The sequence below is a fragment of the Nilaparvata lugens genome, chromosome 2 (genome assembly GCF_014356525.2).
Source record: "Nilaparvata lugens isolate BPH chromosome 2, ASM1435652v1, whole genome shotgun sequence".
NCBI lineage: Eukaryota > Metazoa > Arthropoda > Insecta > Hemiptera > Delphacidae > Nilaparvata > Nilaparvata lugens.
This window is the reverse complement of record NC_052505.1, coordinates 25978661-26041253: the sequence shown is the minus strand read 5'-3', so window position 1 is coordinate 26041253 and position 62593 is coordinate 25978661. Positions and strand designations below refer to the sequence as shown.

At 35.0% G+C, this 62593-nt stretch overlaps 1 protein-coding gene across 1 annotated transcript; it reads right to left on the bottom strand.

The window, feature by feature from the left end:
- Positions 1 to 8920: 8920 nt before the first annotated feature.
- On the bottom strand, positions 8921 to 53376 carry LOC111059045 (phospholipase A2 group XV-like). Its single transcript, XM_039420897.1, has 7 exons — positions 53292 to 53376; positions 35431 to 35579; positions 33381 to 33615; positions 31055 to 31282; positions 16377 to 16548; positions 13225 to 13347; positions 8921 to 9351 (listed from the first exon to the last, which is right to left on the bottom strand). The coding sequence occupies exons 1-7, from the start codon at positions 53374 to 53376 to the stop codon at positions 9108 to 9110; spliced, it is 1236 nt and encodes a 411-aa protein (XP_039276831.1). The 3' UTR covers positions 8921 to 9107.
- Between the last annotated feature and the right edge of the window lie 9217 nt (positions 53377 to 62593).

Below are 62593 nucleotides of genomic sequence, written 5' to 3'. Positions count from 1 at the left end.
ATCATACATAAAGTTTCAAATGATTGTTGTACATTCAAAATTGATCAGAAATTGAATGCAAAACGATCATTAAAATTACTGGTAGCTAGATAGCTTAGGGAAAATTAATTAATATATGAATACTAGGAAAGGTCAATGCCAAATGAGAACAATAGGTTTATAATCATACAAGATTATATTTTGATAAATCAAAGATTGGTGCAAGATAAAAACTTGAACATACAAAAGTTCTAGAAGTGCAAGTAAACATATACTGAGTCAAGAATGAATGACAATAATAGTAATTCAATTGATGAAATTCAAAAAATTAATATCTACACTAAAAAATGTGATGTTTTTTAAATGTGAGCAATCACCAAACTATGTGATGATAAAATTTCTAAAATACTTCTGAGTTGTAGTTACAAGTAAGCAAAATTTCAAATAAAATAGATGAAAACTATAGTATTAGAAAATATTATAAGATTGAGTGTGAAAACCTTCTAATAAAAATTGATATAAGTGATGTTACTGAAATGCAATTTTAATGAGAAATACAATACTGATAATACAATCTTAAAAGTGACTTATAATGCAGTTATGACTTATAGTGCAGTTGATGAAAGTATAATTGAATCAAATTTAATTGTAAAACATGAATTAATCTTCAAAATTAGATGTAATATTTGAATACGGTACTGAGATACTAAAGATAATATGTAATGTTACAAAGATTCTTGTGAATCCAGATTGGAGAATAGACTTAAGAACAAATTGATTGAGGCTGTTAAAATTGAATTGATTAAGTAGAGTTTGTAAAAAAGGCTTGGAATTGCCAAACGTTAACATCTATGATAAAAATTTTTACAAATCCAAACAAGGGAATGGAACTAAGAACCAAAATAATTGAAGCTGATAATTGTAATCAAAAGTCAAATTGTAATAGCTTTGACTAGAATGGAAGATACCGTAATTGAAAAGATTCACAAAAAAATTGGTGTACAAGATGCATGATAATTCAGGTTTGAACCAGTGAATGGCAATGTGAAAAAAGTTGCTAAATTTCAAAATGACACAATGTAATTGGCCTAATGAATAAATGGTCAATAAAATCTGATTTTTAGGTTAACTATTTTGAAAATCAAAAACAGTAGATAATACGTATATGTAAAAGAAAAGGTAAATTGATACAAAATACTTAGCTCAATGTAAGGTTAGCAGCTTCAAAGTGCCAAGAGATAGGACATGTCCAGGCCAGGACATGTCGATGGGAAGCTGCAGCTACACGTCGCACTGAAATAAATAAAGGTCTAACAGATTTATATCAAGCTGATATTGTTGACATGTCCAACTACAGGACATTTAATAAAAACTTTAGGTACATACTAACTGTAATTGACTGTTTCAGTAAATTTGCATTTGCAATACCAATGAAAACTAAAACTGGAAATGAGGTAGCAGCAGCATTGAAGCCAATACTTGAGAAGCACAAAATAGTTAACTTCCAAACTGATGCAGGTAAAGAATTCTACAACGCAGCTGTTCAGAATCTATTCAAAAATCATAAATCAATCATTACAGTACATATAATGATAAAAAAGCAGCAATTTGTGAGCGCTTCAATCGAACTCTCAAAGAGAATATGTTCCATGAATTCACAATACAGGGTAATCATAAATGGCTGGAACTACTACCTAAACTAATAACTCATTACAATAACAGTGTTCACAGAACAATTCGAATGAAACCTGTTGAGGTGTATAGGAAAAATGAGAAATATGTGCTGATGAATATAGAGAAAGCTAGGATGCGTAAAACATTCAAACAGATGAAACCAAAGTATAAGATTGGAGATAAAGTACGAATTAGTCGCTACAAAAGAATATTTGACAAAGGCTATCTAGCAAACTGGACAAATAAAATATTCACTGTACACAATATACTCCCTACCATTCCTTTCACGTATCATCTGAGAGACATTAGTAATGAAATCATTACAAAGGTACATTCTATGAATATGAAATGCAAAAAACAAAATATCCTGATGTCTATCTAATTGAGAAAGGACTGAAGAAGAAAGATGGTAAGATGTATGTTAAATGGCTTGGTTTTGATTCAAAATATAATTCATGGGTTGAAGGTGATGATACGATGTAATATAATAAAAAATATGTTCAAATTCAAACAGCATAAATCAAAACTACCATTAATAAACTTCGACAAGTATTTAAATGATAACAGGAAACTTAAGATTTCAAAAAGACACAGTGAACTCTTCCAAACTCTATAAGATGTATTGTGTGTGGCCCAGGTAATTCTGGGAAAACAAATACAGTTTTCAACTTTTTATTTGCAGAGAATGGGATTAAATTCTTACACTTGAATATATTCACTAAATCACATCAGCAAGATAAGTAGACTACCAACTCTTGAAAACGATTATGCAAGAGATACCTGAAATTAAATTTAACTTGTACAAAGATAATGATGAAATTCAACAACCAAATGATATGCCTCAAAATTCAGTTATGATATTTGATGATATTTGTATGGAGAATCAACAAAATATTCGTAACTATTTTACTATGGGAAGACACAATAATATTGATTGTTTTTACATTTGACAAACTGACTCTAGTATTCCCAAACAATTGATTAGGGATAATTGTAATCTAGTTGTTGCTTTCAAACAGGATAATCGTAACCTACAACTATATATCATGATCATGTATACCCTGATATGAGTGTGGTGTTGCTGATAGAGCCTATACTCAAAAACTGTAGATGTACTGGTGTATACTATTGATAATATGATTATGATATATAATATAATACTATACTATGATAATATAATATAATAATGTGATTGTACCGTATTATTTGTAGTTTTATTTATTGGAGTCAGATTATTAAATTCTCATTCAAATATAAACGTAGTAATTCAATAGTATACACCCATACATCTACAATGAGTAAGGGTGAATTCAGTGCATTATGTGCTCAAGCTTGGAGAAATGATAATAATGAATTTCTAGTTATTAATAAAGAATGTGACACACACAATGGTCGGTACAGGCTTGGATTGATAAATTTGTTATAATATAAAAATGCATAAAAAAGATTTGGAAGAGTGGAGTGTGCTACAAAAAAATATTAAAAAACTACGTGACTCAATTCGTAGAAAACATCGTGAATCATCACATAATGTAGTCAGTGAAGAAGAACACTTTCAAAAACAATTCAAACCAATTACAGAATCATTGAAGCAATTACAACATCTACCCATTGAAAGAAAAATTAAAATAGAAAAGAAGGAACAACAAGAGCAAGAAGGAGGGGAAAAACAAGAACAAGAAGAAGAAGAGAAGAAGAAGAGAAGAAGAAGAAGAAGAAGGAAGAAGAAGAAGAAGAAAAGAAGAAAAGAAGAAGAAGAAGAAGAAGAGAAGAAGAAGAAGAAGAAGAAGAAGAAGAAGAAGAAGAAGAAGAAGACGAAGAAGAGAAGAAGAAGAAGAAGAAGAAGAAGAAGAAGAAGAGAAGAAGAAGAAGAAGAAGAAGAAGAAGAAGAAGAAGAAGAAGAAGAAGAAGAAGAAGAAGAAGAAGAAGAAGAAGAAGAAGAAGAAGAAGAAGAAGAAGAAGAAGAAGAAGAAGAAGAAGAAGAAGAAGAAGAAGAAGAAGAGAAGAGAAGAAGAGAAGAGAAGAAGAAGAAGAAGAAGTAGAAGAAGAAGAAGAAGAAGAAGAAGAAAAAGAAAAAGAAGAAAAAGAAGAAGAAGAAGCAGAAGAAGGATCTACAACTACTGGTGCTGATGATGATAAAAGTGGAATCAGAGGAATATTCAATTCAACAATTATTCAAGGATTAACATCGAATGCCCGTAGAGCTAGCATTTCTAGTTACATAGATGATTTCATGCGAGCAACAAAAAGAGGAAATCTGTATGGAGTTCACTATAATCCTGATATTAATGAGTGGCAAATTGGTAATAAAGTTGTAAAATTTTATGATAAAGAAATCCTCATTGATAATAGCAAATCATTCATGCTTACACATGGGTTATTGGAATTATTATTCAAAGCAGTACCTGATAAACATATTTACAAGAGAACTGATTTGCAAACCTATGAAAATATACTTCAAATAACATCAGTTCATCTTGATAGTTTGGGTTGAGTTGAGAGAAATACCAGTTACAAATATGTTAATATTATTAAGAAATTATTCCCACCTGAAAAAGGAGTTACTCGAGGTAGAGGTGCTGATGATAGTAGTTCAGAACAAGAAGATATGCAAATTGTAGTACCAAAAAAGAAAATGAAAAAACAATATGTTTATTGCGATAACCCAAACGAGTTATGTGAAAGATTGAATCTATTGGTAAATTCAAAAATAGCTGGGCACACTGGACATGATGCAGAGATTATGAGTATCATAGAAGAGTTGCGTGAAATTAGAATAATTATTGGTGGTAATTGCGTATTATAGAAAAATATACTCTAGTATAATGTCTATTGATAAATTTGGTCGATATTTACGTAATAATAAGAAGAAGAATAATATTAATGTTGAAATTAGAAATTTTATTCAGAATTTTATAAGGATTATACAATTCATCCCATTAGTTGCTCATAATATCCCAGAAATTGATCTTAATGATAATGAACAATTCAAAGCAATGTCAGATCCACAATTATTATCAAAGTATGAAAAGTATGCTGCTGAAAGAGCACAACCCTGGTTCTTTAGAGCATGGTTTGATGAAAAATTCATATACAAACATGAAGTATAATAAAAAAACATGATTATTGATAAATTTGGATGTCATTTGAGTAGAAAACAAGAGAAATCAAGTAGAAATCAAGAGGCTGAAGAATTAATTAATATATTACAGAATATCGTTAGTTTAGCAAAACAATTCGGTTCTTATTATCTACCAAAGAATGTTGATCTTAATAATATGAAACAATGGATGTATATAACTGATCCAAACTTACTTTATAATTTCCCTCCCACTTCAAAAAATAAATTCAAATTTTGGTACAATATAATGTTGAATCCACCTGATAGGAGAATTTTTCAACACCTATGTAATGTCCCACTTCAAAAAATAAATTCAAATTTTGGTAGAATATAATGTTGAATCCACCTGATAGGAGAATTTTTCAACACCTATGTAATGTCCAACATTTCTTCTAAAATAAATTATAAACTGGAACTGAAAAATGCTCAGATTTGTAATTCAATCAAGCATACAATTTATTTGTTGAAATTCATTTTCAAATTAATAAAAAACCTGTAAAAAGGTACTGAGCTTAATGTAGAAAATTATAAAACAATAATTTTTCCTGCTTAAATCTAAGGTTATAAAGATCTTTCCTACCAAAAAAATCAAGTTCAGTTTGGATTTTGATGAGTAGTATTGTTCAACAAAATTCAGAAGTTGTTTCAAAGAGTCAAAAAACTATTCATATTGTGGGGACTCGAACCTGGGGCCCCAGATGAATCAGACCGCGGAAACTTGCTTGGTAATAAAGTTAACGATCTCATTAGTTTGCTATCACTAAATCCATCAATTTAATAACAAGCTATGCAATAACAAGCAATTAGTTGAGCCAAGAATAAAGTTTTTAAAATAATTATGAAAACAATATCAAATTCACAATGCATTTTGGGAGATTCATTTAAAATATCTACATTACTCAAAGTAGCTCTTGGTAATCTACCACATAATAATAATAATTATTACTAATATTAGTGAAGTTGTGAATAATATCATTATCTATTCTTGTGATAAAAAACTTATGAGTTCGTTTTGATCGATTAATTTCAAATCTTGTTTAGTGGCTTAGTTCATAGCATTGCGGCTTTCCAATCTGGAGTCTCAGGTTTGAATTCCAGTGATTTGAGAACTTTTTTGTAACTTGATAAATCAATTATCTGAAGGTCATTCATACTTACATTGAACTAGGTCACCTCACAATGCGAATTGTAGCATTCAGTCTAATGTAGAAAAATCTTGTGATATGAGATGTTATCTCCACCACTACCCCACCCTGACTGGAATTTCTGTTGGAATGAGCCCGGTATTTATAGTAATTTCATCAGCATCAAAATCCAGCTCCCACGGTTTTTTGTATACCGTCTTCCAAACATGTTTGAACAGGTCTAATAATCAAATAATAATAATAAAAAATATTTCAACTGAGTTGTGGTCGATGTTAATTTGTACCAAATTAAAGTGTAGAAAACTGACAACATCTATGTGTTTTTATTTCATAATAAAAAATAATTATTAGATAATTGAATAATTTATTATAATAGATAAATAATTAAATAATAAATTAAATTATTGTTTAATATTATTCATCTATTATAATTATTATTATTTAATTATTTATCTATTATAATTATTCAATTATTAAATAATTATTTTTTGTTTGAAATTATTTAATGATAAATTAAATTATTATTTAATTATTCATTTATTATAATTATTCGATTATTTAATAATTATTTTTTGTTTGTAATTATTTAATAATAAATTAAATTATTATTTAATTATTCAATTATTTAATAATTATTTTTGTTTGAAATTATTTAATAATAATTAAATTATTATTTAATTATTCAATTATTTAATAATTATTTTTGTTTGAAATTATTTAATAATAATTAAATTATTATTTAATTATTCATTTATTATAATTATTCGATTATTTAATAATTATTTTTTGTTTGTAATTATTTAATAATAAATTAAATTATTATTTAATTATTCAATTATTTAATAATTATTTTTTGTTTGAAATTATTTAATAATAATTAAATTATTATTTAATTATTTATCTATTATAATTATTCATTATTTATTAATTATTTTTTATTATTATTATTCAATTATTTATTAATTATTTTTTATTATTATTATTATTCAATTATTAGACCTATTCAAACATGTTTGGAAGACGGTATACAAAAAACCGTGGGAACTGGATTTTGATGCTGATAAAATTACTATAAATACCAGGCTCATTCCAACAGAGAATTCAGTCGGGGCAGGGTGGTGGTTGAGATAACATCTCTTGACTGGAGAATATCCAGTAGTTGTTTATTCTCCTACTACCCTTGCACTAGGTAGACTCAATTTATTAGTTTTAGATTGGTTTCACATTAGACTAGATTTGATTGCAATAGATGGATTTAATACCTCTTGACTGGAGAATATCCAGTAGGTATGAGATCCCTTATTGCATTGGGAAGAGTGTGAACTTCTCTTGCTGGGGAATATCCAGTGGTCGTTTACTCTCTCCCTTAGTTTTACTTGCAGTAGATATTTTATCCAAGTGGGGATCATCATTGTATTCGACCTTGACCTTGACCTTGAATTTGAATTTGACTTTTGGTTGTATACCTAGTGGGAAATAATAATGTTATTAGGCCACACCTCTTAGGAAGGGGGAAATTGAATCAGGCCACACCTTTTAGGGGTGTGGGGGAGGGAATTGAATTAGGCCACGCCCCCCTAATGAAAATATTTTCCTCAGTGTTTAATAGAAATTCTTGCTGTAAACATCTCCTCCCTGGTCTATAAATACAGGACTCATTCCAACAGAGAATTCAGTCGGGGCGGGGTGGTGGTTGAGATAACATCTCTCAACCTTGATCTTGACCTTGACCATGACCTTGACCTTGGTGTTAAATTGATGCTCAATCGGCACGAAACACCTACTGACGCCGGAACCCTTCAGCTTCCTCTTAGCCTCAAAGATCATCTTCCTGGTCCGGTAGCTGCAGAGTCGAACTATGATGAGTCGGTCCTTGGGTTTTGCTTGCCCTTGTTGAGGTGGTTGACGCCTTCCAACGCGATGCAAGCGGTTGACATCCGCCAGAGTCACGGGCACGTTCAGCTTCTTGTCGAAGACAAGAGCAGAGAGAGAGAGAGAGAGAGAGAGAGAGAGAGGAGAGAGAGAGAGAGAGAGAGAGAGAGAGAGAGAGAGAGAGAGTGAGAGAGAGAGAGAGTGAGAGAGACTTCAGATACGGCTCTTGCTCAGTACTTAAGACTTTTTCGATCCCTAATGATAAAATAGGCGAACCATTGAAAAATGAAGATCATGCTCTGTATATCACAATATTTGATATTATATTGAAGATATGATATTATAACGTTATCTCAATTTTCCAATTTTTCGGCAATATTCTCATTGGAGCTCGAGTGTTGAATACTGAACAAGAGCTGTATTAAGAACTCCTGAAGACTCTCTCTGAACTTATCCCCTAACAAGTGATTGGCAATAATTTTTTGACTGTATGAAACAACCTCTAGGCTTGTATTAGTGATGCCTTTGGCTCAACTCACACTACCTCGACTCGAATTGTACGACTCCAGTGGAGGATACTCCAATCTCTCGACCTTACGACTTTTTCGCTCATTGTCACTACTTCAGATCCATGCTACTCTATTTTCTAACTATATTGTACAATAAATATTCTATTCTATTTTGTACAATAAATAAATGAACTATACCTTATTGAAGATATAAGATCGAATTTGTCACTAGTTTGCATGTAAAAAAAATATTATCATTATTATGAATATTTTGTGTTATCTAATCCATCCTATTGTTGTATCTAAAATGATGAAACATCACTTTCATGAAACATAACCTAACTTACATAAAAAAGGCACGGTACTATGCAACTCAAGTCGAGGCTTGACCAACATGTCTCTCAGTCTCACAGTCTCGAGGACGCGGAGACTAGAGTCGACTGGTCTGAGTGTCACCATTTGAAAACACATGTTGCGTCGAGAAGAGTCTAGAGTCGCAGTCTCTTCTCGACCTGAGTCGCGTGAGTGTGGGTTGAGCCAATCGGAAGCCAATTAAGAAAGCCAATTGACTCTCTGGCTAAGATTAATAGTTGAAACTAATCAAAGGAATAAATCAAACCAAAATGAAATAAAACAGTTTATTAAAAACCTCAACCATCAATATTTATTAATAGCTTTATTAACTTATTAATAGTGAACATCACTGTCATTGCAACACTTCCTCACATGTTTAATACTCCAGTAGTAGGTTTTTAATGACGTTACACAGAAAAGGTTATTTACATTAATATTCATATTGAACCAGACCTAGGTTGCAGTATGATTTGCTATTTCGTTCACTATTGCAATTATCCGATTGACCATTGTCGGATTATTGTTCCCCATGATTTGCATGTGATCCACTTTTGGATAGACCTCGTGGTAGAATGCTTGAGTCTGTTTACGATCCCAGCGAGCACATGCTTCCAAGCTCACCCGGTTAATTGTTCCATCTCCGTCACTAGTCCAGATTTGCACTTGATTTGGCTTATCGTTGACTTCTTGGGTCAATCTGGTAAAGATAGATTCTATTAATAATGTGTAAATCATAATATTAGAAACTGGATGAAGCATCTCTGGTGGATGCACCAAATGGTTTGCTGCAACGAATTATATTGTCACCAATACAGCAGAATATTATAGAGAATGGAAAGTCGGCCAATATCCTGTTGCAAAAATCCTCCATCTTGCAAAAAAGTTCAGTATTGTAATAGTATAGATGAGAGGCTCAGATCACTTTACAGATCCGGGTCAATCGTTCAATGTCGCAAGCCAATCAAAAGACTCAGATTTAAATTTGATTATGATTTAAATTTCTAACAAGATGGCGCAGTCACGTAACATGGTCTTGGAGCACTCAAGTATTGGCGACATGTGAAAAGCATTGTTTGGATAGGCATTTAATTGATACTTTCCATTCTGTATGTTGTAAGATTATAATTTGGAATAGCTATCAAAATTACTAAATGAAAAGATTTTATAGGTCTCAAGCAAAAAGTTGTATTGCTATCGCCGGGTGCAAGGTCAACAAACTCGAGATTAGATAATAACAGGTATCCAAGCTACAGTTTTGAACAGCCAAATGAAAAGGAAAATATTATTGCTATTTATTCAATTATATAAAATAATAAATTTTTGAGGCTAGGTTCTATGATACTTACTGGTCGGCAACCTAGATAATCAGTCAAGCCATATAAATTGAAATGAGCCAGACACCTGTGGCAAATTTAGTTGCATACAAATGGCATTCCCTTAAAATGTGATCAGAGGGTTGGTAACAAGCATGGCATGTTAATGTAAAAGGGAAAACATTTTGTAAAATACAAAAATATTCATTATGTCATACGTGCATGGACAAAATGTGTAAAATAAATAGAAATATTAAGGAAATGTGGTATATCCTACTCGGCGCATGAATACATTTGTAATTTTAGAATAAGCCAATCAAAATACAGTAACTGACCGGCGGTAAAAGTGAGTTAATTCAAAGATATACATTATTTATTATATAAATGATAAGAATTTGTAAACTATACAATACTCAGTTTATGTAACAGATATAAAATGGATAATTAAAAATTATAATATTTGCTCTTCATGCAATAACCTAGCAGATTAGCACGGACTATATTGAATCATGTTATTGCCTAGTAGTGAGGCGAGGACCAGCTCCAATCAGAATTGAATATTCAAGTGATATGCAAATTTGAAAATACGGAAGTATGGTCGTGGAAAGAATAGGGGTAGATCAAAGCCCACTTGCTTGTCAGAGGTCACCGGGAACAGCCACCAATTTATAGAGCACAAGATCCCTTTTAAATAATTGTACATTTTAAAAATCTGAGTTTGAATTCAAAAATTAATTTCAAAAGACTCAGTGAGGTCATATTATCAAGACTTGAGTCGCCTAATTTAAATATCCCCATTGGAGAAGATGACATCAGCCCACCAGAAAGGCCTAGGACATCGAAAGAATCCTGATTGCCATCATACTTTGTGAAAATTGACACGTGAGTTAATTGAAAAGTTAACAAGGGGGCCCTCAGTGCTTCGAATAAGTCACAATTGAATAAAGCTAGCTCGACGAAAGGTTATTTAAATATTGAAATTAATATCAAACTTGTGAAAGGCTTTAAATGTAAAGGGAATTTTATTAAGAACAGTCTATAAGATTTTCATGTTTGAGTATGCACAGATGAAATATTTATTAATTTTTCATATTATATTATATGCTCACTTAACCATTCTTTTTATCAGTGAATTATAAAGATTTTAATAAAGCTCATGTTCATAAGATAAATTGATTTATCTGATTTCCACCAGAGGCTGAACCCTAGCCTGAGAGATACATATTGATATATTCTGAGATATGATTTATATTTAATTATTTATATTAATTTGGAAAGAGGATACATAAAGTTTTATTCAACAAGTAACAGCAATTCGATAACTGAGCTGTATAATTTGAAAGCATATGATTGCTGATTAAAGAAGCACATGGTAATATTTTGTGCTAAAAGCAAAGTCAAACATTAGTGAGCTATCTGTGATATTTTTCAATATATTATATATATTTGTTCTTTCATCATTTTTTATACTTTTTGCTTTATATTTTATTTGTTTGTTGATATTTATGTAATTATATTGCATATTCTTTTGAATGGTGTACCCTTTATTTATTATCCTATCTTCATGCATGACCAATCCTGTTATAGTCTATTTTATTACTAGTATTGAAATATTATTAAGATTACCAACCAACTATATTCTTCACCAAATACGTTGGATAAATCAGCGATATACAGCATTGATTATCTAATCTTTGGAAATAATACGTTCCCATGATTTATATAAATTATCCAGTACCAATACTTCTGAATTGAAGAATCTCAAAGGTCATAGTATTAAGTTGCAGCAACATAAATTAATAGAATTTATGAGGTATTCTGATCGAGTATCACCTTTGATTCCACTCGGTGTCATTTTTCATTGCTGGCCACTTTGGTGAATGGTGGCGGGTGGCATTAGTGGCGGTATCGCATCGTCTAGTATGATAATCAGAGCCCTTATATCTATCTATCTCTACTGCATCTATATTTGTGAAGTACAACAAATCAGTCACAAGAGCTGTGAACTGTTAAAGTGGCCGACGTTTGCAGTCAGCAAAAGCAGAGAACTGTTTGAGCTCCTGGGAGAGCTGGTAAGAAATTGGTACTATTATTTTTCCAGGAATCACAAAAAGTGTTACACATCTTCCCTATCTTTGCTCTACCGACTGCGGCCAAGCAGGGCACACGTTATAGAGAAAATAACGTGACAATCTATTCTGTGCCAAAACTGTACAACATCTGAACAAATATTGTGCCCATTCCTAGTGATACAAAACTTTCATGTATGTGGATGACACAGCAGTTGCAGTTCAGCAAACCAATTCCTGTGAGGTCACTCAAAAGCTCTCCACTGCTTTGGAGGAGTTGTCTGCTTCATCTGATGAGAACCATCTTGAGCCAAATCCTAACAAAACACAATTGTGTGCATTCCACCTACGATACCATTGTAATGGTAATGACCATTACAACAAAACTTCCAAACATCTGCCAATAGCTCTAGACAGGACCCTCTCATCCAAACAGCTCTGTCTTAGTCATGGGGTGCTCATCCAACAACTCCTGCGCTCTGGCTCAGACATGACATACGCCATGGCTCTGTGCATTCCTGCTGCAGGATATGCATCCCCGGTCTGGAACTCTTCCTCACATGCTCACCAAGTTGATGTGTAGTGAATGACACTGTAAGAATATTGACTGGATGTTTAAAACATACAGTCAAAAACTGTATTCTATTGTAAGAGTAGCTCAACCTAAAATGGAGAGAGAGGTTCTGGCTGATACTGAAATGACTAAGCAAGAATGTGATCCTCGGCATTCTCTGTATGGATATATCCAAGTGGACCATAGCCTCGAATCAGAATTTCATTCCATGGAGGAATGAGATGGATGAATATGAAATTGTGCTATATGAAGGAATAAGTGCTGGATATAATCGGGATGTTACAGTGTGGAAGTCACTGATTAGTGATAAGGTTGAGAAATGGGTATCCAGGGGGCAGGTGGTACTCATAGGAATACTCTATGCTTTCTCTTTCATTTTGTGGCCAGTTTGACCTTTCTAATTGATTGCTCTCAATTGAGCATACCTAAAATGTGCAACTTTGCTATTCTTCCTATAATGGGGCAGCAGAACCTGAATCAGGACCATTTGCATCTTTAAATCATTCATATTCAGACTAAAAAAATTATGATTGATTACCTTTCACATAGATGCATGTATTTATATTTGTATTTAATTGCATTTTGTCACTTCGTGATTTGAGACGACTACTTACTCATCAATAGTGTCTATGCCACTACCATGCAAGCAGTAAACCTCAACTCCAGGTGGTGCCAGTCGGTCTTTATAGGGCTCTGAGTCTTTCCACATTTCATAGCAATCAGGACAGCTCAGATTTCTATACACATTAAAAGAAAATATGGAAGGACAAATGAATATGCAGATTCAATCAATCAATTAATTGTAGAAAACCACACAGTGCGAAACTTGTACATTAGTCATAACAATAATACAGCATCAGCCTACTATTCAGCTCATGCACATGAATATTATATATTAAGAGAATGATATTAGACTTTTAACAAGGATATTATAAAAATGATGTAAAATTACAAAATCTGTTACAGTACATAATTCATAGGTATTAGTCCGGGCGCAAATGCCATGAAAAAGGCACTCTGTGATCATTTTTGGGTAATAGCCGTGGAAGATGTCTCAACTTCTTCATTAGATCTATCATAATAAGGATTGTGATGATGATAAGTCGAAATCACAGGCAAACACCAGGAGTGGCCGTAGACGAGTGGATCAGATGCAGGCTTTATGATTCAGAGGCCCGGGTTCAAATCCCGGCCCGGGCAAGATATTTATCTTGGGCCACTCCCGTGTTTCGGATGTACACGTTAAGCTGTCGGTCCCGGCTGTATAAAAAACAGTCGTTGGGTCACGTCAGAGACCCTGAAATTTATCAGTAGCGACCTGAAAACTCTGACATCAGACCTGAGCCAGCCAGGTCACTCGATATTATTATTATTATTATTTTACAGGCAAACACCTCGGAGACAAGATGGCCGCCAAAATGTTCAGGGTTTTGCTATATCGCTTGTATTTCAATAACCGTTCAAGATACTCAATCGTTCTTTGAACGAAAATATTTAAAAAAGCTCCCTCTACAAACTTTGGCTCATAGAATTCCCATCTAAAACGCACATTTTATTAGTTATAAGCTTCATAAGCCAAAAAAAGTTTTTTTTCTATTTTTTTCATATTTCTTTTCATTATAACTTTTTTTTTGTGCAAGGAATACAGATACATTTTAAATTCATGGCATTTAGATCGTATCTGCAGCTTTGAAACGATATATCTTGATGCACTGTACGTAAACAAATATGTTCTCCAGCTCCTTCCAAAGAACCCCTGCATGATTGCTGGAGCGTTTTTCCATATGAATATTATATATTAATATATTATATATGAATGAGGTAGAACTATAAATCGATTTTTCATGACTAGTTCAATATAGGGACTCATTCTCTCCATTTCAACAAGCCGGATTAGAATATTGAGGATGGAAACAACGGAAATTATTGAAAAATTCAAGATGGTGGTCATTATTGACATAAATTTTCATGTGGCTTGCATTTCAGTTATTGTGAGAGATATCGAATTGGCTCTATCACCAAAGTGTCTAAAATTAACCAATCTATAATATTCGTTAGAATCAACTCATTTGGACTACTTGTCTCGTGATTAACTTCAAAAAGCCTAAAACATACATTTTTCAGGGGCAATATTTCACTTTCCACACTGTATATGCATTCGCAGTAGACATACACAAGTGTTATTGGCACGGTTTTGTAGAGTATTTCCAATGTTGAAGAATATCTATGATGGCAATCTGAAAAACATTTGTCATCATAGAAAAATCGAAGATGACAGCCAGAATATTAACTGTTTAAATGAGTGTCTGACAATGATTCTCTATTTGAAAACTTGATAATAAAATCAATAACCAGAATAGAAACGATCAATTGGAAATGAAAGAGTATTACTAGTGATTTTATTGGAAGAATTTATTATCAAGTAGCCCTGTAGAAATACATCTAAAGCTGCGTTCACCCGGGAGTTAATAATACGGGTTATTAACAAGAACGTTATTAGATTGGCTGAACCGACGAAAATTCCTCCAACTAACGTTAATAAGACGTGTTTTCAACTGAAAATTCCGTGTTATTGAAGAAAATATTATTAAAAAATGTTAATGACTTTTGTTATTAGCATCAGTTGATAACAAAAACCTGGTATGGCGCACTCACACAACTTTCCTTGCCGTTATGAAAATTGATCACCTGACGCTGTTGTTCCCGCGCATCTCAAGTCTACTTATAAACAAAGATCTGAGCCAGCTGGTGACAGGACAATAACGCTGGAGACATACGAATTCTGCTATCTCTTCATAGTGAATCATTTAATAGAATCAACAGTTGCCAACAGTTTGCAATTGAAATAATAACATTTTCTCGAATTTCGAGCTTATTTTCAATTTTAGGTGAAAATGTTACTGAACATCAATTGTAGAGATTTTTATGCTCAATCTTTTTCACTCAATTTTTTGTTTAAATTTTATCTGAAGCCTGATAATTGGGAATCTAAAATCGAACTTTGCATAGATGGGGCGGAGCTCCTGAAATTTTTACAGATATGAGACTTGTGGCAGTTGATAGAGCTTATCAATGACTATTCCAGGTATAAATTTGATCAAAATCGTTGGAGCCGTTTTTGAGAAAATCTCGAAAAACCCTGTCTTTGACAACATTTTCGCCATTTTAGCCGCCATTTTTAATTGCATTTGATCGAAATTGTTCGTGTCGGATACATATAGTGTAAGGACCTTAAGTTCCAAATTTCATGTCATTCCGTTAATTGGGAGATGAGATATCGTATACACAGACGCACATACACTCATACACACACACACACACACACACACACACACACACACACACACACACACATACAGACCAATACCCAAAAACCACTTTTTTGCACTCAGGGGACCTTGAAACGTATACAAATTTACAAATTGGGGTACCTTATTTTTTTGGAAAGCAATACTTTCCTTACCTATGGTAATAGGGCAAGGAAAGTAAAATGTTGAAAACTTTTGTTATTAACTCCGGTGTAAAAGCAGCTTAACTGATGCATCTAATAATATCACCGTGGAAGTCATCTATATTGTTGTCAAATTTGTTACAAGAAACTGGGGTGTATGTTATTGGAATGCTCAATTTCCGAAACACTGTAAGAATTGAATGAATGAACTGTTCTGTTGCAATCAGTTTAAATTTTCTAAAATGATTGTTGACATGATGTAATAATGATATGTTATGTAATACGCTGATATAGTTAATATGCTGAATTATTCACCTGAAAAAAAATTCAATATTGGAGAGAGAGAAATCTATATTGAATGCTCTAGCCAACGGCTCTTTCGGGTCGAATACTAGAGGTGAAGGCATGAGGTAAGCCAGACTAGACCATGTTATCTGGAAGGAACGTTGCACCATTGCATCTATGTATTTACTTGCAAGATCATCTCCTGCAAAAGTAGTAAGCTGACAAATGTATCTATACTCATATATATTTAATGCACAGTTCAACCCTGAGATTTCAATGACCATTGAACCAATCTTTAGGTTTGATACGTCAAATTAAAGGGGATGATGAGTTTGCAGAAATGCATTAGAATTTTTGTTTTTTCTAAGATCCAATTATTATATCAATTTGTTCATTCCACACACCCAACCTAAAGTTGGCTGTAATGTCGAACTCCATCAATTTCAAACAGCTGATCATGCATATCAATTTCAAACGACTGATTACAATATTATTGTGTACAATTTGAAAATTTGCCAAGTTTACCATATGAAGCAAGGCGAAACGATAGGAGCATCAAGGTTTCAAAGCTAGGTGACAAAAAAAAAAGAGGAGAAGAGGAAGAGAATGAAATGGAAAAAGAGAAAGAAATAGGGAGAGAGAAACAAATAGAGAAAGGAAAAAAATGGATAGATAGATATACGGAGTGGATGAAAAGTCCGAGAACGGCTTAATATCTCGTACACAACGGTAATTTGACGGTGGGTGTGATTAGGGATCCTACTCAAATTGAAATACTACTTTACAATGACTAAAAATCTGGTCCGCCATCTTGGATCCGCCATATTGAATGCAACTTCATTTTTTTAAATGGGAAGGTGGTCTTGCGATACATGATTTCGATAGGGAATTTCAAGAAAAAATGAATGGCGGAAACCGCATATCGATATCACAAACCGTTTCAGAAATATTCACATTATCAATCAATACTATTCAAATCAGAAAAGAGAGAAAAACGTCTGAGAACGGCTTAGTATTTCATAGAAAGAAGTGATTCCAAGGTGGGTGTGATTGGGGATGTTACTCAAATTGAACGTACTACTTTACTATGACTTTAAAAATCTGGTCCGCCATCTTGGATCCGCCATTTTGAATGCAACTTTTTTTTTGAATAGGAAAGTGGTCATGCGATACATTATTTCAATACGGAATTTCAAGAAAAAATGAATGGCAAAAACCGTTTAGAAGATATTCATATTATTAATCAATATTACTCATGTATTTCATTTCTGATTTGCATGGTACTGATTGATAATGTGAATATCTTCTGAACGGTTTGCGATATCGTTGTGCAGTTTTCACCATTCATTTTTCCTTGAAATTCCCTATTGAAATCATGTATCGCACGACCACCTTCCTATTTAAAAAAATAAAGTTGCATTCAAAATGCTGGATCCAAGATGGCGGACCAGATTTTTTAAGTCATTATAATGTAGTTTTCTTCTATTTCAGTATGATCACCAATCACACCCACCGTCGAATTATCTTTTTGTATGAGATATTGAGCCGTTCTCGGACTTTTCACCCACTCTGTATATAGGTAGCCTTTATTCTTTAATTTCTACTAAAAGAGAAAGAAATGAGACAGAGCAAACAGAGAGATAGATGAAGAGGAAGAAATGGAGAAAGTGAAAGAAAAAGATAAGGTGATAGAGAAATAGAGATAGAAAAAGAAAGAAAGAATTCGAGAAAGAGAAAGGCAGAAAGAAAAAAGAGAGAGAGAAAATGGAAAGGAAAGAAGGAAGAGGAAAAGAGTGAGAGAAAATAGAGAGAAAGAGAGGAACAAGGAAGAAAGGAAGAGAAAGGAGAAGAGGAAATAGATAGAAATAGAGAAAGAAAACGCTAATGAGGACGGAGGAGAAAAAGAAAGCAGAAAAAATAAGTATAAGAAGAAGTCGGAGAAGAAGAAGAAGAGAAAAAGAAAAGAAGAAGAAAAAGGGGAAGAAGGAGGAATCGGAGAAGGAAGAAGTGGAAGAAGGGACATACACAAGTGGCGCCCAGCGGTCAAATGAGAGTGATACATGGCTCCCTTACATAAGTACACTGTTCACATAGTGACGTTATCACTGCAAGTTCTATTATTTGTCCCACTCACACTCACTCTCTCTCTGTCGATGATAACGGTATATATAATATGATTTTCGATTACTATCTGCTGTATAAAAACCATTCCTCCCTATTTGCCTTATCCGTTCAACCTAGACCTTCTGCTAAATCATCAAGAAATAAGACCAACAGGCTTGCTTTGCTAGCCTGCATTTCTAATTGGATACTTTAAGGCTTGATTGAGTCGGCGGTTGATTTGAATTGTGCAGCATTCGGTTGCGTAATTTCCTTTTTTTGTAGAAAGGAATAAAAAATGGAATGACAAAATACCATGATTAAGCTATCATGATAATTTTTTGTAATTGAGTCTAGTTCTTCCTGTAATTTTCTAAAAAAAGAAACAATTTTTTTGAACAACAAACTCAATCTGTATAATGGTTTAAATTATGAATTTTCTCCACATTGTCTATGTCATGAAGACAAATGAAATGAAAAATCAAAACATTAGAATGGATGATTAAGACAATATGTTGCTCCAACCAATTTGACAGTGATCATTCATTGAAGATGATTTCTAATGAATGATTGATCGTACAATTATGGTTCTAGCCCAGTCTTTCATTATTAATTCGAATGGAATTACAGGTTAAATATCTGTATCTCATTAAGTAGGGTATTAGCCTTATTGTTGACACAATACAACGTATTGTAGTGTTTTGCTTGAAGCATCAAGCTCATGATAAGCTTGGGATACTGTAGTCTAGTGAATTTGAATTTCGCTCCTTCAGTCTGGAACCTAAAGTTGGCTGTAATGTCGAACTCCATCAATTTCAAACAGCTGATCATGCATATCAATTTCAAACGACTGATTACAATATTATTGTGTACAATTTGAAAATTTGCCAAGTTTACCATATGAAGCAAGGCGAAACGATAGGAGCATCAAGGTTTCAAAGCTAGGTGACAAAAAAAAAAAGAGGAGAAGAGGAAGAGAATGAAATGGAAAAAGAGAAAGAAATAGGGAGAGAGAAACAAATAGAGAAAGGAAAAAAATGGATAGATAGATATACGGAGTGGATGAAAAGTCCGAGAACGGCTTAATATCTCGTACACAACGGTAATTTGACGGTGGGTGTGATTAGGGATCCTACTCAAATTGAAATACTACTTTACAATGACTAAAAATCTGGTCCGCCATCTTGGATCCGCCATATTGAATGCAACTTCATTTTTTTGAATAGGAAAGTGGTCATGCGATACATTATTTCAATACGGAATTTCAAGAAAAAATGAATGGCAAAAACCGTTTAGAAGATATTCATATTATTAATCAATATTACTCATGTATTTCATTTCTGATTTGCATGGTACTGATTGATAATGTGAATATCTTCTGAACGGTTTGCGATATCGTTGTGCAGTTTTCTCCATTCATTTTTCCTTGAAATTCCCTATTGAAATCATGTATCGAACGACCACCTTCCTATTTAAAAAAATAAAGTTGCATTCAAAATGCTGGATCCAAGATGGCGGACCAGATTTTTTAAGTCATTATAATGTAGTTTTCTTCTATTTCAGTATGATCACCAATCACACCCACCGTCGAATTATCTTTTTGTATGAGATATTGAGCCGTTCTCGGACTTTTCACCCACTCTGTATATAGGTAGCCTTTATTCTTTAATTTCTACTAAAAGAGAAAAGAAATGAGACAGAGCAAACAGAGAGATAGATGAAGAGGAAGAAATGGAGAAAGTGAAAGAAAAAGATAAGGTGATAGAGAAATAGAGATAGAAAAAGAAAGAAAGAATTCGAGAAAGAGAAAGGCAGAAAGAAAAAAGAGAGAGAGAAAATGGAAAGGAAAGAAGGAAGAGGAAAAGAGTGAGAGAAAATAGAGAGAAAGAGAGGAACAAGGAAGAAAGGAAGAGAAAGGAGAAGAGGAAATAGATAGAAATAGAGAAAGAAAACGCTAATGAGGACGGAGGAGAAAAAGAAAGCAGAAAAAATAAGTATAAGAAGAAGTCGGAGAAGAAGAAGAAGAGAAAAAGAAAAGAAGAAGAAAAAGGGGAAGAAGGAGGAATCGGAGAAGGAAGAAGTGGAAGAAGGGACATACACAAGTGGCGCCCAGCGGTCAAATGAGAGTGATACATGGCTCCCTTACATAAGTACACTGTTCACATAGTGACGTTATCACTGCAAGTTCTATTATTTGTCCCACTCACACTCACTCTCTCTCTGTCGATGATAACGGTATATATAATATGATTTTCGATTACTATCTGCTGTATAAAAACCATTCCTCCCTATTTGCCTTATCCGTTCAACCTAGACCTTCTGCTAAATCATCAAGAAATAAGACCAACAGGCTTGCTTTGCTCGCCTGCATTTCTAATTGGATACTTTAAGGCTTGATTGAGTCGGCGGTTGATTTGAATTGTGCAGCATTCGGTTGCGTAATTTCCTTTTTTTGTAGAAAGGAATAAAAAATGGAATGACAAAATACCAAGTCTAGTTCTTTCTGTAATTTTCTAAAAAAAGAAACAATTTTTTTGAACAACGAACTCAATCTGTATAATGGTTTAAATTATGAATTTTCTCCACATTGTCTATGTCATGAAGACAAATGAAATGAAAAATCAAAACATTAGAATGGATGATTAAGACAATATGTTGCTCCAACCAATTTGACAGTGATCATTCATTGAAGATGATTTCTAATGAATGATTGATCGTACAATTATGGTTCTAGCCCAGTCTTTCATTATTAATTCGAATGGAATTACAGGTTAAATATCTGTATCTCATTAAGTAGGGTATTAGCCTTATTGTTGACACAATACAACGTATTGTAGTGTTTTGCTTGAAGCATCAAGCTCATGATAAGCTTGGGATACTGTAGTCTAGTGAATTTGAATTTCGCTCCTTCAGTCTGGAACGTAATGTCGGCTGCTAGTGGGAGCGAAATGTCATCAATCGTGATGACGTCACGGACGTTCACTTTGTTACGTTCAATCTGTGAGTCTCCAAACACATTCTGACCGCTGGGCGCAAGCTGCAGATACCCGGAAGAAGAGAAAGAAGTGGAAGAAAAAGAAGTAGAGAAAAGAGATTATGAAGAAGAAAAAGAAGAAGTGGAAGAAAAATAAGTAGAAGAATAAAGAGAAGAAGAAAAAGAAGAAGATGAAAGAGAAGAAGAGGAAAAAGTAAATAAAAAATAGTTTAATAATATAGTCTCTCATTCGTGCGATCCGGGATAACCTAGAATCAATATCAATTAGTATTAATATCAACCATTTCTATAGCAATAATGACAACAATCATAATTGAAGTATCCAATAATATTGAGGGCCGGCTTCCGAGCTCGGGATCTATAAGTTCAGGGCTTACAGAGTCCATGACTAAAATAAGTGTTTGGGTCTAAATCGACCTTCTGAGTCGCAGGTTTATCTACCAAACTCCAGAGTCTCATTTGAGTCCAGGACTTGAGAAAAGTTATGTGGGAAAATTTCTATATTTTACTGTTGTATTGTTGGCATTATAACAGAACAGCTGATTGAAGCGTGCCAATTCAAATGAACATGCTCTCCAAACTATTTTGTAACAAATATAGTTATTATTTTGTGCAAATACGTTTTGATTTCTTTGTAGGCCTATTCAAAGCAAAACCTAACCTTCTGGAACATTTCATTTTACGTTGTGCTATTATTGAGCGTACCAGTAATTTTGGAATAAAGATTTTAGTAGGCTATTGAGTTGGGAAACGTTTTTCCCAGTTGGTCTAGTACCTGGCTGAGCTGAGAGAGTCCATACAACATCCTTCTAAGCCTCTGTTTGACACATTGAAATGGGGAACCCAACTCAAGTGATGGTCGAAAATAACCCCAAAATGATTATTTGTATTGGTCAACTCTCATGATTGATCCACATGTACAGACAGAGGATTCTAAATATGTACATGTATGCATTTTCACCTGTCTTGAGCCTGGATCTGATTGGTTCCTTGTTAAAATCGGCATATACTTTGTTTCGGTTATATTTACTGTTAAGCTGTTATGGTCGAACCAGTTTTTTATTTTTGAAAGGTCTATAGTGGCATTTTTATATACATCTTCCCAATCCTTACCAACAGAAACAACAACCGTGTGATCAGCAAATAGGAATATCTTGCTTGTCGTGTTGAGCTTTGAAATTTTATTGATATAAATAAGTAACAATTTCGGACTCAGGGTGCTTTCCTGAATCACCCAATAGTCAACATTGTCCCTCTCACCACATTTACCATCAATTTGAACAAACTGAAGGCGTTCATAGAAGTAACTTCTAAACCACTGCAAGGTATTATATTTAATTCCAATGGATTCAAGCTTCTTGAAGAGCTTGCCTCTATCTATAGAGTTGAAAGCCTTGGCCAGGTCCAGAAACGTCATTAAAACTTTATTCTTCAATTTAACTGACTCAATTATATATTTGGTTACATCAAATAGAGCATCATTGGTGTTTTTTGATTTTTGAAATCCATATTGGGTTTTTGCAAGTATGTTATTATTTGTCAAATATTCTGTTAACTGTAATTTAACACATTTTTCAATAATTTTAGACAATGTTGTTAGAAGAGATATGGGTCTTTAGTTTGAAAATTGATTTTCAGGTCCTAATTTGTAGATTGGGATGATTTTTGCTATTTTTAGATTTTCCGAAAACTGTCCTTCACGAATGCTCAAATTCATTAAATGATGGATAGGATTAATTAGTGATTAAAAATTTTCTTTGATTTATGTAGTTGGAATGAGATTGTAACCCGTAGCACTCCTACATTTAAGACTATGTATCACTTTCATTAGTTCATCTTTTGTGACCTAGATTGAATTAGATTCTCATCTCTTTCCGAGTCAAGAATTTATCGAAAATAACTGAGATGTGTTTGCTTTTTTTAAGTCCAGAGCATGATTTTAAAACCTACCTCAGTCAAGGAATTGAAATCTTGCTGTTTTAAATTCTGGACTTAAACTGAGCAAACACATCTCAGTTATTGCTTTGGAGTACCAGTAGATGAATAGACAAATAAATGTCTTAGGATACCTGAATTATTTGGATTAGTAAATATAGATTCATAATCTATAGTTTGCAAGTCTATTTTGGAATAAAGTGCTAATCAGAATTATGCATTGGAAACTAACCCTATATTTTATGACTGATATAACCTAAAAATTTTCAAGAAAAATAATACAAGGATTGCCTTGGAATTTCATCTTCCAATGTGAATTGTATCAATCAATGTCATATTCAGCCAATTGATAATGAAAATATAACAATAATAAATTATTATTCCAGTATTTTGTAGGGGGATCTACCATGCATATGCCCAATCAATATTGCAGTATGGAATAATAGTTTGGGGAGGTGTTTCATCTGCTTGCCTGGAGCCGCTGGCCGTCACTCAACGCACAATAATGAAAACTATCCTGAAAAAAAACCAGGTACCTCACGTTGCTGCTGTTCTCAGACTTCCCTGTGCTCAATCTAAGACAGTTATTTATAAAAACAATTCTCACATATATAAGGAAAAATAAAATAAACCTATTTGCTAATATACAACACAATTATGAAACACGACTCAGGAACAACCATGGATATTCAACACCTAGATTAATATTCATGGAATAGAACTCAAATCACCATACTACTACCTAGCTCAAATTATCTGTAGGAATTTTCTCAGGGAGGCTGAGAATTGCAGCGACGTGGTGTATAAAAGTAGGTTGGTCGGGTGGCTTTTTGGCAAAGGCTGGATTGGAACTGAGGAACTGCTCCATTCACCGTACATGTAGTATAACTTACCAGCTCAATTTAATTAAAATATAACTTTTTCGCTTCATTGCTGGTCTTAGGTTCCCTTGCTCTCCCACTTGTGAATTTATAATCAACTCTGCTCTGCTATTGATCACATATTTTTTTTGAATAAACTATACACAGCAGTTACATTTACTTATATGGTGTCACAAAGTGAATTTTTGTGACAGATGGAGAGCCGTCGTCTAGTGTAGAATTTAGCGAATTTATTCTATTATAGAATAAGAATAGGGTCGACTGCCAGATATATTTTGTTGGACTTGTAGTTGTGTATGTACATCATCACCATCGCTGTCAACCCCTATAAATCATCAGCAACAGATTCATCATAGCCAGAAATTTCCAGATCTTGTTTACCACTCTGAGCGTTCTCGTATCTAGTATTGTATTAGCAGCAGCCATGTCATCAAAGCGATAGGCAACTACTGAGTTGAGTCGGTATCGTTCTTCTTGTAATTTCTGGTGAGAAATATTGTTTACCGGCCTAATCTACTATAGGAATTAGCAGTATTGTCATCATGGATGCACCCTTAGCATCAGCATTAGTGGATTCATACCCTGTCACATGGCCAGTGGCGTGATCGTCTCCTGAGACTCCTATTGGTCGGTAATCTCTTTTCCCCCGGCCTCCTAATTTTCAGCGACCTGGTACTGCTTCAAGGAAACCTGGAAGAGAGGCAGTTGTTCGGTGAATGGGTTTGTGTACGGCTGCGTTCCGAGCGGCGCTCCCAATAGTGGTGTACTAGAGGGTTAATATTCTATTCTGTATTTTAGTGAATGGAATATTGTATGTCGAATTGCTGACTGTATTTGAAGGTGGATTTTCCTGAGGGATTCTTTGTCCTTGTAGGTTTCATTTAGAGCAGTTGTTCGGTGGTTGAGCATGTGAACGGGTTGCGAATCTCCTCTCCTTAGGACGTTCCTGGTACTAGTTATTTCTAGGGGAATTATTCTATTTTGTTATGTTAATTTGGAATATTGTAGGATGAGTTCCGGACAACTCGAAGATAGAACTTCCTGGGGGATTTTCTCTCTTGTCGGTTATTTTTCCTAAATTCGTATCACTGGGGGTGAACGAGTTATCCTTGGTTTTGAAACCTGTAAGGGATCTTAAGTTTGTACTACAAACAGTTAAGTGGGAAATTTAACTAGGCTCTTGTAGCAGGTTATTTTTGAGTACTTAATTTATAAGTCTCGAATCTGTCGCTTCACTACATTTAAGTTTAATACGGGAAGTGGGAATTGGTTTGTTATTCTTTGTATCAGTATCCACGTCGATTCAGGTAATTGTATGTCAGGACTGGTAGTCCGTATATTTTTCCTTCTCTGTAGGAAGGTGGCCTTCAGTTTAAAGAGTAATTTTTCTCAATTGAAGCTCTGGTGGAGCTTGAGTTCGTCCTTGTCGAAGTTGGTGAACTGCGACGTCCTTTCTCTTTCTTTCTCTCAACTTTCCCTATACTAAAATCCTTCTAGCTCTCAGGTACAGCTTGAGGACTTCCTCGCCGAAGTTTCTAGATTGCGGCATCCTTTCTCTTTCTTTCTCTTAATTCTTCCTGTGTTGAAATCCTTCCTGATCACAGTTCCAGATTCGAGATCGTCTTAGTCGCTGGTTCTCAGACCCACGAATCCTTTCTAAAATTCTTAGAAACCTGTCTTCTTTAATAGCAAATATTATTTGCTGGTTCTCCCTGTGTAAAATTCACGAATTTTCCCGTGATCTCAGTTGCAAATTAGAGATCGATTTTGTTGTAGTCCTTAGTCTGGCAATTACTTGGAAAAGTCTATTGAAATCTTTTCCGGAATTAGGAGTCTCTGACTCGATATTTTCCTTGTGGAAAGTCCTGGAAAAATCCTCTCCTACCCTGACAACGACAGACTGTTGTCTGAGAGTGACTCCCATACCCTTAAGGGCAGTCACAGATTAGCCCTTAATAACCGGCGCGCAGTCACCAGATTAGCGCGGAGATCCTGTTTAGCAGTTTCAGAATATTGCTGAAAATCCTTCCGCAGCTGCAGGCTCGCGATTCAGAAATACTACAACAAAACCTTATACTCTAAACTTTAATCACCATATAATTGAAATTGATAAACTGTATTTAGCTAGCAGGTCCAGCTTGCTGAGAGCTAGATCGCAATTCTCAGATTGCGGATTATTGAGCAGATATTCATTTGCTGTAGAGAATAATAATCTTATTATTGATTGTCTGTTCCCTATACCCTATACCGTATACCTCATACCCTGCACCCTATTCTCTATAGCCTACACCCTATACCGTGCCCTATTTTACTATATCTTAAATACCACTAATAACTCCATAGTTCCGTCATACCTTCACCTCATAGCGCTCACCTTAAACCCCATAGGAAAACCCCATCCCGGGCTTGCAGGTACAGCTTGCTCGCCGTCAATTCGCAGTTGGTTCAGATTGCGTACTACCTTTATAAATAGAATTATTGGTAGGGATCTGATAGTCAGATCCGTCTCCTTGTATGGGGTTATCTTAATCTCCCTTAACACTCACCCTGTATTCCAAAGGCCGAGGGCCGAATCGGCCAGCAACTGCACGGACAAATACTCTTCCCCTGAAATTAAAAATCTCGCGAAAGAAGCAGAGGGTAGAGAATCAGGATAGAGGGAGAAGTGTAGGTCCGGTGTCTCCACCAGTCAGTACGGCTACTGACCCCGACCCATATCCGACTTCAGCTAGTCCACGTTGTAGCAATACTCCGCAATTAGGTAACCTAGAGGGTGGAATAGGGTATCCTAATAATAGGTTGTATAGAACATAAAGTTAATAGTTCATAGCACAGATGGAGATACATGTTACTCTATTTTCATGCAAGAACTCCCCCCCATTCACAGACGTATAGTCTTCTTGGGGAATTCTACGCCATCTATATACTAGCATTAATGTAATAATGTATCATTTTCTATTTCAATTGATGTATTCTATTTATAATTGAATTTATGAATTTTACATTTTTTTTTGTAATGCAATTGTGGAAAATAAATTGATTTGATTTGATTTGAATTCAAGTCCTGGATTTTTAAGCCTTTTACTCAGAGAACGAAATTGTGAACTCCAGAGTCTAACGTGATCTCTAAACTCCAGGGTCTATTCAAGTTCTCGACTACGTTAACGCTCTGACTCGAAAAGCTAATTTTCTGACTCCAGAGTTTAGCCAGTCTTGAACTCCAGAGCTAATGTGGAGAGCTCCAGAGCTAAGTCTAGAACTTAGCTAAATCCCGAGCTCGGAAGCTGGCCCTCTAATATTCAGTAAATCTGCACAATGGGAATTTTTTCGCATTGGATATGCCAATTTCAATGATACTATAGAATAAAGTTGATGTTCAAGTGTATTTGTCTCTGGTTATACTACCACCAGCAGGTTCTATCGAAAAAACTATTATCAGAAGTGCTATTTTCTGTTCTTGATGCAATCCACATTAGAAGCCCTTGCTGATAAAGAATTGAATTTGGTCCCAAATTGTGGATCAGGAGTACTCCTCTCAGGTGCATTGGATTCAATTGGGAATAAATAGTTTCGGGATTAGTTGAGTTTGGTATGTTCAGTTAGGTAAGTTTGAAGAAGCCGAAGATTTCATGAAATTCATCTTCTCTCCAGATTTCATTTTCAGTCATTTTTCAGTCAAAAGGAGTGGATGAAGACAAGTTTGAGATTTAAGCAATTATAGGGAATAAAATGTTCTTAGAATATAGACAATTCAAATTTGTCTTCAACCAAATAGGTCTTTATAACATATTATGTAGAGACTTGGCCCTCTATCCGAAAAAATAGCAGTGTTGCCAAGTTGTGTAAATAGCAACTTACTGAAATGTTCAATTCAACCAAAAGATTGTATGAATATCATCATCGATATTTCAGTAGTGCTAAAAAATTTAGGTTTGAAAAGAGTTTAATTCTTCTATGATATTAGAAAATTTGCGAAAGTATGAGTTTCTCTCCTCCAGAGCGATGGAATGTCGTAATTAGTGAGAATTTTATATCAAAACTGGCAGGAACCCGTGCTTCGCAAGGATCTATTTTCAAACTTGATAATCTGAAAACTTGACGTAATGAAATTTTAAAGGATTGAAAATAGGCCTATAAGAATCCTTGGTTAATTAAGAATCTAGCCTACATGCAAAATTTCAAGTTAATTAGTCCAGTAGTTCAGACGTGATGATGCGTCAAACATAAAGTTTCCTATCCCGTACGTGTATAAGCCAACTCTTTATTCTATTATAGATATGGTTAACTACTGCAAGAGATAGGAGTGTGGAACAGAATAGTTGTGAAACTATGATGGCGCCAGAAGTGTCTCAAACACAATAGTAGGTACTACATGAACTTTTTGAAAGTGATTTGAAAAAAAATGTTAAAACAACAGAACTGAAAGCTGTCAACCTTATCATTCTACCTCCATTTAGAGAGGCTTTTGTTTGAGCCGAATGAAATCTTCTATCTTCTATATATATATTTATAAAAATGAATGTCTGTTTGTGTGTTTGTTCCCTATGACTTGAGAAATATTTGACAGAATGGCATGAAACTTTGGGAATATATTGTGTGAATATTGGGGATGGTTTCTGACCAGAAATTTTAATAGGGTGGCTAATAATGATTATTTTTTTATTTATCCATTTTTCACAGACCTATGTTTTCGAAACTGTCGGCTTAGCGGCTACCGAAGAACGGAAGGTTGATCATGATTCAAGATCATATTGAGATAATATGATTTAGCATCCAAAGTTACCAGCTGTAATAAACACGTCACCCTATGATAAGTTGTGTAGGCTACTGGTATTACAACGGTAGTTTGGAGTTGAAGTGTAGTTGATTGGTACCAGCTGTAGATGATTTATTCACACACACACACACCACACACACACCACACACACACACACACACACACACCACACACACACACACACACACACACACACACCACACACCCACACACACACACACACACACACACACACAACACACACACACACACACACACACACACACACCACACACACACACACACACCACCACACACACACACACACCACACAACACACACACACACAACACACACACACACACACACACACACACACACACACAACACCACACACACACACACACCACACACACACACACACACACCACCACACACACACAACCACACACACACACACACACACACCACACACACACACACACACACACACACACACACACACACACACACACACACACACATAAGATACATCAATATGAAATAAAAATTAATTACATCAATAAAAAAACATTACAGTATAAAATAAATAACATAATTAATATGAGAACACATTACAATATTAGAAGGATGATGGTTCCTTAGAAGATCTATACAAATAATTATCACTCCCCTATCATTGAGTAACCGGAAAATGTTGGAAAAAAATTATTCACCTGATGGAAGAGAGTTGTTCATATTGCATTCATTAATGGCAGAATAATTCCCTTTTTTCAAATTTAGCTTAGCTTATATTCATCCTAAAATGGAAGATGGGAAGAAAATGTAATTCTGTGTGATTCATCGTACATCGCATATTTCCTGGACCATCTATTGACAATCAACAACTATGAAAACATTGAATTCATCTTTGAAACACTGATTTATCCTATCTATTTTTTTTTAATTCAACACTTTACTGTTAGATATTACTACCAATTAATTGAGAAGAATATGTTTTGGGATTAATGAATGCTGCATGACTAAGCACATAGGAAGTCCGTATTCAGATGTAAATGAAAATATTGATTGTCAGATAAATTTCATGATTCACCAAATAAAGTAAAGTGTGACATGAGATACATTGACTTTTTGGCGGTATGAAATTCGCCAGGTAAGCTAGTTGTAAATAAAGCTTTATTATTAATAGTCAACGCTGATAAAAGACAGGCTCAATCACCAGGAATACTATTAATTCTATGGAGGACCAGTAAGCTAATAATTTTGAGTAGTTCAATCACTTCCATTATGGACACTGGATACATTATGGACAATCAATACGTATGAAATTTATTAGCTACAAAATGAAAAACTTTTATTGAAGTGACCTCGACTACTACAATATGAATAACCATTCAGATCAAATATAAGAAATTACTCACATCTCTCATTAACTCGTACTTTTTGTTCACAAAATATTAACACAAAAATATAAGTTATATTGAATGAACTCACGGCTAATAGTACTCAAGTTTGTCTTTTTCTGGCCGTGCTACAAATAAATGTAGGTTTATGTTTGACATCTTGTTTTTGTAATCTTGTTGTCTATTAAGAAATGTTTCAATGTTTTTTTTGTTTGCAATACAATTTGAATTTGAAAAGAGCATACAACAATGGAACAAACACGTGGCATAAAGCTCGCGCTTTCGATCCACAGAAAATTGAATTCGATCAGCTGAGAATCCTTTCTTGGTGGATGTTTTGAGGCTATCATAAACGATTCTGCAAAATTTCAAGTTTGTAGGCTCAGTAGTTTGGGCTGTGGTGTGATTTCAGTCTGTCGGGGCTTAGCCTTTTATAGATATAGAGAAGAAGAAGAAGATAAAGAGAAGAATGTCTTCTTATATCTTCTAAATCATTTTCATCCGACCTATGATTATCCTTCATACGATGATTATGTTTGGTCAAGGTCAAGACATTTTGAGCAGAAAACATGAAACCATGGTCCTGATTGTTTTGAAATGTCAAAGCTAATAATTTCAAATCGAAAACTTAAACTTACCAAGAGTATACATCTTGACTGATTTTACTGTGCCACCATATGCGCCAGCCAATGTGATAAAACCGGCCACATATGTATCTTTCCATTTTTGGTCTTGACCTTGGAGGAAGGTCAATGTCATAGGTCCACCAAAACTGTGTGCAATCAATATAACCCGTTTCTTGCCATTATTATTGTAAGTCTCCTCAATCAAATTTTTCATATCAATGAACCATTGTTTGTTTTCATCTGTGGAAACGCATACATACACGCTAATTTGTAGTTTGTACTATCCATTGTGATAATGCTTTTTCAAATTGATTACTCTTCATTCACAGTGGTGCCAAATAGGGGCAGAGTTCGCCAACTACGTCCTTCAAGTTCTATACAGAGTTCTCAAAAACAAATATTGTGTGGGAGGGGGTCAAAATTAATTCAGCAGTGTTTAAAACGACTATTGACAACGGTCTTTCAAAATGGGAGAGTTGAAGCAGAATTAGGGAGGAGAGGAGCGTCCATAGGCTTGGAGGGAATTTCTATTATATGTATCATGGATGTATCCTATGGGAATTAAATTTCATTCACTCCACATCAAAGAATTTTTTTACCAAAACATAATACTGTGATGGTAAATGGTAAGCTCATACTAAAGAACTTGCTATTTTAAGTAGAGCTCACTCAATATTGAGAGAATCATAGCAAAGGGCCACAGTTTTGAATACAAGCAACTGGCAGTTTTATAATGTGAACGGGTTTGTTTTTACATTCATAAATATTTCTCAAACACAATAAAACTTTTGTATAAAACTGGAATGACATCAAAGTTATCCAGATTTTGTGAATAAATGTTTTTTTTTATTCATAAATATTTGTAACTCAACCCATTTTTTGTATAGAACAGGGATAATCTTCCAAGCTATTTAAATTGTGGGAATGGATGTGTCTTGATATTCATATAAATATTTTGTAGAACACAACCTAATTTTTGTACAGAACTGGGATTGTTATTGTTTTGAAGGTACGGATTCAAGGATCCAAAGGTTCAAAGAATCCCACAACTAAAGCTTATTGTGTTCCCAAATAGTATGTTAGTAAGGCAAACCAATACCTGTGTTCTTTACAAGAACCAGTAGTTTTTCCCTATACTAATATCCCATTCATCACCCGGATGCTTGTTGCAATTCAGTGTGATATGCCTGGCAGTCTCTTCAGACTGATTAGTCCTCGTTACCTACGTGAGCTCCACTCCTGGCCTTCTTTGAAGGTCCTAACACTGAGGAAGGGGTGGCCAAGCTGCCTCTAGGGCGCCCGGCCACCCTTGACTCAGCCTTTTGACCTACATTTGTGCCTGGAGTTTCATCCATCTCTAGTCTCTTGGGGTTTTTCTTTTTGACCATCTGAAACTGCCTTATGGGGCAGATCCTGTGGGTTTGAAGGCAAGGCAACTCCTGGAGTTGCCTTGAGGTCCATTTTAGTCGTCTTCTACGACAAGCATGGATACTGTGGGTGAATTCTGGTTTTCAACACATTCTTGAGTATGATGATCGACTCAAAGCTCCCCCAACCCACAGGGGGCACAGAACTGGGATGTCATCTAAGTGATTTGGACCAACATCTAGGAACTGGATGTCATTGCTATGCAGAGTAGTGTCCTGATGCTGAATCGACCTAGGGTGAATCAGTCCTCAATACAGTATAGTCCAGGAATCAAATTGTGTGACTGTGACTGTATGTATGTTATGCGTACCATGTAACCTATGATGCATACCATATATATGGTCAAAGATGTTGCTTATGATGGGAAAATCACTACAGACATAAGCATGATTCTCAAGGCTGTCTGCTCTAGCACGGTCGCAGTATCCCCATATCACCTATCCCGTGGATTCGGAAGATTATGGGAATTCATTGCATGTTCATGAATACTCAACTATAGTAATTTATAGTAATTGTGGCAAAAAACTCTATTTTTTGTAAAGTATTTTCCCATGATATTCAATCAATTGGAATCATTGAAGACCAGTTTTCCAATTGAAACATATTCCAAACAAATCTAGTTGGAATAGATAGACTAACTGAATTGGGGTACCGTAGATTTTCTACTATGAAGATGACCGAGAATGCTTGGGGATACCTTGAAAAGAGCTCTGATAGTACTTTGTCAAATCGCATTGTCACTTCGTCACCTCACACTGTATTCATATTATTATGTTAAGGGAACATATTTCAATTTTCTCCTGAATAAATACATCTCAGTCCCTCCCTTCAAGGATTGAATAACTCGAACCTAGTGCAGAATAGCCTCTTGAATTGAATGAAGTGGCCTGTGAAAAATGTCCTGACTTACAGGGAGCCTTGCGGAAATCATAGGGAGCTCCTCGGAGATTGACATTGCGCACGTAACCTTTACTATTGACCAGGCCTTCCACTAGATCATGATAGTAATTCCCTCGAGACATTTTATTAGGCATGACATTCTCGATCTTGGCTGTGTCTCCAAAGCCAGGTATCCGCGTCTCCACGCCAGGTGGAGGATTGGTTGTGTGTGTCTTACTATCATATACCATTCTCAAGTTGTCTGCCTAAATGAGTAGAAGATAAATTATCAATTAATGGCATAATCTTCAAGATTGATATATTATGAGCTCATGTCAATAGATAGAATGTGATGTTGAATGCTCATCAGCCAATCATAATTCTATTTTGTGAGATGATGTCGTAGTATCTGATTACATTCACAAATATATACCTAATTGTAATGCTCATACAAAAGATGTTGCTGATAATAGACTCAGTCCTAATTGTGATATCCCACTATCACTATCCCCACTAACATTATCAAAGATCATGAATATTATGTTGAAAATAGTCGAGGCGTGTATAACCTCAATATGTGGGAATTTTCAGCATATTCTTTTGATAATCTTCAGTAATAGTCCAGTCAAGGAAAGATTATGGAGGGAAAAGTTGAGAAGACAATTTTTGACCCCGCAGTTTTGTTTAGGGTAGTTTGGAGGTAAACATATCAAAAGTCTCCACCCCTACCCACTGTTCTAAGGGGGTGGGGGTGGTTTAAAGGTACCATTTTTTGGTTTCTCGCATAAAACTCAAAAACTATGTATCCTAAGGACTTGACTGTCATATAACAAATTGAATCTTACATAATTTCCCACAATATTTATTTCACACTTTTTTTATATCTCCACTAGTTTTCGAGATATCCGCTCTTGAAGGTGTGACATTTTTGGAAAAAACACATTTGCCACCAATTTTTTTCTATTTTTGCTCTTATAGCTTTTTAAAAATCGACGGGAAAAATCCATGCTGATTATGAGCTTATAAGGCGTTGGTTTCTCTTGAATTTGATGTATAATTTCACGCTTTTACGAATTTCCCCACACCTTTTGTAGCAGCTTTAGTGTTGAGTGTGGAATCTCCATTTTTGCAACAATAGACCAATTGACAAAAGAATTTTGAGGGAATCTTTTGAACAAAATTTTTGACTTTGCAGCTTTGTTGAGACTAGTTGGGAGGGGAACATATCAAAAGTCCCCATTCCTAGCTCATGTGCTAAGGGAATGAGTGTGGTTTAAAATTTGAATTTTGCAGCGTTTTGCTTCCACGCTCATATCTAGAGAACAATGGATTCAATTGACTGAAATAACTATTCAAAAATGAAGCTTGATAAATTCTCCACACTTTTTGTCTTGTGGAATTTTGTGACATTCTCAACAGTTCCCGAGATATTCGCTCTTGAAGGTGTGTAATTGTTGAAATAACAAGTTCTTATTCAATATTTTGCTCTTTCAGGGCTTATACCTTTCCAACAATGCATCATAAAAACTGATGCTCATCGTGGGTTTGTCGAGCATTGAATTCTCTTTGAAATGATGTATTATTTCACTATTCCAAGTTTTTCTCTCAATGTTATAGCAGCTCCAATGTAGGGGGTAAAATTTTCATTGCTGCATTGTCAAAACCACAGATTTTCAAAGTCAGATTTCCATGAAAATCTGTGGTTTCGACAATTTCTTAGTCTTTTCATTTAAACAATTCATGCTGGCTTATTCACTAATTCATGAATTAGCTTCAATTATCATTATCCCAGTAACTGAAATACCGTATTTATTTTGTTCATATCAACAACTATGCATTTATATTACAACTGAATGCCCATTCATGAATCACATGTGTGATTCCAATCAAAACTGGATGACTGAAAAACTACTCTATATTCTGTATAATATGATCTACTAAAAGGCCTGGTGATAAGGTAAACGACCTTGCTCTGGCTGCATTATCTGGGTGCCCAGTCTTTGTGAAATTAGTGAATGATGTAAAGAACATGAAAAATTCTTGCTTTTTTATTAATAATCAAATAATCAAAAAGTCCTCACCAAGCAGTCCACAAAGGGAAGTGGAAAAACTACTTCTATACTACCCCAAATGTTGAAGAATTCACCGCTCTTCTCCATGCAAAAGAAGTTTGGCACATTTGTTTTGTTATTTAGTTTAGCTTCAATCTGACTTCCTGAATAACCTGGAACTGAATTCGTTCATTAGATTAGATTACATTACATTATTTAATTCGGTTACTTCATGTAGGAATCAGATTGGATTTCTTCATTCATCTAGATGACAGTAGCGTATCCTATTCTATTAATATATATATATATATATATATATATATATATATATATTATATATATATATATAGAGCACATAACAGAAGACACTTCAAAGTTTGTGATATGAATTAGAACAGGAGACATAAGACATAAATAGATTGAAAACACTTAAAAACTTACATTACAAATGGGGGAAATTTTCGGGAACTGAGTTCGCTTCCTCAACCGAGCAGTCTGCAGTTTGAAATCCCATTTGATTGGTCAAATTGAAATCCCATTCGATTCCAAACTGCAGTCTGCTCGGTTGAGGAGGGGAACTCAGTTCCCGAAAATTTCCCCCATTTCTAATATAAGTTTTTAAGTGTTTTCAATCTATTTATGTCTTATGTCTCCTGTTTTAATTCATATATATATATATATATATATATATATATATATATATATATATATATATATATATATATATTCAGCTACCAAATATAAATATATAATTATATATATAAAACACATTCACGTTCATTGAAACTCAGTTTTTAAAAAGAAATTTTATTTGCAAAAAATACATGTTAACACATCAAGTGGCTGGAGTAGACTAACTAAAATGAGTGCGCTGAGAGCGACACTAAGCGGTACTGACAAAAATAGTAGTCAGCACATCAATTGTTTAAGTTTACATAATTCCTCCCTCCTTAAGTTGAAGTTTAAAGTTTATAAATTAAAGTTTACTTACTTAGATCTGATTTCTAGGTGGTACAATATAGCTTATGGTAGGGGTTGATGATATTGGTACTTGTGTATCAATTCGGTAATTTAGTACACTGGTTGGCTTCTTAAATGTGTAATAAACGATTATCAAAATTACAAGAAGTATAAATGTACTTAAAACAGAAATTACAATGTAGCGTGTCTTAAGGACGAAAGAATCTTCAAAATTTATAAAATCAAAATCTCTAGGTTCAATATCATCAAGTTCACTAACATCTTTCAAATCGATAAGTTTAGTATGAATTTTATTTGGTACATGACTTAATTTTTGTGCATATGTGGTAACTGAAGTAAACGGTAATTTTACATCTGTCATTTTATCATTGATATCCAGATTGATAAGGGAAGATGAAGGAGTATTTATAGTGCCATTATTGATATTAATTTGATCAAACTTATATCCTAAAATACAATTACAATTTTCGAAATAATTCATAAATGGTCTATCATTAATTATTTGTATTCTTACACAACTATCCAAATCCTTATTATTTACTACAGACAAAATACAGTTATCATGTATAATTTCTCCTGAAGTACAAAAAGAAATAGAAGAGAATATTTGACAATTGGTCAGTTTCCAAAGCTTTTTGTTTAGAGACACAGATATCGATTTTTCTTTTAATTTCATGGTGTGAACATATGATTCCATTTCAACAGGATAAGACAGAAGGTCATATTTTTCGAATAAATCGTTTAATTTCGGTAAATGGATAATGTAAGTTATAACAGATTTCGATAAAATACAAGTGCTATTACTAATTTCCCATAAAATACTGGAATCTCTACTAGCTAATGAATAATTCTTATAATTAATTAACCTACGAAAATCATCAAAGCTCAAAATTGATGGATGAAGTTTCCCTTCTTTGCAATACATCAACGAGTTAACAACATCATTTATTTCATCATCCAACAATTGTATAGTCAAAGTAATTAAGTCAACCGCTTGCATATTTTCGACAATATTGGCAGTTTCGTTAGTAATATTTTCTAATGCTTTATTATTTGAATCAATATGCTCAACATCGAAATTAAATTTCTTAATTAACTCATGGTTCATTTCAAAATTATGTTTTCCATTTTTAACAAGATGTAATTCATTATTTTCTATTTCATCAATAACTTTGTCGAGGTGTTCTTTGTCGTCAGCAGTCATAAGTCCTGTCAACCATGATATGGCGTTTCCTAATCCGTTCATTAGTCCACGTTTTACCTTTTTATTTTTATTTTCAGAAATCATTTCTAATTTAAAATATTGGTTGAGTGAAATTTTCTTCAAGGATTCAATAATGTCAGAGGATATGTAAGCAACTTGCAGATTATTAATATGAGTCTGTCAGTCTGTACGTCAACGTTGCTGGGATCAGGAACAACAGAAGGATGGTCATTGCCTCCATCTGCAACAATTAGATTATCTTTTACTTTTTTACGAGGCCTTTTCATTCTGTTAGGGTGGATTTTGATTACATTTCTTTTCAATTTAAACCTATCACCTTCCTTAGTAGCTGTGCTATACCTTGGAACATTTTTGTGAAATTTCGGGTTTTTGATGAATATCCTATCTGGTATTTCAGGTGGTTCCTCTCTATTTTTGTTACATTTTTCTGTTCGTTTTTCTTTTCCTCGATTATTTTCTTGTAAACGGTATCATTCAACGCTTGTATTTCTTTGAAGTATTGATTAGCAAGTTCTTCAGTGATTACTGCGGGATTATCCTGATCTTGATTTTTTGGTAAATAGTTCTGAATTCCGAAAGTTAGTTCATTTGGGCTTAAGTTGAATTGATCTTTTATCGAATTGTTATAGGTTCGCAAAGCTAATCGAAGCTTTTGTTCAACACTATATTTTGGGAATTTAATTTCGAGTCCTTGTAGAATTTCAATAATTGTGGAGTGTGTTCTTTCTATTAGTCCTTGAGATTGGGGATGATAAGGTGTGGTGAAGTAAGTTTCAATACCATTTATTTCAGTGAATTGTTTGTATAGTGCATTGTTGAATTCTAATCCGTTATCGGTTTGAATACATTTTCGAATTATTGGGAAAACTGAAAGATAGTTTTTTAGATTTTTTATTATTTCGATACTGTTAGCTGATTTCAATGTGTAGGCGGAAAGTCTTTTAGAAAAATTTAGACAATTGTGAGGATTTTAATATTATTATACGTGAAAGTGTCAATCTGAAGTTTTTCGAAAGGTTTAGTAGGTGTGGGAGTTACTTTGAATTTAGTTTTAATTGGGGTTCTTTCATACTTGGTTTTCAAACAGATTTCACATTTATTTACAAATTCGGTTACGTCTTTGTGCATTGCGGGCCAATAGTAGTTTTTACGTAGTTGTTTATAATTCTCGTTCATCCCTCTGTGGAAGTTTTTGTCTTCATGACATCGAGCTATTATCATTGTTTGTTCATCTACATCAGTTATGTCGGCGTTTATTCTTTTGTAGATTCGGAATTTTATTTTGGGAACTATTTTGACAATTTCATTAGTCATTGAACTTAGAATTTCTGTTTTTAGACAACAATGGACTTTTATTTGAAAATACTATACCGTACACAGTATCAGGTTTCAAATACTCTCGTATTTCTTCTACGTTGTTTCCAATGTCAGTGCGTATCTGTATTTGAAAATTATTCTGTTTTTATTAAAGATCTTTTTGAATTGGGGTTTTCCTTTACCTCGTGAAATAACTATTTGGTTTGCTTCAGTGTTTATGATACTATTTTCGTCCATTATACCTATTCTATCATCTGAACTTTCTTGAGAATGTTGTGTCATTAGTGAGTCATTGTCATTATCATTATTAATATTATTTACAAGGTTTTCGTTGCCAGTTTTCACATCATTTTCATTAATATTATCAATATTTGCATTAAGTATCGAATTGTTACCTAATTGTTCATCAAGATCATTCAATAATATACTTTCATTTACTGACGGAGGAGCTTCATTGTTATGGAATCTTAGCAGATCATTGATATCAATGTCATCGTACTCATCATTGTTATTGGCATTGTTCGCATTATTTTCCGCGGGAAAGCCTGGGAACAATTCTGAATTGTCAAAACCTGTAAATTCATCACTACTTTCCATCATATTTACATTGAAAGGCCGTGAGAGACAATCAGCAACACAATTTGAGCGACCTTTTATGAATTCTACGGTGTAATCATACTCTTCCATTAACATTTTCCATCTCATTAATTTAGCATTTGGTTCTTTTAGAGAATGAAGCCATTGGAGTGGCTTGTGATCTGTTCTTAGGGTGAATTTTCTTCCATACAAATATGGCCTGAAATGTTTAACTGCCCAAGTTATTGCCAACATTTCTTTTGCAATAGTAGAAAGATTTTTTTCAGCGGGATTGAGTGTTCTAGAAGCGAATGAAATTGGGAGATCTTTATTGTCAGTCATTTGACTAAGGACCGCCCCTAAGCTTACATTGGATGCGTCTGTTGTCAAAGTATATGGATCATTCAATTTAGGTAACTGCAATATTGGTGCGTTAGTAATTGCTTCTTTCAGAAAATTGACAGCTTCAATGAATTTAGGATCTTTTGGGTTTATAGTGGATGTTTTTCTCAATGCGTTAGTTGAAGGTTGAGCTATTTTAGCGAATCCTTTTATCATTTTTCTGTAGTATCCTGCCAAACCTAAAAATTGTTTTATTTGTTTGTAGCTTGTGGAACGGGAAAATCTTTTAATGCTTTTACGTTTTCAGGATTAGGCTGAATGCCTTTTTCCGAAACTATGTGACCTAGAAATAGAAGATCTTTCTTAAAGAATTCGGTCTTGTCCAATTGTATTTTTAGTTGATGAGTTTTCAATCTTTTGAATACAACGTTCAGGGTTTCATGTGCTCTTGTAAGCTATCACTAAAAATAATAATATCATCAAGATATACAAGAACATTTGGTAAATCACAAAATATCAAGTTCATTGTCCTTTGAAATTGAGGTGGACCATTTTTCAACCCAAATGTCATTCTGAGAAACTAATAATGACCATTTTCAGTACTAAAAGCTGTTTTTGGTATTGATTCGGGTTCCATTTCAATTTGATGGAATCCTGAAACAAGGTCAATAGCCGAAAAGTACGTTGCTCGACCGATTTTTGAGAACAAGTCTTCAATATTCGGGAGAGGAAATCTTTCATCTTTAGTTTTGTTGTTCAATTTCCGATAATCTACTACAAGACGAACTTTGCGTTTTCCTGAAGCTTCAGGTTTCTTCGGCACATCCCATAAGGGAGAGTTGTACGGATAATTAGACGGTCTTATATCTTTTGTTCGAGTAGCTTGTTTATTTCATTACTAATATCCTGCCTAAATGAGATAGGATAGCGGTAGTTTTTTGAATAAATAGGTTCTTCGTCTGTAGTCACTATTTTATGCTTGAGCAAGTTAGTAGCAGTTAATATATCACCTTCGAATTTTATTATTTCAGGATATTTCATAAGAGTACTAATAATGCATTCTTTCTCTTCTGAGTTCATATGCTCAGTTCTCAATAAAGAAGTGATTTCGTCAATGGAGAGGGGATTATCGATCATCTCACCCATGTACAATTCACATTCTTCTACAGAAACTTTTTCGATACTCAACGTTTTGTCACAATCAGAAAAATATTCAATCTCAATAAAACCATTCCTATCAATATCAGTTACAATATTATACAACTGCAATTCCTTAATACTAACAACACATAGCTTATCTGATGGAGTGCAAACATTAGTTTTAATTTTCAATTCATTCCAACCCTTGTTGATTTCAATATGATTCATTCCTAACAGTGGTATCGTGCAATCTTTCGTTATGAGACAATTGGTATCCAAATCAATTTCTGCTTTCAACCCTTGCAATGTTTGCTTTCCAATAAGAACATCATAATTATCGCTAAAATCATACAAATACAATTTTTTATCTTTATCAACACCAAGCATATTCTTAACATTAATATTTACACAACCTTTTCCATTAGATTCACCAGCAGGTGTACGAATTTTATAATCACAATCAATTATTTTTGTCTGAGGAGAAACCATTTGAGGTTTAATGAAATTATATTTACTACCTGTATCGATCAAAAATCGTGGATCATTGTAATGAATATGAGGCAAATCAAGAGAGATCGTATTCAAATCTAATACTACGTTTTTGGATTGTTGTTCGAGCCTACTTCTAAAAAATGATTCATTTTCTCGCAAAGGTCACTTACAGCATTTTTCATAGAACTCATTCTAGCATTCATGCTTTCAAATTCGGAAAACTCATTTTCAGAAGATTCAATATTGTGAACTGGAAACTTTTGGAAGTTTGAAACTGTTCTCATGCTCACATCGTTTGATTTTTTATTCAAATTTTGGTTGTTATTACGATTGAAGTTGTGATTTTGGAAACTTTGTCCATTACAAAATCTACTTTGAAAGGATTGTCCTCTGTTGAAATTATTTTGAGGCTGAGAGAAATTTCTCTGATTGAAATGATTTTGAGGTTGAGAGAAATTTCTCTGATTGAAATTTAAATCACGATTTTTAAATTGAGAAAAGTTTCTTTGATATGAATTGTTTTGGTTTTGAAACTGATGGAAATTTTTTGGATGCGATTTTTGATTGGAATTTGACGAGTTTTGTTTTCCTTCAGATTTACTGAAAGTTTGATTAATTTGTGTTACATCAGTAGTAAATCCTAAAGGTTTCAAATAAACACTTCTCTTATTGATAATAGCCTGTCTTGCATCACTGAGGTCTTTGATTCCTAGCGTTTGTAGGTGAGCTCCAAGCTGGTGGTTGATTCCTTCGACTAAAATCATTACAATTTGTTTATCCAACTGAGATGAGATAGTTTCAAGAATTGGACCAGTTAGTCCATCGAGTTTGTGTCTTGAGATAATCACGGTTCTTTTTTATTGCAGTCTATTTATAGATTGTATAGGGTGTTCTTTTTGGTGTGATTTCATAGCAAGCAGTTCCATAGTTAATTGTTCTACTGTCCTATTATCGGCAAAGTTATTTTTCAAAACATCAATCAAATTTGAGAGGTCATCTACTTTACTGTTGAGGATTACATCTTTAGCAGGTCCATGTGATTTTTTTTCACAATAGTGAAGGAGAATCCAATGATTGTCTGTTGCTTCCGCGATACAATTATTACAATAGTCATTTTTCAATTTTTCGACAACTTCAAGAAAGCTGAGTAGTTCTATTGGGTTTCCTGTATATTCAAGTATTATGTGTAGGTGATGTTTCGCAATTGGTCTTGAAATAAGGGGGTTATCCATTGTGCTTTCACTGTTATCTTCACTATTACTGTCACTGATTGTAGATGTAGAAGACGTGTTACCTTGAACTGTGGAGTTGGATACAGCTGCAGCCAGAGCCAGGTACGATCTTAACCTTGGCCGGTAATCGATAAGAAGTTTATGGTATGGTCTGCTATCCTTCTTGCCTTTCTTCCCCAGGATGGTGGTTGTTGGTTGTTGGTGTTGATGAGTCACTCTTCCACTTGACAGTCTCGATGATGGTGCACATCAGTTGCGACCCTGACTTTCGAATTTTCTGCGATCACTTGTGATTGATAATTGATCAATATAAACTGGCGGTTAAATGAACAGCACAATTTTCACAAAAATGTTCACGAAAAACTCTTCAGGGTCCCTGTTCGGGCGCCAAACACGTTCACGTTCATTAAAACTCAGTTTTTAAAAAGAAATTTTATTTGCAAAAAATACATGTTAACACATCAAGTGGCTGGAGTGGACTAACTAAAATGAGCGCGCTGAGAGCGACACTAAGCGGTACTGACAAAAATAGTAGTCAGCACATCAATTGTTTAAGTTTACATAATTTATATATATATATATTATATATATATATATATATATATATATATATATATATAGTAACGTTATTTTTGATGGAATAACACTTTGCCTCCTGCTTGGCATCAATCGGTAGAGCATGAGAATAATTAACTATAACATCTGGTCGTGGTTTTCTAGGATATATTTTCACTAAGATCCTAATAGGCTCATTCAGGAGCTCTCACAATAATTTAATACTGATAATATACAAATATATATATATTATATAATTTGTATCCTATGGTATTGAGGAATAAAATGAATGGTACACCATGAAAAATTTGATACATATATTGAACGAATAATCTCAGGGTCAGATCAATATAGAAAATATATAGAGCAACAAAATATGCAATGAAACGAGAACGAAATCAAATAAAATATCACAGATCAGTACTATTTTTCAGTTCTATAGCACGAAACTTTACCATGTGCTTTTTGATTCTTTGATCATATGCATTCATTTGCATGTAGCTTTGACATCAACTTGCTGTTGCCTGTCGATTTAGGTAATCTCCCTTCATATAATTATATTTTCTTAAATCAGAGAATGATAAATTGATGAATCAATAATTATAAATATATCATTTTTTATAATTTCCAATAAATATTTATATCTCAGGGTGCAAGATTCGGCTCCTGATGGAATTAGATAAATCAATTTATCCAAAGAACCAGAGCTACATTATATTATTACAAATCATATTATAAAATCAATGATCATGTGAACATTAGTATTACTAGCTTAGAACTTAATATTCTTTTAATTGGTGTATCCCTTGATATATAAATTGACTCGTTCCTATTCAATAAAATATTTCTTATACCATTTTAAGACTTGCGCAAGTATTTTTATTAATTTCTTAATATTTAAAACCTTTCCGACGAGCTAGCTTCTATTTCTTATTTCACTCGAAGCACTGAGGGCGTCCTATTCTTATTTCAACTATTTATCACTCACGTGCTGGATTTTTTATAAGTTGCTGATGGCGATCCGAATTCCTGGTAGTCCTGGATTATTGGTGGCTGAAGTCGTCTCTTCCAAGGGATTAAAAATATTTGGATGACTTTTGCTTTACTATAGCATCACAAAGTCATATGGAAAATTAATAATTTGATTAAACTTTAAGTCATTAAAAATGTACAGTAAAAGATATTGTGCTCTATAAATTTTGGTGACATTACATGGTAGTGGTTGGCAGGCAAGTGGGCAAGTTCTACTTTCTTTTCACAGTTTTCATTTCCACTTTCAAATTTACATAAAATTTAAATAATTCGTTACTACGCCATTCAAGGCTCAAATAGTTCGTGCCAATCTATTAAATCATTACTTATGTCACCCATCTGATATTATATCTGTCTTCGGGCCATATCCAATACATAAACTGAACAACAATAATTCATAAACTCTTATCATTTATAGAAATATATACAAATACATATGAATCAGCTCACTATTACCGCCCATCGATTGCTACCATTTGATTGGTTCATGCAAATTTGTTACAGTATACATGCACCTACGAACCTCCTACTTCCTTAATACATTAATTTATTTTTATCTTGGGTTTTTAGTACATTTTTTACATGCAGTACAATTTTCTAATGTTTATAGGTTGTTTCTCACTTTATAACAATTAGCCATGTGCATTTTTAGTTCCTCTAGTTGCATACCATTTAGTTACAATAAATTTCTGCCAAGGTGTCTGGCTAGATTTTATGTTATGCAAATCAATCGCTCATTATGTCGCCGATCAATAAATATTTTACACCTAACCTCAAATTTTCAATACTTTATATAATATTATATAAGTGGCAAACTATTTCTATTTCTATTTGGCTGTTCTAAATTTAGCCATGATACCTGATATTATCTAATCTTTAAAAACTTTATCGCATTTGGCGATACTAGACTACTATTCCACTTTAGACCTATAAATTCCTTTCAAGTAGGGATTTTATTTACCCATCAGATTTTGATACTTCACAATATGTATATGTATATGAATCAAAACAGGGGACATAAGACGTGAATAGATTAAAAACACTTAAAAACTTACATTAGAAACAGAAATTTTCAGAGACTGAGTCTCCTTCCTCAACCGAGCAGTGAGTGGGTACAGTTTGAAATCAAACGGTCGTGACCACAGAGTACACACGGAGAGTCAATTGTAGCAGCAGAGACCACTGATTACACGGTGCAGACGGATGGAGAGAAAAAGGGTACAGATTCAGGGGACATTATGGGGTATTTAGGGGGCGGTCACAGAAGGGATATTTAAGATTTGAGTGGTTTATGAATAAGGAAAAGTGTAGATTATGAATTAATAGAAAAGAGAAGATTAAAAATTGGTAATCAGAAAAGAATTAGACTAAAATTGGAGAAAGGAATTGTAGAATTGAACTTGAATGAAATTTATTTTTCATTTTTATTGAACATTTAATATATATTTAATACCTGTGAAATTTATTATGATATGATGCAATTTATCTCTATTTAATTAATCAGTTGGTGTAAAGTTGATAGCTATGGTACTATTGCTGTCTGTTGAGACCAGGACTGGAAGCAGCTCCAAGCACCCAAATAAGAGCCAATTCTTTCGTCTTGACATCTATGGAGGGGGCTGTGGGAGGGAGGGTGGCAAGGACTTTGACTTTGAAGCATTGGTCAAGGTTCTTGTTGTGCTCAGAGCCATGGGTAGGGATGGGTAGGGAAGTATTATTTTCAAAGGAAGTCCTGAGATTGTTGATCCAGAGGTTTAGGGCAGTGGTGATTTCACCTATGTAGAAGGCAGGACAGAAGTTGCAGGAAAGGAGGTAGATGCAATTACTGGATTGATGGATTTGGTGAGTGTAGTTGGTGATAGGACTGGTAAAGGAGATGGAAGAATCAGTGATAGGACAGGTTTTACAGTGGGGGCGTTGGGAGGTTTTACAGCAGGGGGTACCAGGTGGAGTTGGGATTTCATCAGAGGTGAGTGATTTGTTTTTACTGAAAATTTTCCTGAGGTAATAATAATAATAATATCAAGTGACCTGGCTGGCTCAGGTCTGGTGTCAGAGTTTTCAGGTAGCAACTGATCAATTTCAGGCCTCTGACATGACCTAACGACTGCTTTTCAGGCAGCCGGGACCGACGGCTTAACGTGTCCATCCGAAACACAGGAGTGGCCCGAGATAAATATCTTGAGGTTGGGAGGTTGCTTATAAATGAGTTTGGGTGGTTGCTAAAAGGGGTTTTGGTAGAGGGATTGAAGGAGACGACATGGAAAAGATCTTTAAGGACAGGTTTGAGGTTTTCAATTTCAGGGAAGTAGGTGGTACAGAGCTTTGGATTATGTGGGATTTGGGAATCTTTTGTGGTTGGATTAGTGCCAGTTTTTGAGGAGATTTGTTTCTGTAACAACCTTCCAGGATAGTTACATTTCAGGAGGGATTGGTGGAGTTTTTTGAGGTACTGGTCAAGATGGTGGGGATCACTGCACATTTTTTGGCCTCGGATTGAGAGGGAAAGTGGGAGGGATCTTTTAATGTGGTAGGGATGGCAACTCTCAAAGTGTAGGAACTGTTGAGTGTGGGTGGATTTGGTGAAAGTATTGGTTAATAAGGTATTGGAGTTGGGAAGGATCACATTGACATCGAGGAAGTTGATGGAGGATTCAGAAATATTCCAGGTGAAGGAGACAGAGTAGTTGGAGTTGAGTTGATTGAGGAAGTGGGAGAGGGTATCATGTCCATGAGGCCATATGATGAATATGTCATCAATGGAACAGAGCCATATCAGGGGGGATAGGGTTTGTTTGGAAAGGAAATCCTGTTCAAGGAGGCCCATGAATGGGTTTGCATAGGATGGTGCCATCCTGTTGCCCATGGCTGTACCCTGGGTTTGAAGATAATATTTATCTTCAAACCTGAAGGCATCGCTTGTGAGCATCAGTTTCGCAAGGTTTACTATGAAGGTGGTTGAAGGGGTGAAGGGTGTGGGTCGTGAGGAAAGGAAATGCTCAAGGGATTTTGAGCCTTCAGAATGGGGGATGGAAGTGTAGAGGGAGGCTACATCAATGGTAACAAGGAGGATTTGTTGGTCGGTTGGAAGGGTTGTGTTTCTTAGGATATCTATGAAGTGGAAGGAGTCTCTGATATGATAGGTTAGGGAGGCAACAATGGGTTGGAGGTGAAAATCAACAAGGGCAGAGATTCGTTCAGTTGGGCTATTTATGATTGAAACAATGGGACGACCAGGATTGCCTTCTTTATGAATTTTTAATATAAGATAGAAGTGTAGTGTGTCGCCTGCGATGGCTGGACTCAGGCGAGGTGAATTTGAAGGGATACAAAGTATTCTACTCAGGAAGAAATGATGGAAAACATGAAGATGGAGTGGGAGTTATTGTGACCAGAGAACTAGCAGCATGCATCAAAACTTTCACACCCATTTCAGAGCGGATACTACTTATATAATTTGAAGGAAGCCCGGTAAGCATCAACATCATCCAAGTATACGTTCCAACTCTGGATAAACCAGATGAATTGGTTGATGAAATGTACGCCTCCATCAACAATGTCATGAGTAAACTGAGGAAGAATGACATAAATATTGTAATGGGAGACTTAAACTCCAAAGTGGGGGAAGGGAAAACCTCTGACGCTGTTGGCCCATTTGGACTTGAAGAGAGAAACAAGAGAGGAGACTCACTGGAACTGTTTGCATCAACACATGACTAAGTTGTAACAAACACATGGTTTAAACAGCCCAAGCGCCGGTTGTATACCTGGAAAAGTCCCAGTGACAAACCAGAAAAGGTGATCAGAAATCAAATTGACTTTATCATGATCAACAAGAGGTTCCAAAACAGCTGCATGACAATGAGGACTTACCCAGGTGCTGATATTCTATCAGATCATAATCCCCTGGTGGGAGATTTCAGAATCAGAATGAAGAAGATCAAAAAGAAATCACACCCACCTTTCGATTTGAGAGAACTAAGAGATGAGAAAACAAAGGCAGATGTGATACGGACTCTTAATGATCAGTATGAAGGGACAGACAGAGGTGATGTGGAAATGGAGCTGAAAGGTCTACAGAAAATAGTACAGAATATAAAAACGGATATGCTTAAACCAGAAAAAAGGAGGAATAAACCATGGATGACCAAGGAGATCCTTAAACTTGGATAGAAGATTGTCAAGGGGTAACAAGGGTGAGTACTGTAGGATCCAGAAGATCATTGTAAACAAAATAAGAGAAGCCAAAGAGAAAGAAATGATTGAAAAGTGTGGAGAGAATATTTACAGAGCAAGCATGACGACTTCAACATCTACAAGAAAGTGAGAGAGCTTACTGGGACTGGCCAAAGAAAGACAGGAAGAGTGCTGTTATCAGATGAGGGTGATGTAATTCTATCTTTGGAAGAGAAGAAAGAACAGTGAACAAAGTACATCGAGAAACTGTTCCAAGACAACAGAGCTGAAGGCATCCCACATGAGACGGAGAGTGTGGACCTTACATTTTGGAGGAAGAGGTCAATGCAGCAATCAACCAAATGAGGAACGGGAAAGCAGCTGGGCCCGATGGAATACACGCAGAGTTCCTAAAACTCCTGGTACCGAGAACATAAAACGGTTGACAAGCATTTTCAATCAGATTTACACATCGGGCAGGATCCCAGAGTCATGGCTGAAATCGGAGTTCATCACTTTACCAAAGAAACCAAGTGCCAAGACCTGTGACGACTATCGCACCATCAGCTCAATGAGCCATGTGTTGAAGCTGTTTCTGAAGATAATTCATAAATGAATATACAAACTGTGTGAAGAACAGATAGCGCCGAATCAGTTTGGTTTCTTGAATGCTGTAGGTACAGGAGAAGCTCTTTTTAGTGTGCAAGTACTATTTCAACAAAGCAGAGATGTCAACTGCAGTGTATTTGCATGCCTTATAGATTATAAAAAGGCATTCGATCGGGTAATACACGAGAAGATGGTGGACATACTCAGAAACATTGGAATGGATTCAGGAACAATTAACATAATAATAAACCTGTACTGGAACCAGTCCGCAGTACTCAAAATACAGGGAGAGCATACGGAGGAAATAAATATTCAACGAGGAGTGATGCAAGGATGTATTCTTTCACCCATCCTTTTCAATTTATACTCTGAATCCATCTTCAGGGATGCACTTGAAGACATAGAAGAAGGCATATCCCTTAACGACCTGTGTATCAATAATATCAAATATGCAGATGATACCATAATCTTTGCAGATACACCGGAAGGACTGCAGGCACTTTTAAACAAAGTTGTACAAGTAAGTGCTAGATATGGAATAGAAATGAATGTCAACAAGATAAAACTTTTAATAGTTGAATTCAATAATGTCCTTATCACTGTCAATAACATAAGAATTGAAAAAGTAGACCACTACACATACTTGGGAACTATAACAAATGATAAATGGGATAATGCACAAGAGATCAAGTGCCGAATAGAAAAAGCAAGAGCAATATTTGTTAAAATGAGAGCCTTATTTAAAAATCACAACATAACTCTTGTCACAAAGGTCCGCTTCTTGAGATGTTATGTATTCACTGTGTTGCTATATGGAGTTGAAACATGGACAGTCATACAAGAACTTTCTAAAAGGCTGGAGGCCTTCGAATTGTGGCTGTACAGGAGGATGTTGCGGATCTCTTGGAAAGATAAGGTCACTAATGTAAGGTCCTGCGTCACATGAATAAAAAGACGGAAATCATGAACACCGTAAAAAGTTGCAAGTTACAGTACTTGGGTCACATCATGCGGAATGAGAAGAGATACGCACTGCTGCAGCAAATACTCCAAGGCAAAATTAACAGCAAGCGAGGCCGAGGAAGAAGAAGAACATCATGGCTGGCAAACCTGAGGCAGTGGTTTGACAAATCATCCACTGAGCTTTCTTGCATCGCAACCAACTGGGTCAAAATTGCATTGATGGTCGCCAACATCTGAACCGGATAGGCACCATAAGAAGAAGAAGAAGTAATGTGTTGGGAGAGTCTGGCAAAAGGATGTTGATGTCTGAGTCCGAGAGGCCTTCAGATTGCATGAAAAAATTGAAGACTTTCTTTTAGATTTGTGGAGTAGGGTCAGAAGGCAGGAGTTGATACTGTTTGGGGTTGGTGAGTTGCCGGTTGGCTTCATTGATGTTATCTGTGGTGTTCAATAAGACTACAGTTGAGCTTTTGTCAGCTTTGGTAATGAAAATACCGAATTGAAATGAATATTAGATTGAAATAAATTTCATATCTTATTATGATATAGTACCATAGCTGTAGCAGCAATAGTACCATAGCTATCAACTTCACACCAACTGTTTAATTAAATTGAGATGAATTTCATCATATTATAATAAATTCCACAGCTATCAAATATATATTAAATATTCAATAAAAATGAAAAATAAATTTCATTCAAGTTCAATTCATCATATTATAATAAATTTCACAGCTATCAAATATATATTAAATGTTCAATAAAAATGAAAAATAAATTTCATTCAAGTTCAATTCTACATCTTTCTCCAATTTCAGTCTAATTCTTTTTTGATTTCCAATTTTTAATCTCCTCTTCTCTATCAATTCATAAGCTACACCTTTCCTTATTCATAACCCACTCAAATCTTAAATATCCAGTTTGTAACGGCCCCCTAAATACTCCATAATGTCCCCTGAATCTGTACCCTTTTTCTCTCCATCCGTCTGCACCACGTAATCTGTGGTCTCTGCTCCTACAATTGACTCTCCGTGCGTACTCTGTGGTCAAGACTGTTTGATTTCAAACTGTACCCACTCACTGCTCGGTTGAGGAAGGAGACGCAGTCTCCAAAAAATTATGTTTCTAATGTAAGTTTTTAAGTGTTTTCAATCTATTTATGTCTTGTGTCTCCAAGACATAAAAAACACTTATAAACTTACATTAGAACTGGGGGAAATTTTCGAAAACTGAGTTTCCTTCCTCAACCGAGCAGACTGCAGTTTGAAATCAAATGGTCGTGTCTAATGTAAGTTTCCCCCATTTCTAATGTAAGTTTTCAAGTGTCTTCAATCTACTTAGATATCGTTTCTCTTGTTTTGATTTATTTATATATATATATATATATTATATATATATATATATATATATATATATATATATATATATAATTCTATCTTGACTATGGTACTGAAAGTTTCATTTGGTATTGAAGCATTGACACAGATTTGAGAAGTTTCATGATTTTTAAATCATCCAATCAATAATATCAATCATAATGGAAATGCATGTCGTTATTAGAACAATAAAAGAATGGATGAGTACAATTATTATTATTTATGCTGGCTTATATACACTCATTTATGGATTAACGTAATCCACGTAATAAGCACTGTGAAAATGTTTGTTTGGGATTGTGCTGAGGCTAGGGGATGCTTGGACAATCATATTGAGTGTCGCTGGCAGGTATGAAAGATTGGCTGGTTACCACCTTGATTGACCTATGCTGCTTTGGCAAGTTGTGGTAGTCCTTCATTTTGTTGGTCTGAAATAGATATTCTTCAGTTACATGAACCAGTAAGTGAGGGTCTGGGCATAGAACCAGACATCGATTGGTTTCACTGGGTGGTTGATGTATGGTCTTTGGATAGCGAGCGGCAGGTGCATTGCTCAGTTGATAAAGAAACAGCCGAGTAGCCAACTCCAGTACGTGAAGTTCCTGTTGCTTACAGAGAGTCCAGTTGATACTGTATCATATTTCTAATTCTGAAGCTCTCAAAAGAACTGTGAATAATACCAGCATATTGACATTCAAAAGCAAAAACCATAACCGTTAACTTCCAACCAACTTTCCCTGAACAATTAACTTATACATTCCCTGTCTGTAACAAAAAATTGATTCCATAGAGCTTGTCGTACTGGATGGCTCAACTTCCCATTAATTTGTTACTGTATCTCAAGAAATTGTGAGAATAGGTATTTGATGAACTGAGACACTCCCGATTTAGGGCTGCATGGGAAGCCAGATGCCCTGAATGGAATTCAGCTGTTGGACAATTATTCTATTCTTGAGCAGCATGCACAAAGGGACGCGAAATTGGAATTGGAAAGGTCCTGAACTTCATATACTATTATACTCAATATACCGTATGTGGCATTTCCAATTCTGTGCTTATGCGACACCTAGTAGACGCCTATAGTGGGAGCTACTATTGACCCAAGTCTGCAGCATAATTTACGGGTTGGTTTTTATCTCATTTCCCCATTTGTAGGTTGGATTGTAGCTTCTACACAAACTTACTCAGCTCCGCAATGTTGCCAGATCTGTTCTTCAACAATGAAGAAATATGATCAAGGTATGAGCAAGGTATTTTATATCAATTATGAAAATGTATTATTAAATAATTGAAAAATATATTTTCCTTACGAATAAAAAAATTATTAATTATTTTTAATAAGTGTAACTTGACTTCAAGTTTGCAAAATACATTAATTTTTCACAATATTAGAAAAAAAATACTAATGTGAACGCCCTTATACAGCGCTATCCTTTCCCAGCTCTGCAATGTCGCCAGATCGTTTTTCAACAATGGAGAAATATGATTAAGTATTTCTTGAAATATAAAATTATCTCTATATATAATATCAAAGTATTTCATATCAATTATGAAAACTTATAATGAAATAATTGAAAAATATATTTTCCTGACAAATAAAATATTATCAATATTATTTTCAACAAATGTGGACAGTTAATATTACGTCAGATATATTGGAATCATCTATGTTGTATAGTAGACAGTGGCAAGACGAAAAATCAGCAAAGCTGTTCTCCTATCTTTCTCTAATGCCGTTATAACGTAGACGTCACTATTATAGGAGATTGCAAGACTAGATTCCAATCAAAATGGCATACAGCCTACATTATATCAATTTCACTATCGTACAAGAAGACTCATACATTTATTTTTTATGTTTTATAATTCGCATACTTAGAATGATAGGATTCAATCCATCGGTGAATACTTTGCTGGTGTATAACAATATGAGAAACACTTGTATCCTATAGCTCATCATCCTCCACTTGTGGTAAAACTATTGTTATCCAGTAAGTCACAATGATATTACTAGTCAAATAGGAACTGAATGAATATAACTATCAGACGATCAGTTTTTCTACTCATCGATCTTCTCTGCCGATTCTTCTTTCTTGTTGATCAATCAACTCCACTTCTTGACTTGTACATACTATGTAAACTGATCTGAGACTTGATAATTGCACTATTCCAGCTATCTTATTGGTTCTGTCTAATTGAGATAACAATTGAAATTGATACACTTGTCAACTTGTTCAACACTTCTCAGTTCTTGTTTTTTCCAAATTCAATAGGTGAAAAAACATCTGAGTGTGGAAATGTCATTTCACGTTCATATTATTTCCCATATTCTCATTTTATTTATCAGATCTTTGCTCTTCAATCTTTTCTCTCCCGTCTTTTTTTTCGATCAATCAACTTCACTTCTTGACAAGTACATACCATGTAAACTGATATGAGATACAGAAATCGAATTATTCCAACTATCATATGGGTTCTCTTCAATTGAAATTGATACAATTGTAGAGTGGTTCAACACTTCTCAATTCTTGTTTTTTTACTTCAATAGATAAGAAAATCGTCTCTCAGCGTAAAATAGTTATTTGTGCAACTAGTGCGCAAAGTAACAGTTTGCTGCACTGAAAGAAACGTTTACGCCCGAGCCGTAGGCGAGGGCGGAATGGTTTGTTGAGTGCAGCAGAGGAACTTTGCGCATGTATTTCACATAAAATTTTTCCTACAGTTACCATTGAATATGAGAAGTGGGTAATTATGGGTAAAATTGCCTGAAATCCATCAAATGTTTTTCTGTGTAATTTTATTATTGATAAAAACCTTAATCCTAAAATCCTAAAGTCCTCGTTGTCCTTGGTTATGATAACTACTTAATAATTTGCTCGTTGTGCTTCCTTGCACCTCTGCTCACTATAGCAGCCCAGTCACTGTTACCAACTTCATTTTGATTTTGCTGCACTGTTGCTCCATATAACCTACTAAGTATTTTGCGTTGCCATGTTGCAAATCTGGAGTGCAGGAAAAATTTTTCCCGCACTGGAGCGGAAAAGTGATTCTTTGCGTTCTGTAATCAGTGCAGCAATGGCCACTTTTCAAGGTAACTGTAGGAAAATGTAATTTTCTATTCATATTATTCTCCATCTTTCTCGAATCAAAAAAAAGAAGCAAGAACGCTTGTTCAACTCCTTCACAATAGTTGTTATGAGTGAAAACATTTTGAATGGCTTTGGAGGAGAAATCGATTTTTGAAAATTGAAGATTTGTAAATTCCTAACTAAATTAGATAGTCTGTCGATGCTGATCAATGAATCTTCAGGAGCCCTAGCAGGCATGAGAGAGACCATGACATGCCAGAAAAAAATCATTCAGGGGAGCAGTCAGACCCTATTCAACTTTCAACAAATTCAAAATTGTTTATGTTTCAGTCTTGAATCCTTGGAACCTCAATTTTCTCCAAGCCTTAGCCGTTCAACCTAGACCTCTTGCTAAAGCATCAAGAAATAAGACCAGCAGGCTTTCTTCGCTCGCCTTCATTTTTCATTAGATACTTTAAGGCTTGATTAAATCGGCGGTTGATTTGAATTGTGCAGCATTCAGTTGCGTAATCTCCTTTTTTTATAAAATGGAGTGATATAACACCATGATTGAGATATCATGATAATTTTTGTAATCGAGTTCTTTCTGTAATTTTCTAAAAAAAAGTGAGACAATTCTTTTTAAAAAAATGAATAGAAAATAGAGTGATAAAACACCATGATTAAGAAGATATCATGATAATATTTGTAATGGAGTCTAGTTCTTTCTGCAATTTTCTAAAAAAATATGAAGGAGTGAGACAATTTTTTTGAACAACAAACTCAATCTGTATAATTGTAAAAATAGATTTTTTTTTCACACTGTCTCTGTCATAAAGACAAATGGAATGAAAAATCAGAACATTAGAATGAATGATTAAGACAATATGTTGCTTCAACCAATTTGACAGTGATCATTCATTGAAGATGATTCTTAATGATGATGGACAATCATTGTTCTAGCTCAATCTTTTATTATCAACTCGAATGGAATTACAGGTTACAAATCTGTATCTCATTAAGTAGGCTAATACGTTGACATAATACAATGTATTGTAGTGTTTTACTTAAAGCATCCTTAGATACTGTAGTGAATTTGAATTTCGTTCCTTCAGTCGGGGTACGTAATGTCGGCTGCTAGTGAGAGCAAAATGGCATCACTCGTGATGACGTCACGGACGTTAACTTTGTTACGTTCAATCTGTGAGTGCCCAAACATATTCTGACCGCTGGGCGCAAGTTGCAGATTCACGAGATCAACCCACAGATAAACCTCCAGACCACGAATTTTTGCATTCCATTGTGGCGTGGGAGACCCTCACATTATCATCAAAGTGGACATTTCCACCTATCCGATAGATATATACTGTAGCATCAGATTATTGGTGGATTCATGGAGGATCGGCAGCCTTGATTGTGGGTTGATTAGTTTGTGCTTTCCTCCCCTTCCCCCTCTCCCAAAGAGGCAAGATAACCTCTCTCCCTCACACCTCCTTCATCCTCCCCATTTATCTTTCAACCCAGCACTTCAAGAAGCGTGCTCGAGAAGTCAACATCGTTTCGTTCTGTGTCTCCTGTTTCTGTGGCGTTCGAGCTGAACGCAATTACCTCGTTTCGTTTCATGATATATGTACAATATCATATAGGCCTATGCATAAAGACAGGATATCGTCAGCAGTAACTTCTACACACGAGATACAGTCCACTTCCTCGCCAGTTCCAAGGTTAGTGCAAATTAAAGACTTACTTTTGGGGCTGTCGACGTTTTCCTGAATTAAATCTTAACTGTACCTCAATTCATAGGTTTGGGGACAGGACAGGATTACCAGATTATTATTAGATAAATGAGATGAAAAATCAGATAATACTATATGTATGGTATATCACCATACTTTGTGTGACATCTTAAAATTATTGAGACCATGAAATAAAATAAATCGAAGGAATAAAAGATATTATTATTGTCAAAGGCTAGGAAGAGTATCAAAATGTACTGTTACCTGCTAGCAATGAAGATTATATTTATCAACAGCTTAGACTGAGATAAGAGCACCGTTCTATATGGCATATTTTGGGAGTATTATTTATTGAAAATTATCATTTATTGCAAATAATTTGTAAATTGTTTATAGTCAACCATCAAATTTGGAGGTTACAACGACTTTGTTTACGTTAGTGAACAGCTGTTTTGAATGCAGTCAAGAAATTAGTCAAAATGAATTATTTGTACTACTGAACTTTCGTTTCAAAACGATGATATAATTACTTCTAAAAACCAACAATTATTGTAATAAGGATGAGAGTTTCATAATAAAAATATATTTTTTATTGTTAAAATAATTCATTAATGGAAATGTACAACCTGTTAAATACTAGTAGTTCTGTGAACAGTGGAACTCGCGCAGTTATAAACCGCAGCCTCATCTTATACTGTCCATCAGAGTAAATCCTGTCTGTATGTCATGTTGGCGAGATATCGGTGTTAGAACGGCTAATGGCTGTTGGGGTTGGTGTATCAAAAATGATAACATCAAAAGCTAATATCCTTCAAGACATACTGTCAACAGGACAGCCTGACTTCAAAGCAGAGAAAGAGACAATACTATGTTATTTTAGTTATTAATTGCATGCGCTATTGCATGCAATCAATAGTTTATTTATTTATTCATTCACAATGGAGACAACGGGTTTCCCCAAATATGTCTCCTTAACAATAAAAATTATACAGATACAAATGAAAAAAGGAAAATAATACAAAATTATGCAATAATAAATAATACAAACAACGAAAATACCACCTAATTCAAAAATGAAAAATACAAAGATTTCAAATACTTATGGAAAAGTAAAAATAAAACAAATTGAGAATTCAAAATTCAAAAACTTATGAAAATTAAAGAATATAATTATTATAAACAAAAATTTTATCAATAGAATAAATAACATTTATAGCTGAACAACGTCCCAAACCATAATATGCACATTCACACTGATACACCAACTATTTATTCGATCAGATCATGCTTACACAAGATTTAATTATTATCATAATAATGCTTTCCGGAATTTAGCGCGAGAAAACTAGAACACATCTAGGTGCCCAGACAAGCTGTTATAAGTTCTTTGCATCCTATTTGATAGTGCATAAAAATTGTATTCAATGAGGCATGCAATTTAAAGTCTACATAGCTGCGGATTTTTCAAGTTACATTGAGAAATTGAATTGCATGCGTCATGGCATGCGATTTATAATCAACTCGACAGCTGATTTATGATGAATAATTCTATAGTCTGATTTTTTTACTCTGATATTGGCATATGAAGGTGGCTCCTTTTTACTTTCCTTGCCCTATTACCATAGGTAAGGAAAGTATTGCTTTCCAAAAAAAATTAAGGTACCCTAATTTCAAGTTTTCTATATGTTTCAAGGTCCCCTGGGTCCAAAACATGATTTTTGTCTGTGTGTGTGTGTGTGTGTGTGTGTGTGTGTGTGTGTGTGTGTGTGTGTGTGTGTGTGTGTGTGTGTGTGTGTGTGTGTGTGTTGTGTGTGTGTGTGTATTAGTGTATGTGCATCTGTGTACACAATATATCATCTCCCAATTAACGGAATTACTTGAAATTTGGAACTTGAGGGCCTTACAATATAAGGATCCGTCACAAACAATTTCGATCTGATGCAATTCAAGATAAAATGATGAAAATGTTGTCAAAAAAAGGGTTTTTCGCGATTTTCTCGAAAACGGCTCCAACGATTTGGATCAAATTCATGCCTAAAATAGTCATTGATAAGCTCTATCAACTGCCATAAGTACCATATCTGTAAAAATTTCAGGAGCTCTGCCCCATCTATGCAAAGTTTGATTTTGGATTCCCGATTATCAGGCGTTAGATACAATTTAAACAAAAAATTTCAAGTGGAAAAGATTGAGCATGAAAATCTCTTCAAATTATGTTCAGTAACATTTTCACCTGAAATTGAAAATAAGCTCGAAATTCGAGAGAATGTTATTATTTCAATTACAAACTGTTGGCAACTGTTGATTCTATTAAATCATTCACTATGAAGAGATAGCAAACTTCGTGTGTCTCCAGCCTTATTGTCCTGTCACCAGCTGGCTTAGATCTTTGAATAATAGACTTGAGATGCGCGGGAACACTAGTGTCAGGTGATAAATTTCCATAACGGCAAGGAAAGTTGTGTGAGTGCGCCACCAGATTTTTTTAATAAATATTTTTTGGATACATGAGAGAAGACCAGAACAAATAAAAGTCCAGAACCTCGTATTTTCAGCTCATTTTCCAGTTTTCAGCTTTTTCTGCCAAATCCAGTGATCTGACGGAAAAATTTGCTCCAGCCAGTGCTTTAGATTATAAAATGAGATCATTCGCAACTATGTATCTCCAATAAGTACTGAGTTATGATTTTCTTTAAAAATGAGTGAAATTCAAAGAATAAATCAACCTGTATCCTGATCTTAGATTTTAGAGCACAAAAATACGCCCAGAGGGACTTTGAATTATACATTTAACTAATTGGTAAAAATCGGAAGATATTGTTGATAAAAAATTAAAACTCATCAGAATTAATTTTGTCTTTTGAAAATTGCAAACTGTTGGTTCTATTAAATCATTCACTACGAAGTAGCAGACCTCGTGTGTCTCCAGCGTTATTGTCCTATCACCAGCTGTCTCATGTATTTGAATAGTAGACTTGGGATGCGCGAGAACACTAGCGTAAGGTGATCAATTTTCATAACGGAAAGGAAAGTTGTGTGAGTGCGCCTCACCAGATTTTTAATATAATATTATTTGGATACATGAGAAAAGTCCAGAACCAATTTCTTCATGTAAAATTTTCTTGTGCTAGATGCAGAGTGGCCCAAAGAACCGTATTTTTAGTGCATTTTCCAGTTTTCAGCTATTTCTGCCAAATCCAGTAATCGGATGTAAAAATTTGCTCCAGCCTTTGTTTTAGATTATAAAATTCTGAATAAAATGAGATCATTCGCAACTACCTATATCCATCTCCAATAAGTACAGAGTTATGATTTTTTCAAAAATGAGTGAAATTTAAAGACAAGATTAATTCTGATGAGTTTCAATTTTTTATCAACAATAACTTCCGATTTTTACCAATTAGTTAAATGTATAATTCAAAGTCCCTCTGGGCGTATTTTTGTGCTCTAAACTCTAAGATCAGGATACTGGTTGATTTTTTCTTTGAATTTCACTCATTTAAAAAAAAATCATAACTCAGTACTTATTGGAGATACATAGTTGCGAATGATCTCATTTTATAATCTAAAACAATGGCTGGAGCAAATTTTTCCGTCAGATCACTGGATTTGGCAGAAAAAGCTGAAAACTGGAAAATGAGCTGAAAATACGAGGTTCTGGACTATTTGCTCTGGTCTTCTCTCATGTATCCTATTAGAATACCCTATTCCACCCTCTAGGTTTCCTAATAATTGCGAAGTATTGCTACAACGCGGACTAGCTACAGTCGGATATGGGTCGGGGTCAGTAGCCGTACTGACAGGTGGAGTTACCGGACCTACACTTCTCCCTCTATCCTGATTCTTTACCCTCTGCTTCTTTCGCGAGATTTTTAATTTCAGGGGAAGAGTGTTTGTCCGTGCCGTTGCTGGCCGATTCGGCCCTCGGCCTTTGGAATACAGGGTGGGTGTTAAGGGAGATTAAGATAACCCTATACAAGGAGACGGATCTGGCTATCAGATCCCAACCAATAATTCTATTTATAAAGGTAGTACGCAATCTGAACCAACTGCGAATTGACGGCGAGCAAGCTGTACCTGCAAGCCCGGGATGTGGTTTTTCTATGGGGTTCAAGGTGAGAGCTATGGGGTAAAGGTATGACGGAACTATGGAGTTATTAGTAGTATTTAAGATATAGTTAAATGGGGCACGGTATAGGGTGTAAGCTATAGAGAATAGGGTGCAGGGTATGAGGTATACGGTATAGGGTATAGGGAACAGAGAATCAATAATAAGATTATTATTCTCTACAGCAAATAAATATCTGCTCAATAATCCGCAATCTGAGAATTGCGCTCTAGCTCTCAGCAAGCTGAACCTGCTAGCTAAACATAGTATATCTATTTCAATTTCATGATAATTAAAGTTTAGAGGATGAGGTTTCGGGTGTCGGATTTCTGAATCGCGAGCCTGCAGCTGCAAAAGGATTTTCAGCAATTCTGAAACTGCTGAACCGGATTTCCGCGCTAATCTGGTGACTGCGCGCCGGTTATTAAGGGTCAATCTGTGACTGCCCTTAAGGGTATGGGAATCACTCTCAATCGTCTGAAACGCTTTTAAATTAGTAGTCAGTACGTCGACTATTATGAGAGGATGGGGAAAGGTTTACAACGATTCTCCTAAGCTTCTCTGTGGTCTGAGGACCGCGACTGGGTCGATCTCTAATCTGTGACTGAGATCCTGCTCTACACTAGGTTTCCTACACCTCTCGCTGGTCTGAGGACCGCGACGGGAACGATCTCTAGTCTGGAACTGAGATCTCGTGCTAAACAGGGAAGGAAAAATTAAGAGAAAGAAAGAGAGAGGATGCCGCAGTCTAGGAACTTCGGCAAGGGAGTCCTCAAGCTGTACCTGAGAGCTAGAAGGATTTTAGAATATGGAAAGTGAATAGAAAGTAAGAGAAAGGATGCTGCAGTCTAGGAACTTCGGCGAGGAAGTCCTCAAGCTGTACCTGAGAGCTAGAAGAGCTAGAAGGATTTTAGAATGATGGAAGTGAAGAGAAAGTAAGAGAAATGATGCCGCAGTCTAGAAAATTCGGCGAGGAAGTCCCCAAGCTGTACCTGAGAGCTAGAAGGATTTTAGAGTAGGGAAAGTTGAGAGAAAGAAAGAGAAAGGATGCCACAGTCTAGAAACTTCGGCGAGGAAGTCCTCAAGCTGTACCTGAGAGCTAGAAGGATTTTAGTATAGGGAAAGTTGAGAGAAAGGACGTCGCAGTCTACCAACTTCGACAAGGACGAACTCAAGCTGCACCTGAGTTCTCTAGGAAATGATTGGAATTTTCCTACTAGGAATTACAGCAATTCCTACAGGAATTGAGTCAGAAACTGCTAAGCAAAGTTAAAATACAGGGCCACTCCAAAGTATGAAAACTAAGCAAGGAAAATTTACTCAAAATGATAATAATCTCTCTGCAAGGACAAACATTAATCGAGAAAACTATTCTCAAAAAAGACAGGGATTTCCCCACAAGAATAAAAATTAATTGAGAAAAACTAATCTCAAAAAGGACAGGGATTTCCCTACAAGAATAAAAATTCAATTGAGAAAAATTACTCTTTAAACTGAAGGCCACCTTACTACAGAGAAGGAAAAATATACGGACTACTTTCCTGACATACAATTACCTGAATCGACGTGGATACTGATACGGAGGATAACGAACAGATCCCCACTTCCCGTATTAAACTTGAACGTCGTGAAGCGACAGAGTCGATACTTATAAATTAACTACTCAAAAATAACCCGCTACAAGAGCCTAGTTAAATTCCCCACTCAACTATTTGTAGCACAAACTTGAGATCCCTTACAGGTTTCAAACCAAGGATAACTCGTTCACCCCCAGTGATACGAATTTAGGAAAATAGCTGACAAGAAAGAAAATCGCACAAGAAGTTCTAACTTCGAGTTGTCCGGAACTCGTCCTACAATATTCTATATTAACACAAAATAGAATAATTCCCCTACAAATAACTAGTACCGAGAACGTCGTAAGGAGAGGAGATTCGCGACCCGATCTCACGCTCAACCACCGAACAACTGCCTCTTGCCTAGCTCTGCTCCTCACAGAGTAGGGTCCGTGGAAAATTGGGAAACCGGGGGAAAAGAGATTGCCGACCAATAGGAGTCTCAGGAGACGATCACGCCACTGGCCATGTGACAGGGTATGAGTCCACTAGTGCTGATGCTAAGGGTGCATCCATGATTACAATACTGCTAATTCCTATAGTACGTAGATTAGGCCGGTAAACAATTCTTCTCACCAGAAATTACAAGAAGAACGATACCGACTCAATTCGGTAGTTGCCTATCGCTTTGATGATACGGCTGCTGCTG

Coding starts and splice junctions, on each gene's coding strand:
- LOC111059045 (XM_039420897.1), bottom strand. CDS start 53,376: ATGATGAGCTATAGGATACAAGTGTTTCTCATATTGTTATACACCAGC. Junction 33,616..35,430: donor TTCCCTTTGTGGACTGCTTG/GTGAGGACTTTT, acceptor CTACTCATTTAG/GCAGACAACTTGAGAATGGT. Junction 13,348..16,376: donor AATATTGAATTTTTTTTCAG/GTGAATAATTCA, acceptor TAATGTGTATAG/AAATCTGAGCTGTCCTGATT.